The sequence below is a fragment of the Electrona antarctica genome (assembly GCF_951216825.1).
Source record: "Electrona antarctica genome assembly, chromosome: 7".
Classification (NCBI taxonomy): Eukaryota; Metazoa; Chordata; class Actinopteri; order Myctophiformes; family Myctophidae; genus Electrona; species Electrona antarctica.
In genome coordinates this window covers 32,683,930-32,754,747 of record NC_136812.1, presented here as the reverse complement: position 1 = coordinate 32,754,747, position 70,818 = coordinate 32,683,930, and the positions used below count along the sequence as shown (strand labels likewise).

At 41.9% G+C, this 70,818-nt stretch overlaps 7 protein-coding genes across 9 annotated transcripts; 4 read left to right on the top strand and 3 right to left on the bottom strand.

Annotated features, from left to right (window-relative positions):
* Positions 1–3,381: 3,381 nt before the first annotated feature.
* Positions 3,382–4,354, top strand: gng12b (guanine nucleotide binding protein (G protein), gamma 12b). The gene is made up of 2 exons (XM_079505930.1): positions 3,382–3,486; positions 3,579–4,354. Exons 1-2 carry the CDS (start codon positions 3,394–3,396, stop codon positions 3,702–3,704), a joined length of 219 nt encoding a protein of 72 aa, XP_079362056.1. The 5' UTR covers positions 3,382–3,393; the 3' UTR covers positions 3,705–4,354.
* Positions 4,355–10,819: 6,465 nt separating this feature from the next.
* gadd45ab (growth arrest and DNA-damage-inducible, alpha, b) lies at positions 10,820–13,219 on the bottom strand. The gene is made up of 4 exons (XM_079505667.1): positions 13,014–13,219; positions 12,475–12,576; positions 12,095–12,308; positions 10,820–11,635 (listed from the first exon to the last, which is right to left on the bottom strand). Exons 1-4 carry the CDS (start codon positions 13,061–13,063, stop codon positions 11,522–11,524), a joined length of 480 nt encoding a protein of 159 aa, XP_079361793.1. The 5' UTR covers positions 13,064–13,219; the 3' UTR covers positions 10,820–11,521.
* Positions 13,220–15,068: 1,849 nt separating this feature from the next.
* sec16b (SEC16 homolog B, endoplasmic reticulum export factor) lies at positions 15,069–24,638 on the top strand (the record flags this gene model as incomplete). Its single annotated transcript, XM_079505464.1, has 16 exons — positions 15,069–15,481; positions 16,048–16,145; positions 16,239–16,344; positions 17,156–17,367; positions 18,097–18,254; positions 18,367–18,428; positions 18,670–18,808; positions 18,932–19,162; positions 19,583–19,680; positions 21,110–21,191; positions 21,548–21,665; positions 21,756–21,867; positions 21,975–22,080; positions 22,362–22,499; positions 23,818–23,925; positions 24,627–24,638. The coding sequence occupies 16 exons, from the start codon at positions 15,069–15,071 to the stop codon at positions 24,636–24,638; spliced, it is 2,193 nt and encodes a 730-aa protein (XP_079361590.1).
* Positions 24,637–28,387, top strand: LOC306926726 (uncharacterized protein). Its single transcript, XM_079506132.1, has 7 exons — positions 24,637–24,783; positions 25,366–25,523; positions 25,655–25,683; positions 25,902–26,018; positions 26,101–26,176; positions 28,026–28,078; positions 28,363–28,387. Exons 1-6 carry the CDS (start codon positions 24,746–24,748, stop codon positions 28,043–28,045), a joined length of 438 nt encoding a protein of 145 aa, XP_079362258.1. The 5' UTR covers positions 24,637–24,745; the 3' UTR covers positions 28,046–28,078; positions 28,363–28,387.
* Positions 28,388–30,048: 1,661 nt separating this feature from the next.
* Positions 30,049–32,976, bottom strand: znf648 (zinc finger protein 648). 3 transcript variants are annotated; one of them, XM_079505698.1, is made up of 3 exons: positions 32,826–32,976; positions 30,757–32,381; positions 30,049–30,262 (listed from the first exon to the last, which is right to left on the bottom strand). In XM_079505698.1, exon 2 carries the CDS (start codon positions 32,255–32,257, stop codon positions 30,773–30,775), a length of 1,485 nt encoding a protein of 494 aa, XP_079361824.1. In that variant the 5' UTR covers positions 32,258–32,381; positions 32,826–32,976; the 3' UTR covers positions 30,049–30,262; positions 30,757–30,772. The 3 variants fall into 3 exon arrangements, with proteins under 3 accessions (XP_079361824.1, XP_079361823.1, XP_079361822.1); XM_079505697.1 differs by having other exon boundaries at positions 30,049–32,381; positions 32,784–32,975; XM_079505696.1 differs by having other exon boundaries at positions 30,049–32,381; positions 32,826–32,975.
* A 13,433-nt stretch (positions 32,977–46,409) lies between these two features.
* Positions 46,410–50,818, bottom strand: glulb (glutamate-ammonia ligase (glutamine synthase) b). Its single transcript, XM_079506252.1, has 7 exons — positions 50,661–50,818; positions 49,793–49,972; positions 49,466–49,627; positions 49,234–49,380; positions 49,032–49,159; positions 48,484–48,683; positions 46,410–47,803 (listed from the first exon to the last, which is right to left on the bottom strand). The coding sequence occupies exons 2-7, from the start codon at positions 49,956–49,958 to the stop codon at positions 47,485–47,487; spliced, it is 1,122 nt and encodes a 373-aa protein (XP_079362378.1). The 5' UTR covers positions 49,959–49,972; positions 50,661–50,818; the 3' UTR covers positions 46,410–47,484.
* A 9,213-nt stretch (positions 50,819–60,031) lies between these two features.
* LOC306926202 (phosphatidylserine synthase 2-like) lies at positions 60,032–60,811 on the top strand (the record flags this gene model as incomplete). Its single annotated transcript, XM_079505463.1, has 1 exon — positions 60,032–60,811. One exon carries the CDS (start codon positions 60,032–60,034, stop codon positions 60,809–60,811), a length of 780 nt encoding a protein of 259 aa, XP_079361589.1.
* Positions 60,812–70,818: the final 10,007 nt, after the last annotated feature.

Genomic DNA, 70,818 nt, shown 5'->3' with positions numbered 1-70,818 from the left:
CACACACCACTGACATTTGTCTCTGCAACGGTCCATTGCTTAATTTATGTTCGGGAGACAATTTGTTGCAAGCTTGTAGATCGGATGTTGTATGTGTGCAACATCCTTGTACGTCAAAGTATAAATCGGGCTTAAAGCGATGTCGTCTCGTTGGCGACTCTTTGTCGTCTGAACTAGGCTTTAAAGCTAGAGGTGGTCGCCAGTGTTGTTTATTTGTAAGGTGAGACGTTTACAATCCCTCAGAAGTGGTGGTGTTAAATAGTTTTGGGGCGTCCATGTCTGCCATGGCCCCTCCTGCACTGAAGAGCAGTGGCTCATTTGAAGAGCCACAGGTTCAAGGCGATGGGGACTCACTGGATTAGACAGCTCCAAGAGAAGTACACATTCAGTGAAGTCTGCAGGTGACCGACCAAACAGGAGGAAACATGATGGTGCAGCCAGGTATGACGGCCACTTCTGCCAGACCAGACCTCACGAGTATGATGTGGCATACCTCAACTGAAGTGCGTCATAGTCGGGATGCGCATACAACTGCTGGAACCTGCTATTCCTGACAAACACTACCTAGAACAGTTATTCTTAACTTATTTCTAATTTCAAGGACACCCAGTTTGAAAGGATTAGGCCATCGACCCCCATTTGATACAATCTTTATCTCTGGGACCCCAAAATCCCCATTGTCCGTTTGGTTCCATTTGTATACTCTCTGAGTTACAGACCCCTAAGGGTTCATTTGGTTCCTCATTTAGCTGGGGACCCCGGACCCCAAGTTGAGAACCACTGACCTAGAAACCAGAATTAGTTTTCATTTCAAATTCCCTTCCTCTACTGTACTGTTCCATTACAATTCATTGTCTCCACCAGGCCGAAGGCATGGGAGAGAGTATGTTTTTTCACATCTGCCTTTATAGTACCACCAAGAGGGCGACTTTTGTAAAACACATTTTTTTATATTACTCAGATTCTGTCCAAAACTCCCGCAAATCGGTACACAGCATCTCTATAGTCTTGTGATCATTACGGATCTCTCCGATATTTCATATTCCATCTGGCTAACATTGGTTTCCAAAGTTTACAGGATTGGCCCGTTTCGAACAAAAAGCCTAAATTATGAACACAGTGTGCAATTTACGTGAGATTTTTCCACACACTTTTCACATTAGCCTAATATAGCGCCACCAACAGGTGGATTTTTGCTAAACAAATTGTTTTAACAAAATGCCTCAAATCATGAATGTGAACGTTCAATTGCCATCAAAGGCGTAAGAAGAAATGGCACCCTTTTCACATTGGCCTATTATGGCCACCAGGAGGCCACAATAACCTGACCTGGCCTGGTGGAGACCTGCAAGTTTGTGGCATCAAAATTAAATCCCTGTTTAGATCAATGATAAACATTTTGTCATAGAATCCACCACATCACTTGCCCTTTTGCATCTTTCAAAAGGGTAAAGGACAAGGAAAACGTAAAGGAAAAGGAAAACGGCTTGGAACACTTTTAAACCAAACTTTACTATTCATATACACCGGTGTCACACTCTCGGGTCATGATTAGAGGCTGCAAGGCACAGTAATAGCCTTGTAAAACATGAAACACTTAGCACTGAGGTTGTCAAGACAATATTCTCTGTAGGAATGTCGCTTCCTCACAGATCGTTGCACTTCAAGTGCCTCCTCCCAGACTTGTAGAGGAATAGTTGCTGGCGTCACGCAGTGGCACTGTCCACGTCAGGGTGGGTGGGGACGATCCCTTCTCTGACGCAACCAGTGGATTACATTTCCCTTCCTGTGTCCATTCTCGACTGGTCAGAGCAGTGGCTGAACAGCGGACGGTTAGGGCGGCCTACTGTTGCGTAGGGGACGGAGACTTGAGGTACTTTGAAGTAGATTTGTACCATGAGTGCGCAACCACATGCAAGAGTTAGATTGCGTATGGGTGGACCGTGGACGTCCGTCCGTGTTTCATAAAGTCACTGTTCCATGTTCTGGATGACTGTGAGGACATTGTCCCTTGTCAGTAATGTGTAATAATTTCACCAGATTCCAGAAGTCATGCAGTCCGAATGTAAAGCCTTTGGTTACAACATGGCTTTTGTGTTGCTCTGGTGGTCATACAGGGTTGCCTCTGCGGCGCTCTGCCGGGTTCTATTTTTAAAGCAGCCGCACCATATTTAATCATTTATACTTCAGAGGGGAACGGGCGATGCTGCTTCCTGTGGAGGAAGCGGAAAGGAGTGGGTGGGGGGATTAGAGACATGTATATGCTCTCGTCTCCTCTCTGTGCTGTGGACCGTAGCTGTCCTCGTTTCATCCCTCTAACCCCCCCCTCAAATAAAATAAATAAATATAAGAAAAAGCACCATACATGCACGTGCGCGCGCGCACACACACACACACACACACACACACACACACACACACACACACACACACACACACACACACACACAGGTAAATATAATGTGTAGGCCTATTGTGTAATTTTTTTATGCTATGTTGATTAATTGAATACATAGGACCACAATGGAAACAAAGACCCAAGATTTTGGGGGTTATCCTTATTAGATTTAGCCTTATTGTCTTACTGTAACCCGTGCTGTTTACAGTTCTGTCAAATACGTTTTCAATCTATCGAAACACAGATAAGAGAGCAACATGTTACAGATCAATAGTTGTTGCTCACAGATGTGGGGAGATCGCCACACTGCCGCAGGGAGATCATTTTCTTCTCAGCATCTGTGTTTCCTGTCCTGCAAGAACAACCCCCCCCCCCCCCCCCCCCACACACACACACACACACACACACACACACACACACACACACACACACACACACACACACACACACACACACACACACACACACACACACTTTTGCCTGTTGTCTTGTTGGAGACGCACTCTTATCTTTGCAGCAAGTGATGCAAACCTTCCTGTCCTGAAAGTGTGAGTTGTGAAACAGGAGTCTGTTATGTGATTGGGCCATAGTAGCCCCTTCTCTATTACGTAGGTTGGTGTACTTCCAGATGAAACCAACTGTCACTTTTGAGAAGTTGCGTAGCTGTGGACAATAGTGCAATAACATCTGCTGGACTCTGGGTCTGCCATTTACTGTGCCTCTTTTAGATTTACCGTCAAATTGTGCAAAACGTGGGGAAAACAATTGTCAGGCCAGTACTAGTGCTCATACAGTTACACCACACACTGGCCACACTTTCAGAAAATAAATCTCTCTCTCTCCCTCTCTCCTCATCTGTAGGGTCAACTTTTCCATCCATGTTGCAGCAGTGTTGCACACACAATCACACATTGCCTCCCTAACCCTAATCCACTAAGTAATGTGCACTTAATTATGTGCTTGTTTATTGGAACACAGGTTTGCAAAGGCGTGACATGTCATCGAAGATGCAGAACTCCAACAGCATAGACAAGGCCAGGAGGACAGTTCAGCAGCTGAGAATAGAGGCCAGCATCGAGAGGATAAAGGTACCAGTCCTCTTACTCTCGCTCATTCTCAACACATTCCCAATAAATAAATAAATGTAAATAAGTAAATGAATGGATTGACTCGTTCACAGGTGTCCAAGGCTTCCTCAGACCTGATGCACTATTGTGGAGAGCACGCCAAGTACGACCCACTACTTATGGGCATCCCTGCTTCGGAAAACCCTTTCAAAGACAAAAAGCCATGTGCTATATTGTAGTAGAACATCTGAACTCGTGCTATTGTTTTTTTTGTTTCATTTTTTATCATAGGGAAGAAAGTGATAGTTTTATTGAACACAACTTGCCTTAAGGCCAATTCCACCTCTACCTTTTCCAGTTACCCAATGAGGTTTCACAACCTTTGCAGTTTGATAAGGAACGTATTCTGTATCCCTGCCATTCAGTCACATACCACTTACACCAAAGAGCGCCAGTACAGAACAGAGAGACGTCAGAAGCTGTTGGCTGGAAACAAAGCTTTAGTTAAAACGGTGGTGAATAAAGGTTAGTGTTGAGGCTGGCTGGTGTCATCTGACGTGGTCTAGAAGGACCTGATGACTCTGCTGAAAAGAACTTTGGTCTGGATGGGGGAGTTCCTGAATCTCTAATCATCGCAGCAGACGGTTAAACAAGACCACTAAATCTTTGGACCATTCACTGCTAGTCTTTCAGCTTTCACTTGTGTGTTTCTTCAGACCCGCCCAATTTGTTGTTTTGAAAAGAGTTCATCTGAGTATTTGTGTCACTGATAATGAGCACCCCTCCGTGTAAATTGTGGTAAAGATAACAATCTGCTGTTGTTGGACGGATGGACTAGTAGTAAAACAAGGAGAGACGCTAAGGAGAGAAATGGAAAGGGTAAAGGTCAATGCCAGTGATGTGCAGAGTCAGACTGCTGGATTTGTCTTTGTGATCAGTTAAAATCTATTATTTTTAAAAGCAAAAGTAAATTATGCATCTCTATTTATATGGAATTGCAATTTGCCATGAAGCTCCAAGGAAAAGTATAGAATTGTGCACTTATTGTTTTAGGTAGACCATTGAGTTCTGGCTTTGCAGCTTTGTAAGAAAATTACATGCCATCTTTCTGTCATTGTGTTTGTAGACTCCGGGCTCCATCTTGCGCCACCCTTATCCCTTATCCCTAAACTTATTTGCCATTTTTTACTATTTTGAAAATAATTTGAATATAGTTCAACCGATCTACATCTACATGTTGTGAGCTTGTAGATCAGCTATTTTAACTACTTTAAAAGGTTTTTTTAAATAGTAAAACATGGCAAATAAGTTTAGGGATAAGGGTTAAGGGGTGGCGCAAGATATAGCCCTGCGTGTTTATCCGTGTTCTTTTTCATGGAGAAAAAAAGTTCACTATTTAATTGGCCTTAACCAGATGAATCCTAGTACAAACATGCCCCTCTTCTGGGCATGTCATACTTTGCAAAAAATACATGAACATTCTGTGAAATTTGATTTTTTTAAATTAAATAAAAATAGCCATATTTCGCAAAAATAGGTAAACATTTGGAAGAAATAGCAGATCTACAAACTCACAACATTGCAATGCATTGTGAGTTTGTGGATTTGCTATCTCCACTATTTGACGTACAATGAAGTAGGGTCCAAGCGGTTAAGATCTGTATTACTTTTTTCATATGTGACATTTTGAGAAACCAAGCAACAAACAATAGAGGTTGCTTGTTGATGCAAAAGGTCTGTTGGAACTTTTCACAGTTCTATCTAAGTGTTTCCACTGTAGTAAGCCATTTTCTTATATAATACATAGTTAGTGTGTGTATAATACTGTATACACAGATGTGGCAAAGTATGCTGACAGCCCCAGTGTTTTTTTTAAATCAGGCAGCAAGTGGGTTGATTCTCTTCACAAAGTGTTTCTCAGAACCCAAGTTTTTATTGACTGGCATTGTCATTTATTTTCCTTAGGAATTAATATGTAACAATACATAAAATAATCCTCTTGTTATTCTGTAACATGATACAGGTGGTAAAATGAAATTGATTGCAGATCACGGTATATTCAGATGTGACCCTGTAAATTAAATATGCCTTACATTGATGTAAAAAGACACTTGTTGATAAAGAATAGTACATTTCTACTAAAAGAGGGCATTAAGGCCAATCTTCTTCTCATTAGATGTGCAATCATGCATATTGTTTCTCTTTGTTCTCTGTGTTTCAGTCTGAACAGTTTGGGGTAATCCTAGATGTAGGCCTACTGTATCACCTACATGGTATTTTACAATCTGTCTAAACGTGAAGACTGTTATGACCTATATGCTTTATGATTTTGAGAGCGGAAAATATAGCTGAGCATTGCTCGGCTACATTTTCATCTCTCACAATGATTATGTATAGCCGTTACTTTGTTGACGTACTGTTTGTGTGAAAGGGGAAGTGCTTGCCTGTTGTTGATCTTTATGTATTAGCAGCTGTGTGTTTGTGCTCATGGACAACCACGCCAACTAATTCAGATGCTTATAGCCAGGCAGGACCTTAATCCTACTTTCACCTCTTTAACTATTGTTAGTTGCACTTCTCAAGTGCCATTGGTTAATACTGAGAACAACTAAATACAGGCCCCTTTTGATGAAGGGAGGACATCTAATTATAGGCCATTGACATCAGCAGTGATGTCACTATGTTTCTACTGTAAAATGAGTGACTGATGTTAATTGATTTACAACATTAAGATAAGATATCACCTGTTCCACAAATCTGTGGCATTAGCTTGAAATTCATACAAATCCGGTATGATTGTATTCATGCAACCAAATCTAAACAGTGTTTTTTTTCTTCTGTTTTGTACCTCACATTACTTCACCCTTATGAATTTGATGTTGTTTTGATGGTTGATCTTTGTCAGCAAATAATATAAATGATTTGTGTTTTATATTAGAAAACGTCACTTTGTAATTGATTCCTCGCAAATAATGTGATGTGTTAAATCTAAGTAGCATTTTGCTATTTATGCTACCTTTTAACTGTGTTTTGTAGATGTCAATAAATCTATTAAAAAGCAAGACAATTACCTGATTCATAACTATTTTTGTAAGATAAACTAAATCCCACCCGCAAACAGACTTGATATGTTACACTGTTATTTGATATTCCTTTGCTCTAATCTGTGATGTTACGTATAATAATAAAAATGTGATTCCTATTTCGTTTTCAATCATGAAAGAGAAGATCTAAATCTGCAAATGTGGAAGCTTCATGTCTGACAGACAACATCTTAAGTGAATCAGATGTTGACATTTTGGACTCACTGAATATTTTATTTTATATTTTATTCACACGTTATATCAAAATAAAAATGTGATTCCTATTTCGTTTTCAATCATGAAAGAGAAGATCTAAATCTGCAAATGTGGAAGCTTCATGTCTGACAGACAACATCTTAAGTGAATCAGATGTTGACATTTTGGACTCACTGAATATTTTATTTTATATTTTATTCACACTTTATATCAAAACAAAAATGTGCCCATAATAACAATGGAAAAGTACCTACTATAGGAGTATAGGCCTGCTATCACTGTGTCTACACATATTCCCACTGCCAGCGGATCAGCTCTATGTGTGATCATCGCAAAGAAGCCTCTCTTGTTTCTCGCTTTGGGAGATGCTCGTTGTTCACACACCACATATCATGTGTCACACCCTGGCTTCCCACGGATCATGGAATTTGTGGAATACCACAGAGTTTAGAGAAACCTGTTCTTGACAGGAATAGTAGGAATCCTAATCAACTTAGCAATAGAATGTGCATCAACAAACAGACTTATGTGAGAAATCACATGAATTATGTTTAGAGATAGATTAAAAAAATGAGCAACCTGCAACTCAAAGTACTTGAGTTGCAGGTTGCTCATTTTGGATGCATCAGGTCGATGCATCCTTATCTAAATAAAATGAAAGATGCAGTAAGTGATTATCTTACAAAACGTAACTTCTAATTCTAATAGTAATCATATAGTTTGTTCAGTAACAGGGGTCTCCCTAGCTGTCTCTCCAGCTCTTTAGTAAACAGAAAGGCAGGTTGGGTACCAATATTATTATGCAATTAGGGGGGAGAACTCAGGATACAGGATAAACAAGTAAAATTGGAATAGATGACACAAAGAAATGTGCATACAAAATTGGAACTGGAACATTATACATTTGAAGCTGATAAATGGGTACTATCCTGATTGGCTGATATTGGCAACACACGTGAAAATATATTTTATTTTCTGTTTACTAAGCTGGAGAGACTTCTGTTACTGAATAAACTATACAGCAATGATTACTATTAGAATTAGAATAGTTATGTTTTGTTTTAACCAACCAGTTGCACTACCTTTAAGAAACGTTATTTAAATTAATTTCACTCTGTGACTGGTTCAAGACCTCAGGTCAAAACACTTGATATGCATTTGTTGAATATCATGAAAGCATATTTGGAAAATAACAAGCACAATCCCTGGATTAAGTGGCCATATTCAAGTACATGGCTTTATCGTGTCTGCTCTGGGACATTTATTACTTCTTTTTTTTTAAATCATGTGTGTTCCTGTGCCCTGGGGGCAAGGCAGATCTGTTATGCAACAATCCATGTAACTCTGAGCATCCCTTTCTCTCAATTGGTGTGATGTTACACTCAAAACCAGGTCAGGCCATATTGGTTGGCCCACATTGATGTAATCCTCACACCAGTGCGATGGTGTTTCTGACTGGCTTTGTGGCGATGATGATTGTGTTACCTATCAGCTTGGTGGAGAAGCTCCAGGATAACCCATTAATCTCGCCTATTTGCCATGGTTCTTCCTTTGCGTGACAAGATGTTTTTTTGTCAGGTAAAGAGAGCTTCTGTTTAATGATGGGCGTGCTGTTTTATAGGACATTGAGTTTCTCCATGAACACAAACTATTTGGCATCACCTATGTCCTTTTGTTTTGAAGGCCTCTGCTTCTGCTAAGATGCATCTCACACTCGGCACTGAATACCATTTCAGTAGTTTATGTAACATTGTCGTTCAAATTACAAACATCTCAACAAACCTGCAAAGACCTTTGGAGAACCAACCTGCTGTGACTACAGTGTTCTGGACATCATGGCCACAGTCTGGAACGCTCACTCAGGGACCGCAGGGATTGTTGCCAAATCTCTCCAAATTCCAGAGTATACCGGGCTGAAGGAGAGATATGTGTGCCCGACGTAGGTCATACCGTCATAATCACATGCACATGCTGTACCTACGTGCTACCTTCACCCAGTTGCACTCCACACAGCAGACATTAGGCGCTGCCGTGTGATGGGACAACAGCATTCCATTGAGGGTGGACTGCATGTGTTGACTCAACTCTTACCCCATCTGTATTCTGCAACCTATACCACTCATTGGTTCTATCTGATATCAATATCTCCATCTCTGTTGCGCTTTCAGTGATTTCACAGTCACACGACATCGCTGCAGCTGGTCAGCCCCCCTACTTAACGTTGGCTATTAATGAGGTGTACTGCTATTGTTATGGCTTTGCTGGTCAGGGTTGCGCCCCTATTCATAGGACTATTTTTAGCCATGTGGTTGGAAGTACTGCACAGTGACTGAATAGCCCTGACTCATGCGCTCATTAGTGTGGTTGCCCTAAAGGGCAACCAGACTATTGTAATTGTAACACTTTATTCTTTATTTACCTGGATTAGTCTTTTGTTTGATGCACTACTCCACCCACTGTTTTGACTGTACGCACTTGAGCCATATCTCAAATTGACCGGCTGCATCGGGAAGGTAGTGCTTGTATTTTTTTAAGAGAAATGTTGTATAGTTTAATTGATATGAATTTATTAGTGAATAGAATTTCCCCATTGACATGAATGGGAAAATGCGATTTTTCGCATTTTCTCACATTCAAGTATTTTTTCCTCAGAGACTGTAAGCACTATAGTTACAAAACTTGGAGGGTAGGTTCATAATAATTACTAAAATTAATCAACTTATAATGTTATCGGTCGGCCTCATGGTGGCGCTATAACAGCCCACTTTACGTTTTGGCTTATAACTCTTGAACCGTAGGTCGTAAAATCAAATTATTTTTTCCCTGATTTCCTTGGGTCATGACGCATCTCCTCATATAGGCCACGCCCATTTGCGTCATGATAGATTTTCCGCCATTTTGAATTTTATCCAAAACACACTTTTGGCTCCTCCTCCTACATATGTTGTCCAAATCTCACAAAAATCGGCACACATGATCTCGGGACCCATCCGATTAAAACACCAACTGCAGAATTTTGGTAGTGCGTATCGTTCGGCCGTAATCGTCGTCCGAAGTTAGTAGGAGGGGCCTATATCACAAAAAATGCCATAAATCACGAACGAAATGTCCAATCCATCCCAAATTTGAATCACATGTCGCGGGTGGTTCAATCAACCAAGTACCAAAAGCAATTCTATTTTCATCCATAGGGGGCGCCGCAAATGCGAGAAATGTAACCGTTTGTCGCAAAAACATGATTTTTGGGGGGATAAATCCCCTCCGAATTACTTACGCATGATCGCAGGGGTGACGCGACATTGCAATTGGCTGGCAATATCAGTGGGAGGGGTATATGTAAGCCACTGCGGCAACCACACTTTGCAATTTTTTAAAATTGCGACCTTTCTAGTTGTTTCATGAGCTTCTATTTAGAAAGCTTTGTCCCACCTCACTCTGCAAAAGCACCCACAAGTACTGGTGTCCTCTAAGAGTACTATTAGGCATTTGCCTTTTATTACCTTTCTGCTATTTTTAGTACTGTAAATAGTTAGGTTTAGCCCCTTTTTGTTTTGATGATGGTGTAGACGTCATGGCTGATTGCTGGTTACACGGTACATAGTGGAAATTCCTCTCCACAAGATCTAATCTTCAGTCACCTGCAGTGTGGAACTGACTGTGCACGAAGGCTTGTAGTGAATGTATTGTAACACAGCACTATGGACAGTCCTCTAGCATGTTGTAGAATTAGTCAATTAGACAAGAAAAATGAATTTGTTGTAATATAATACAAGTATTTAGACCTTTAATGTGATATTGCCTTTGTTACCAGGTTCAAGAGAGGCAAGCTACTGAGTAGGCAGGCTGCCTCAATGGGTTCTAGAAATAAGCAGAATAGGTCCATAGTAGCCGAACACGCCAGGACAAAGCCCCACCCTTATGGAACTACAAGTGTTTCATATAGGCTTGTTAGGGCAACACAATCTGTTGTTCTTCTGTACTGACAGTTTACAGCTGGCAGTGGCATAGAAAGCCTTGCACTGACTACAAATCATTAATTCAATGACACTTAAACATTTCTTTCTCTTGTTTGTGTATTTGTTTATTTTTGTTCAACGTATGAATAAGGTAGTATTCCATGAACTATGCAAGAATAAATACAATTCATTAAATTAATTATTCAGAATGCAAAACACAATAAAGTTAGTGGACATGTCGATACATTACTCTGGCCTTTTAATAACATGCTAATACTTTCCCTTTTGACTTGAAACAAACGTCTCTTACCATCTTAAATACCATTAAATAAAATCACTTTTTTTGTCTGTGTTTAGATTTGGTCTAATTTAAATAAATTATTCTTCGGCCCGAAAGCCCAGGCTAGTCCAATCCAGTGTATTCCAGTCCTTAAATCTCAGCCCTTGAACAACTGAGGCTCTCTTGTCTGTGTTCCAATCCTGAGCTCACCACCACGTGTGTCTGTCGGCTCACATGGTTCAATATCCTGTGTGGAGGCGTTTTTTCTCGGCAGAGAAAAAGGCAGTCATGCTATGGAAATCCTGTAACCCAGATTGCTGAGTCACTCTTCCTTGGCCCGAATATCCACTCTGACTCTGAGGAGTCTGTTGAACTTTTTTTCCTTTATCTTATTCCACCCTTCCCATCTCTGCCCTTTATTCTCTGGGGCCCAGCCCGAAGAAGTCCGACGGAGACCTTGCACAGGTCGAGTGTAAGTGATCTTCTTAAATGCACACAATACATTGATAGTTGTTGAAGCATCATCGGTCGGGCAGGTTAATGACCGGCACCCACTGGTCCAGACATCGACTGTCTCTGCAGAACCCGTTGACTTTGCTCAGAGCAGGGTCCTTCCACGGTGAAGACTGGGGGTTCTGAAAACACAAGAAGACAGGACAAAGATGAACTCTGGGAGTCTGGGTTTATGGAATGCACAGACCTGGACTGGTAATACATTTCGGTGTACATTAATGTTGCTTGAATTCTCTGCAGCTACTGGCATCAGACAGTGAGTACCATGTTGCATGTACATGTGCAAATGCATCACCCATTCAGTGGAATCCTTCTAATCTCGTGCTCTTATGCAATAATTATTTTTCCTAGAATGTGCCTTTGGGGAGGTGAGCAGTGGGAGCTGTCAGTAATTAGTACTGGGTAAGATGCCTACTGGGAACATAAAGGCATCAGACCCACCCTGCTGCAGACTGGCTGTGCCTAAGGCTATAAACAAGAGCTTGTAGGAAGGCCCAGACAATTAAAGAACCCTGGGTATGGCCCAAGGGACTGTCGTCTACATGCAGCTCTAACCATAAGGAGACATGAGTAATACTTACAGTCACGAGAACACAGTGCAGATCCATGGGCTCCCCTCCGGTTTTCACCCCACCGAGGATCTCTGCCAGACGCCTCATGTTGCTGACTCGCAGGATGTTGATGTCATTCTCACAGCAGAACGCCTGGATCAAGGTGAAATGAATCTGAAGGGCAACATCCTCTTTGTGCTCCTCGTCTGTGGCCAGAAGACACAACACCACATTGTCTGGATCCCTAAAGACAACAAAAACCAAATGTGTTTTAACAGGTTTTATTGAGTATTAATGGAATAAAAGGACCATATTGGGTTCTATTGTGACTCTTGCATTTCAAGACTGGAGCAGGCACGTTGCATTCATTTATTTATTAAAGTAGCTTTATGGGTCGTCTTCTAACTTACGCATTCAGTGACTTTGCTGCCTCGTAGACACCAACAGTGATGCAACCCTGAGGTAATGCAGAGCTGAGGACTTTCTCCAACGCTATGGCCACAGATTCCATCCTGAAGGGACAAGTCACAACAAGCAAATTAATAATTGGAATTTGCCAAAATCAACGAGCACAACACGCAATTATGTTCAGCAACCCGAGTTCCCCTTTGAAATGGTTAGTTACTAAGGTATGAACATCATTGCTGCGTGCAACCAAATTAGCATTTCCCCCACTCTGTCGGTTGGCTGTGTGGCACCCGGGGAGTGAATCACATAGCAGAACAGGTTAACTCAGCTGTTTAACAACGTTAAACATACGACACTACGACATTGTCGCTTGCCGACAAGAACTGTTCTACAAACGCGTGGAATAGCTTTGTAGATCCGTTCTTGTCGGACATGCTTTGCAAGCAACACCCTGAGGAGACTTCGACGGGAGGTAAAAGTTTGTTCTGCATGCAACTATGCATTAAATCGAAAAACAAGTAAATAACTGGACCCAACTCACCTTTCTGAAGAGTTTTCTCCACTAGGTTCTTCAAAAGTCATATTGCACATCCGATCGGACGAGAGAGCTAGAATATCCAGAGACGGCGCGTGTGTCTCGGACGGTCCTGTGATGTGATGTGATATTATCCACACGATGTGTTCACTTCACTCTCGCTAAGTACCTCTGCACAGTGCACGCACTGATCTTTGGTTTCGTGGGAAACGGCTTCTAAGGTTTTGAGAGTATTTGCATGACTCAATCCCATTGGATATATGCAAATATTATGCAAATACGACGGGACAGCCCTTGTGGGCAAGAGAGCCCAGCCAAGAGAGACTGGGCTCATTTTGGCCAGCGCATCAGAGCTATTGCGCCCCCCTGTGGCGATAATATGCCATTATTATTTATTAAAATTAAATAATGAGTAATAATTAAATAAACAAACTGTAGCCTATTTGAGCCAAATGTTTTGCAGATATAGAGCACTATAAGCTTAACCTTTCAATTGAGTTCAATGGACAGGCCAGGCGCACAATTAACCGAATGCTGCACAAATGGTGCATAAACATTATGTTCAGGACCTCTGCCATAAACATGTACAAATGTTGTGTTGTTGTGAATAACCACATTAGCTATGGGCTATGGCCCCGAGAGGCAGAAAGAAAGAAAGAAAGAAATAACATTCTGTAGAACCTGGGGAACGAACATAGGGATGACCTAAACCTAAGATTTAGACTCTAGACTCGTAGATGTATTTATCGATTGAATTTTAGGCTAGGGGTGAGGGTGACCTTGTTTATTGGATTATTTATGGGCAGAGTAGGACCAGGGTTAGCCCTGGTCCAGTGTTTACAGCACTGGACCAGGGTGAGGGTAGGACAGGCACAGGTTGATTGGGTTGGGGAGAAGGTTATGCAGTGCACCTGGGTGGATGCCAGAACTGTTTGTGCTGTATGTTCGTTGTTCACGTTTGGATCAGTAGGCTACAAGTCAAGTTGTGGACAATGCGTTCTTTTCCTAGTGTATAATACATGAAGACAGAGTCCACCACCAAACGGGCAACTGTGTAATTACAGGGTTAAGTAGCGGAACACTTCTAACCTCGCTTGACGCGCCACGCGGTCTGGGACCGAGGCTACGCGTCACTAGGCTTTTCCACCACGGAGGAAAACTTCTGAATCTGAACTGACTGCAGATCAGCCAGCCATCCTCCTCCAACTCTTAACTTCATCCTACTCTTTCTCATGTGTATGACGAAAACTCTGACGGTCTTTTGCATCTCACTACTCGTCAACGTGGCAAGGCGCAATCCATAGTGTTTTTTCTTCCCGGTATAATCCAGCAGACTTCTGACTAGTCTATTTTAAACATGGCTGTTTATTGAAAATGACATCAATTCGTAGAAGTTGAGAATACGTTATTTCATTTTGTATAGCCTTCGGAGACTCAGACTGCAGCTGTCAAAGGGCGTGTCCCAATGTGCATGGACGCCTAGATATTAAACCAAGATGAAGGTCAGAAATTAAATTATTTACATACCGGTATAGTTTAATGTAAGTGTTTGGCTGTGTAGCCTATGATCATCATAATTCCCATTTAGTTATAGTTGGCCTATATCACATATTTGCAACTGCAAATTGGTGTGAATAGGTCACGCAACACTACACCTGAACTTTATCCCCTGTTATCATGCAGGTCACCTCAGTTCATGTTGTGTTTTCGTGTGAAGTGATGTGGAAGTTACAGTTGTACTTTGACTGAGTCTGAGATCACATACGGACGAGGTTGAGGTGTGAGTATAGCCTGCTATGTTTTTTTGCAAGTATGTGATTTAGCGTTGGAAATCTTGAAAAGCACTTTTATGTTTACCTTTATCAATGTTGGTTTTAATTGAGACATTAATTCAAATCATTAACCATGCATAGAAACATTTCAAATGTACAAAGTTAGACTATGATTTTTTTTTTACAATATGCCTACACTACACAGCAAACCTTTTTCAACTTGTTTTCCTTTGGGGAATAAAAACAGTGATTTCTGATTGTATGAGGAGATCGAGGGAGTGCTGCCGTCATGGACCCCTCAGGTCACCGCTGGTCAGAAAGTGGACAACAGTCGTCACAGTCCCACAGAGTGAGAAGCAGAGAGGACAGTGGACGACAGTCGTCACAGTCCCGCAGAGAGGACAGTGGACGACAGTCGTCACAGTCCCGCAGAGAGGACAGTGGACGACAGTCGGCACAGTCCCACAGGGTGAGAAGCAGAGAGGACTATTCCAGTTCTGGCCACCGTGGCAGTGACCAGAAGTATCCTCCATCAGCCGACCCCGGAGACGACAGGCATGGATGGATGCATCCAGATGCTCGCCACAGAGCCTACTTCACTAGCCCTCCACCAAGACCAGCAGACTACACTGCCACCCCCTACATCACACCCGGACATGACTACCACCGATCAGCACACTCCACGACCACACCACAGCCCAGGTGAGTTCAGTGATGCAGTGATAGGCCTTCTGACTGTGACTGAAGCTAAAAGTATAGGAAAATAACTGATTCTAAAATGCAGTATTTAAATGCTGGCCTATCCAATTAAACCATATTATGCTTTGTTGACCTGTCCCCTAGGGGCTATAGTCCCCCTCCTTTTTTTCACTCTACACCAAATATCTTCACCAAAATACTAGATCTATACAAGTTCAGTGTGTGAGCTTGCTATTTTCCCAGAATGGGGACGCTAGGGTTCAATTGTACACTTCTAAATTATATTAATAATATGATATTAAAGGCAAGCCAAAGCATTTTAGGCTCTGTGTGTGTGTGAGTGTGTGTGTGTGTGTGTGTGTGTGTGTGTGTGTGTGTGTGTGTGTGTGTGTGTGTGTGTGTGTGCGCGCGCGCGCGTGTGCATGTGCTTGCGTGCGTGCGTGTGCTTGTGCTGTGTTCAGGTTGTTATGATCATGGATATTGATATTATCATAGCCTATTAATTACACGTCATGAAATATTACACAGACAAGAGTTGGTAAATTGGTTTGGTACACCTCCGTTTTCAGGCATGGGTATGACTATCCACCTCACAGCTACTGGGATTACAAAGGGAATTATGGATACTATGACCAGGATTATTACACAGCACAATATGGACACAAAGGTACTGTTATTAATTGGTGTACTATACTATACTACAGTCTATGCCTCACTAAAGAACAGATTATAAGATTCTGTGTCATTTATGTCTGTGAAGATGCTGGCCAATGGGCTGCCCAGGACTGGTGGAGGTCGGACCCAGGTCATCACGAGAGATCATATGAGCAGGAGCAGCCTGGACGTGCCTACACAGAACAGTACATGTCAGTCCCTCACAATACCGCTCAGTGCTCACCCACACATTTTTGAGTGGTGCAACCACTCCATTACACAGCTATGTGTGTCCCTGGGTCTGTCTGTCCAAGCACGAAAATAGTTTGGTTGGTGACGCTGTCATTTCTCGACCGTTTCGGACGCAGGGCGGCTCACCGGAACCGGGCCTGCCCCCTGGGCACGTTCCTGGTGGTCTGGATGTTCAGGGGACCCCCCAGGGACCCCCCGGGGACCCCCACACGGTAACTGTCATTTGTCGACCGTTTCGGACGCAGGGCGGCTCACCGGAACCGGGCCAGCCCCCTGGGCACGTTCCTGGTGGTCTGGATGTTCCAGGGACCCCCGGGACCCCCAAACGGTAACTCTGTCATTTCTCGACCGTTTCGGACGTAGGGCGGCTCGCCAGAAACGGCCCGCCCCCCTGGCCGCATTTCTGGGGGTCTGGATGTTCCAGGGACCCCCACACGGTAACTCTGTCATTTCTCGACCGTTTCGGACGCGGGGCGGCTCGCCGGAACCGGGCCGGCACCCTGGCAGCGTTCCTGTGGGTCCTGAACTTCCGCGGACCCCCGAGGGACCCCCATATGGAGTTGCACCACTCACATTTTTTGAGGAAGGTCGAGTGAGAGTGAGAGAGCCTATTTCATCCACACAACCCACTGATTGACCTGTACGTTTTCAGCTTAAAAGTTTCTGAGCTTGTAGATCGGTTATTTTTGCTATGCGTCTTAAGACGAAGTATGTAGGGCTTAAGTGGTTAAGCCAACTGGTAACCTGTATATTGGTAATCTCTTCATTTAGCTATGACCAGCAGAGAGACAGCTCCAAGGCCCAGTGTTACGTAAATGAATCTGAGGACCGTTCTTCCAAGGACAACGAAGAGGCCTCCTCTTGTTATCCGGGTAACCTAGCAAGCTCCAAAAACTCAGGGATGTCTTCGAGTAGCTGTGAGCTCAGTCAATACATCAATGGAGCTGAGCATAGTGACCCAGTCCATCACTCATCTGATACAGGTGAGCACGCACGCACGCACGCACGCACGCACGCACGCACGCACGCACGCACGCACGCACGCACGCACGCACGCACGCACGCACGCACGCACGCACACACACACACACACACACACACACACACACCAAAAACACCTGCACACTGTCTTCACTTGCTCAATTAATAAAATATGTTTTTATTGCAACGTTCGGCCAAGGTCCAAAATGTTGTTTTTTTGCTTTCCCTTATTGAGCAAGCAAAGGCGAAGGCGTGAGCTGGTGCTTTTTATGCTTTGATCTGTGTACAATGTACTATGTTTACTCCACCAACACACCTATCGCATAGATTTTGCTCAGGTGTACAAAATACTTTTGATTTCTTCACTTCAGTTTGGCGTCTTGCTCAGGAACAACCTTTGTATTCCCAGATGGCTGCTGTATTTACTAATCTACTGCCGCCCCAAACTCTGAGAGTAGAAAATGACCCACAGACACTGTGTGAATGCAATTATCACCCGGTAAAATTAGCCGTGGTATCTGTGGACAGTGGACACACTACACAATCCACAGTGTTAATTTAACTCTGAGTCAATTGTGACACTCTGAGATAAATGAACACAAGAGAATGTAGCTATAGAAGGGCCGTAGTTGAGACTGATCCACTGTTATACAAAGAAAGAAAGGCCTGGCAGAAAGATGTTTGTGGTGATATTTAACAGTGATACTTGTGTTGTTATTCTTTGTTGTCAGACCATGCTGCTGTGACAGTGCGTCAGATGGCAGTTCCTTTTAAGTACACAGTGCCTCATCCGGTTGTCAGCTTTGGGCCTGCAGGCCAGCTGATCCGGGTCAGCCCAGGCATCTCCATACAGGAAACCCCAGGCCAGCTGGAGATCCACAGTCTAGAGGCATGTTCAATACACTGTCAACCTGTACGAAAGACTTAATTATAGGAAAATGTGGTTTCTTGGAGCAATAGGATTATGTCACTGTGATTACCGTACCGTTATTTCTCCTCAGGTCATTCTAGGAGAGACACAGGAACAGCTGGAGATGAGAACATTCCCTGGGCCATTAGCTAGGTATTGCTTTTAGTATTTGTCTTCAAGTACGTAACAGTTTTTATGTCTCTTTCTTTCTTTCTTTCTTTCTTTCTTTCTTTCTTTCTTTCTTTCTTTTCTTTTCTTTTCAAATCCAGTAGTTTGACAACTGAATTTTAAAACCAAAATGGTGACACTGGCACTACCATCCAACAACTTTTTTCATTCTTTATTCTTTTCATTTGTGTCTTGGCTGATAGTTTCTTTTTTCACCCACTTTAAGGGAAGACTTGCACAAAATAGATGCCATTGAGTTTGCCCACCAGAGGGCAGAAGCATGCTTGAGAGATGACAAACTTCCAGACAGGAATGCTGCTGCTCTCTTGTGGAATCTCCTGATACTGCTGTGCAGACAGAATGGAGTAAGTGGGTCATGCCAAGTGATATACATTACCTCGAAGTACAGTACATCTCGTGCACTGGGAAATACCTAGCAGTCAAAATTAACATCATGATTCTGTCTCACTTTATTTCCGTGGGATCAGCGGATAGTTGGCTCGGATATCGCGGAGCTGCTGGTGCAGACCTCGCAGGCAGATGTAACCCGGGTCCAAGATGCTCCCACACTCATTGATTTCAGTGAGAACCTGGCACCTGAACCAGAGCCTTACAAGGAAGAGGACCTGCTAACAGGACATCTCAGCAGCTTCAGCTCTGAGAGCTCACAGAAAGACCTGGACAGCTACACTAAACTGCTCCTGGCTGGGAGGAAAAAGGTTACTTCTAATCAGCTCATTCCCCATATCCCTCTTCTCTGTTGCCCCAAACACTAGAATAAAAAGCACATACCTATGCTCAAAGTATTTTTAACCACTTAATCTGTATTCTTATAAACAAATAAATACATGATAATAACTTTAATTATTAATAATATTATTAAAACATTTTTAATAATATTTTCTTTTTGCCTATAATGACCAAAATAGGGACACCAACTTTAAAGTGGTTAAAGCTGTTTAAAGTTATGCTATAATGCCCTCTGATTAGAGATACATAAGATTTCCATTCATATTTTCATGATTCTGATTGCTGATTCTTCCCTAACTCTGATAGGTCATAGAAATTGTGTTGTCGTGACTCATGACCCACTCGCACCCTGACATTTGCTCTCTTGTTGTGCCCATCTGGTTCCATAGGAGGCTCTAGATTCAGCCATGGACAGTGGTCTGTGGGGCCATGCACTCTTTCTGGCCAGCAAAATGGACAACAGGTCTTATACCACTGTGTTGAACAGGTAAGAATGGCTGTCATGTCATCTGAGACATGACAGCTGCAGGAAATCAGAGTACTGTTCCCATATAAGAGTACACAAGACCAGTAATGTGTGAAGAATGTCCACCACACACTATGCTTACAGTTGAATGTTCAGGATTCAACAACAATGAAAACAAATGAAAAAAGACACATACACAGTCAGACAGTATAATCATACGTGTATTTAAAGTATGCATTTATGTACCTTGATGTATGTATTTGTAGTTTGTATTGGGAAGGCCTGGTATGAAACTATGGAGATAGAAGTTGTTTCTTTTGTAGGAAGCACTTCTCTGGGTTGACACTATTCAGGGATTAGAAAATCAGCTCTTTACAAATTCCATCATATTGGATTAACACAGGAACACAGATAACTTTATGGTAGTAATATTGGAGTACAGGTGCAGTAAACCAAATGTAAATGCTGGTTGTTTTTGCATTTAAGCTTGAGCTCTTATCTCTTATGGAGCCATTACAGGTAAAAAATTACATTCTACTACTGTATATACATACCTACTGTATATCATCAGGGCGGCTGTGGCTCAGGAGGTAGAGCAGGTCGTCCAATGATCCCTGGGTCGGCTGTTCGAATCCTGGCTCCTCCTGTCCACATGTCGAAGTGTCCTTGGGCAAGACACTGAACCCTACATTGCCTTCAATGAGTCGGTTGGTGTGAGCTTGCCACCATTGGTGTGTGAATGTGGGAAGTGAGGACGCTGGCGTCGACTGTTCGCCGCTTCAACTCCCAATGTATGAGTGAATGAACCATTGTAAAGCGCTTTGAGCACTTGGAAAAGCGCTATAAAATGCAATTCATCATTACTCTATGGCTTGTGCAAACTATTCATGATGTAACCCTATCCATCCACTTGCTTTTGTCTGTATCCGGCCTGGGTGATGTGATGTGATCACCCAGGATACAGCTTTAAATACCGGTGTGAATGCACTCAATTGGTTCACCAGACATTTATGCGATATGATCACTCACACCACATTAGCAGGTGGCCTGGGAAACATACTGTATGTCAAGTCAAGTGTATGTATGCAGTGTAGTGTGAATGCAAATTGGTCTCTGTCCACATTCAGGGCAGTCTAGTCACCGACATTGCCACACCATACAGTACAATTATTTTAGTGATTTAAAATGTAAACATTTATTATTTCATGCTTACAAAATGGGACTTCACTTTGTGTGGTGGATGTTTTTTAATTGATATTTCTATGCAAGGTTTGACGTACAGGTTTGAAATACAGATGAGGACATTGTTTTAACCACTTACAGTACTACTACTTACTATATATTTATTTTTATGGAAAATAGTGAAAGTAGCGTTCTTCTGTTCCCATACGATGTTGCCTTGTGATTCTGTTGGTCACTGTTTCATGAAACAACGTGGCTCTGTTTGCAGGTTTACAAGCCAGCTAACAGCCAGTGACCCCCTGCAGACCCTCTTCCAGATGCTTTCAGGGAGAGTCCCTACGGTAGCCACGGTAAATCCCAAAGAAGATGATGTGTGCTCTCAAGATTTGTGTACTCGGTTAAGCCCTATAGCAATTTCCAATAAGTGCTGATCGGCTATGTAGGGCGGGTTGGCATTTTCTTGTTTTTTCACCATCCTTACTCAACAGAAACAACCAAAAGATAAATCTATTCTATTGCCACTTTTTTGGATTAACAGTCAAAAAACAAGTGGTATACACTACAATGACACTATTTTGACAATATTAAAATAAAAATAGTTTAAAAGAATACATAGAAAGTCATTGTTTACATTATGCAATAAATGTTGCCACTAAGACGTTGTCGTTTAGTAGCTGATCTGTTGGATTGGATATCTTGTTCCCAGTGCTGTGGTAATGAAAAATGGGGTGACTGGAAGCCCCATCTGGCTATTCTGCTCTCCAACGAGTCAGGTGAACTTGCAGTCCAACAGAAGGCCATCAGCACCATGGGAGACACACTAGGTATGAGCAGTCTGAACAACACATCCTATGATGTAAGAGCAAAATGGCTTCCATTTGAATACGGTCAAGAGGTTTTTTGGTCTTTTCCAGCCTCAAGAGGCCTCCTACATGCTGCACATGTGTGCTACCTGACAGCCCGCACTCTCTTTGGAGTGTTCACACACAAAGCAGCAAGGCTTGTGTTGCTGGGCAGCAGCCACAGGTGAGTGAGATATAATTGCAACCTCATCACTCAACCTCATTATTTTATGCTTCTGGCTAAAGTTGTCCTGACAGTTGAGCTGAGAACATATCTTATTTCTCCTTTAGGCTCCCTTTCTTTGAGTTTGCCAGCAATGTTTCCATTCAGTGCACTGAGTTGTTTGAGTATTGCCAGACACTTGGAGGAAATGTACTTTCAATCCCATCCTTTCAGGTAGTTACTAGTTCATATCATCCATCTATATTTCATTTCCCATTGCTTTTGTCTTTTTAATTGCATTCTCGTGTGTCATACACCTAGACAAGCTCATACTCAAGCTTATGCTGTGTTGACACTTTTCTCTGTTGGAAATATGTAATCTTTGTACCAAAATATAAATTGGCCCTTTAACATGTGTTTTCCGCCCTATTCAACGCTCAACAGAAATCTCGTCTACTACAGTATATCAATTTATGTACATGGTTTTGATACTAATATTGACATGTTGTGGCCAGGTGTATAAATTCCTGTATGCCAGTAGACTGCTGGACTATGGGCTTGTATCGCAGGCGTTCCATTACTGTGAGGTGGTAGGAAAGGCAATTCTTCAACAACAAGAGCCGTTTCTGGTGCTTAGTGGAGAGGTTATTAAGGTATGATGCATAATGGTACATTTAAAGACACACACACACACACACACACACACACCCTGGCGTTGCGTGGGTCAGGGTTTTTTATGACCCGCGGCTCCCACATGTACGGTATTAATAATTTGACTCGTCCCAGCCTGCCCGCATCACTGCATCAATTTTCACAACCCGCCCGCAACCCTCCAACATTAAATGCACGTCAAATATGTCTTTGAATGCAGCTTTTATTTGTCAAAATAGGTGCTTCTAAACTGTAATTAATTAATAATGTTAATAGGCTAATTGTAAAATAGCTCGAACCAGTGCTGATTATTTCGTTAGGACCCGCTACAGTGGTGTTCGATACGAACTTAACCGGGATGTGGAAACCTCTACTTCAATGCTCTACGAGTTGCTTAGCCATTAGCCAGTTATTCTGTCTCATCTAGAAGACTCGTAACCCAAGGTAATACAAGCCATTCAGTCAAGGACTATGGGTTGTAAAGCCAGATACCTTGATTCGTATATGTTGACCTGTTGGAGATACCGCGTGCGTTGCCTGGAATCCGGTTTAGAAGCCATGGAAGCCTTTTATGCTGTGCAAGTCTAGTGTTACGATGAGTGTATATCCATCTTTGGAGTTTCTACATTAATCTGATGTCAGCGCTGGATATCGCTGTTGTCTCCATATATGGGACTATGGGTTATCCCATATATGGAACTCTAAGTGAAAGCCTTCGCAACACTAATAATATCACTGGCAGGCATGCATGGTCCCGGGTGTTCCGATCACCGATGCCTTGCAGGCACTTTTGGTGTATCAATTTGTTTAAATTAATTTGTCACACACGTGTGTGACATGGCAGAGATTGAGAGAAGACAAAGAGGTTGTCTTGTGGGCAGAAAAGAGAGACTCACCCATGCGTCGCGGGCATACAGTAAAGTTATACAACAACAGGACTGGAGGCACAGACGCTGAAAGAAAATGTGACTAAAGATCTGAGAAAAACTCTTTGAAAACGTTCGGTGTTGTCCTCCTCACTTACAAATCAGAGCGGTGTGTAACCGGCCCGCCACACACACACACACACACACACACACACACACACACCTGCACACACCTGCACACACGCGCACCACCTGTCTACCCATTGTGTCTCATATTCTAATACTTTATTTATTCTCATACAACGGTGTTGTGGGCCAGAAATAGACGATCTACAAGAGCACAACCTCCTGATCGGCTATTTTTGGCATGTAACACTATCATACGATGAAGTATAAATCGGGCTTTAGGCAACAACTAAAACAAGCTGTTTTCTTTGTGCTTATTTCTACTCAGCTAGCAGAAAGACTGAGACAGTGTGAGGGGCCGGGCCAACAGCTCAGTGGAGATGCACAGGACCCCAACTGGCTGCAACAGCTGCGCTTGAGGCACCATGACGTACAGGTAACAATGTCAGGGCTACCATTCCATTTATTCCACAAACCATCATGTCCACATTACACTGCTATTTTTCCTCTGAGATATTTCATGCCAAGATGAAAACTGATCTTTCATGAGACTCAATGTTGATAAATGTCCAAATCTAGGTTAAGGTGTTTGGCAGCCAGTTGTTGATGTAATACAGTCCAGCAATGTTGTGGTTGATTACCTTTACTCAAGCCAAGCAATAAATGTGCTTCATTATAGTCAATCTTCTATTTAAAACCTAGTTTGGCTTTCAAGTAATAATTTACACTTACACATAAACAGTATGGCTAAACATGTGATTTTGCTCAGATGGGGAGATATGCTTGTAATGATACATACCAGTCACCTGCTGAGGGAAGTGCTTTAGTCCACGGGGAGAGCAAAGTGTGTTCAGGTAATATTCAAGACCCAGGTCATTATTTCTTATGATACACTTAGTTGTGCGCCTGTGCAGCAGATCTACAAGATCTCACAGAGCTTGTAGATCTGCTATTTCTGGTGTGTGACACAGCACACAACCAAGTATAAATCAGGCATAATTATGTGGTAGTCTTGACACCAGAAAGCAGTTTCTTATGCTTCACACACTTGCAAGTGATGAACTATTATCAAGTCCTCCTGCTGTGGTTAGGCTAGATTATAGAGGCTTTTCCCTTCTTTCTTTTTTTGAACTACAGACTCAGACATAGATGACCTAAGAAGTGATGTAAAGAGTCCAAAAGCTGAGCTGCTTTACTACAGAGGAACGGAGGAAGAAGATAACCCCTGGGCCCAGGCTGCAGGACAAGAAGAAGAAATGACAGCATGGGGCAGCAGGGGAACTGAGAACTGGAGGTATACTGTACAATGTGTGCCACAGATTAATTTGTTAATTACATTCCAATTACACTAAATTCTTAGTCTCAGACTTAAGAAAGATTGCACTCAGTACAGTACAGTACAGTGAATAACGCTGCCAACACTAGGCAATTGTCAAAATATTAAACTGAGAAAACAGCCAGCACAATGTATTTTTACTATTACTTTATTTGTTTATTTGAGGCAGACAGCAATGCAATCTAAATCAGTACAGTACAGTACAGTACAGTACAGTACAGTACAGTACAGTACAGTACAGTACAGTACAGTACAGTACAGTACAGTACAGTACAGTACAGTACAGTACAGTACAGTTAAGAAGCAGTGTAAATATATGAAGAGTTAGCGAATTTTGAGCTGGTACATTGACAAAGAAAAAAGGCTTGACATTTACTTTGGTAGTTTTAGTATGCTTTTGTAATTTTACTCAGGAATACAGGTATTGTATCAGAGCATTTCTATATTGTGGTATTGCTACTTTTACTTAATGAAAAAATCTGAGTGCTTCTTCCACCCCTGGGCTCGCTGTGATACACTCCACTGTCCCTTTGTCTCTAGACCACAGGCTAGTCTTACACTGCCAGTGGATTCTGCTACTCCAACACTTGTGATGGCCGGTAGCCAAGACAGTAGTTATCACAACACAGATAATGCTGAAGTCAAATCTGCTGATTTGCGTTCTTCTTTGGATTGGTTCCCTCCTTCAACAACAGAGAGTAAGCAACAGATAATAGCACAAAAAAAGATTTTAAAATGTTAATTAATACATTCATGTATTTTTGATAGGGATACAGATGACTGTATGTCTATAAGAATGACTCAGTCTTTCAATTCTTTGTTTCCCCAGGTGGTCAGTTTTGTTCTGGAATAACCATGGTGAGAAAGATTTGTAGTATTTTGGAGTATTATGTACTGACAAATGGTATAAATTAGCCGTTAAGCACCCAGCACTTTGGTTTAATCTAGCAATCATAGATAGGCTGAGATATTCAGTTACATAATGTGTCATCACCACATAGGCTATACAGTACACAGTATGTGGCATTCTTATATTTTGTTGTCTGATCATTTTTCAAAACTGTTGTTTGCATCAGTTGAACACCATGGCAGAGACTGACCACAGTCAAGGAGTTCACAGTCAACAGCCCATTACACAGGAAATGTCTATGCTTGGCATGGGTTCACAGCCAGCCAATACCCTTCCCAAACAGGTGTGTGAATCATGTTTACTTTATAGCAGCTATGCTTTTATCTTACATAAGTTTTAATGTGTCCTTGGTTTTTGTCTTGCAGAGTACCAAAACAGGATGGTTTAGTGGCTGGTTCAAGTCCAAAGATGTCCAAAATGAGAACTCGGACATATATGCAGGTGAGTTAGAGCAGTGGTTTTTCATGTCAAGGACCCCCAAATTGACACTAATTACTAGTTAGCCTGCGGACCCCCATTTGAAAATGGGGGTCCGCATGAGAGAAGTTTTTTCAAACTGTTTAGTTTCAAGGACCCACCAGTTTGACATGCATTAGCTACGGACCCCCATGTGATGGCATTTCTATCTCTTATTATATTTATTGTCTCCACCAGGCCGAAGGCATGGTGAGAGAGTATGTTTTGCACTCCGTCCGTGTGTGTGTGTGTCCGTCCGTGTGTGTGTCCGTGTGTCCTTCCGTCCGTCCGTTACCAGCTAATCTCCGGCACCGTTAACCCGGTCGATGCCAAACTTTGCACACACACTCCCTAGATGCCAACGATGAACCTCTGCCCCGCATTTTCCAGAACGGCCTGTTATAGCGCCACCATGAGGCAGCTTTTCACATTTGTTACCTAAAACTGCACCGATCTGCGTGAAACGTTGCATGCACACTCCCTAGAGGCCAAGGACAAACCTTTGACCTGCATTTTCCGCATCTGCCTTTTATAGCGCCACCAGGAGGCCGACTTTTGTAAAACACATTTTTGGATATTACTCCTCCAGATTCTGTCCAAAAATCTCACAAATCGTTACACAGTATCTCTATGGTCATGTGCTCAAGTCGGATCTGTCCGATATTTCATATTCCACCCTAATTGGCTATAATTGCCTTTCACAGTTTGCAAGATTGCCCCGTTTTGAACAAAAGCCTCAAATCATGAACACAGCATGCAATTTACGTGAAATCTTTCACACATTTTCTTACTAGGCTGAGGAATATATCCCACCCTTTTCACATTGGCCTGTTATAGCGCCACCAAAAGGTTGATTTTTGCAAAACAGGTTGATTGGAACAAAATGCCTCAAATCATCCAATTGCCATACAAGGCAAACATGTTTATATTACTACTAAACATTTTGCCAAACATCTCACACAGTCCTATCCTCCTGGTGGAGACCTGTGCCCAGAAGGGCACTTTTTCTAGTTGACACTGAAATTGAATTATTTGTTGTTCACCTCACCTCATCAGTGATGGCACTCCAAGTACTGTAGAGGAGATGGAGTGTTTGTTCTGTCATGTGTGCATTATGTGGGGTCTTATTGTCTCCACCAGGCCGAAGGCATGGGGAGAGTATGTTTTGCACTCTGTCTGTCTGTCTGCCTGCCTGCCTGCCTGCCTGCCTGCCTGCCTGCCTGCCTGCTTGCCTGCCTGTCTGTCTGTCTGTCTGTCTGTGTGTGTGTGTGTGTGTGTGTGTGTGTGTGTGTGTGTGTGTGTGTGTGTGTGTGTGTGTGTGTGTGTGTGTGTGTGTGTGTGTGTGTGTGCTTGTGCTGTGTTCAGGTTGTTATGATCATGGATATTGATGTTAGTTATATTATCATAGCCTAATATATAGCCCTGCGGGGCGCGGCTGCACTAATAACTTTGGGACAGGCCCGTCTAGAGTTTAAATGGACAGGAATTAGTCAAAAGGGAGACATCCAAGGGATGGATGGGGAAGGATCAACATATGGAATGTCAGAACAGGTCAGCTCTATATATGGAGATCTAAGGGTTTGAGGTTTGAGGTCAGATGTAGAGTTGCTGGCCAATATTGATGACATCAGAGATCTCCATCCCTGATGATGTCACCTGATGTCACATATATGGTCATGCCTGGGGGGGTGACGGACTAACTAACTAACTGACGGGAAATGCACGTTTTCATAGTAAAAGTGGTCTAGTAGTCTGTCACTGACGGCATTATCTTTCTAATCGTGAATGTGATATGATGTTCTAAATATTTATTTTCTCTCTTTTTGCATAATAGGGCACAATCTGGGCATATAGACACCATATCAACGCCTCCATTCTGCAGGCCAGGTAAAAACGTACTGTAGTATTTGTTAGTAGTTGTATATAGGCCTGTCACAATTATTTGAGATAATCGCAATTATGCATACGTACAAATGTATCTGTTGAAAAATAGCGAAAATACATGGCCTAAAAGGCAAACATAAAAATATTTTGTATTTATATGTTCCAATGTTCAAAGTCAAATAAATTATTAAATCATTAATCTCAATTGTTTACATGACAATTGATCGTCAAGTATAATTTGGTCGTGATGGCCCTAGTTGTACAGTATTTCTCTTGTGCATTTCTAGGGTCATTGACACCGCTCCTACTGACCTCATGACACACCATCGCCATGCCAACAGCCTGTTTCTTTTTTTGGATGCCCTTTCAATTGCACAACACTCCCCTCAAGCAGTATGTAGGTTATTGAGATACAGCGGACGGGCTGGTAAATCATATTCTCAGAGGGAGTTAAACAGCTGTGGTGAGTTTCCCTGACTGCTGACAGCGGGATATTAAAATGGATGGAGATAGAAGGGAATATAGATGTATGAATCACCTTTGATAATAATAATGCACAAGGGGACTTGATGTAGTCAGCTGATGCTGGCAACACCCAATAATAAGAGTTTTTGCCAGTGTTGGAAAGTAACTAAGTACATTTACTCAAGTACTGCACTTAAGTACAATTTGAGGTAATTTACCTGGAGTATTTCCTATTTTCAATCATTTTACTTCTACTCCACTACATCTCAGAGGCAAATGTTGCACTTTTACTTCATTACAATTATTTGAAAACTTTTGTCCATTTGAAAATAACAGATCAACAAAAGGTGTACCTGTAGATCAGGATTTTATAAATTTTGAACTTGTGAAATGGGACATATGAAATATAACAACTGTAAAGAACTATGCATCAGTTAACCTTAGCCGTACAACCCAGTACGGCTTGGTTCCAATTGTTTTTAAATTAAACTGTTTCTAGCCTAAAGTAGAGAAATGCATTTAGGCAGAAAAAATGCCTAAATGCAAGGCATTTTATCTTAAATCCAACAACGAAAGCGCTGTATAAACTAAATAAATGCTGTAGTTAACCAATACAAAGTTGGTGCAAATTTTTAGCATACTTGTCCTTCTCAGTAGTTGTTTGACATGACTGTCACACCACGCTGAAAGAAAATGCACAGACAAATGTAAAATGTAACTACAAGATGCTATTTCCATGCTGCCAAGAGCTATAGATATTATGTGAGCTTGTAGATATTAGGTTATTTTTGACACGCGACACTTTATGTATAAAATAGGGCTTACATTTGGATGCTTCTTATAAATGTCATGTTGCTTTTTTATTGCCAGTTTATATTGTGCCAATGTTTTCCAGTACCAGAACAGTTGTTAAATTGAAATATATCCACAATATCTATATCTATGCTTTTGGTATAATTTTTTTCTTGATGTCTCAATGTACTGCTAAATTGTTGGTGGGGCACAAAATGAATATAATGCATGAAATAGATCACTTAAATGTATTTCATCAATAACTGAATACCACGTGGTCTGGCTTCTCAGCTGCATGGAGCAAGTGTCAACATGACAGGTGTTGTTGGTGCTCCTTTTACCATTACTTTGCACAATGAATGAATGTGATGTGCTAGCTGAGAATTTAGCATATTGACGCACACATTCAGGTTACAGTACTCCTCTGCCAATCCACAACCCAACTGAAAATGTGGAATAGTGTGAAACAGTTTCACTTCAAACTCTTGAAGAATCAAAAGGCTATGCAGTTAAGATATTCTTCAAATAATTACCTTAGCGAGAAAGGAAAAGCATTCTCACTTTGAAAATAATTAACATTTTGTAAACACTTAAAAAATGTTTTTTATTGACATCATTACACATAACTTAAAAATTCTCCAAATGCAAATTCTCCAAATGCAAATGTTTTGCATTCTCCAAATGCAAAACATCCTTGTAACTGAACAAACACTACTACTACTACTATTTAGAAAATATGCATACAAACACTCGTATAGATATGTCTGGCGTAATACAAGAGTACAAGTGAGCTAAGGATTAAGAAGGTGTTTTTATATTGTACTTACATTCTGGGAATACACTTGATAAGCCATGGCCTTGTACTCTCTGAAAGCAGCTTCATATGACAAGCTGGTTTCCATTTGAGTTAAACCTCTTGATCATGTTTGCCTATGTTTGAAAGGAAACTCTTGTTAATGATTCAAAGGTATATGGATTTACTTTACTAAAATGAAAAATGTTCTCACAGGATTTCGATATAATTAGAGCCAGAAGGATATATCGGCGAGTCCGATATATTGGCCATTATTAGACTTTCTTGATGACATCAGTATCTTCAAGTATGCACTATGCAGCCAAAAGTCAGCTTTTCTAATGTTTCAAAAATAGATCTACAAGCTCATAACTGCATTGTGAGCTTGTGAATTAGCTACCTTTTTTAAAATAGTGGTTAAATAAATCAACCACTAGTTTAAAAAAGTTAATTTTGGTTTAATATTTATTTATATATTTTTCATCAATCAAAAAGCCGGCAATTGATGGTCATAGGACTCCAAAATTGTGATCGGCATCAGACACAAAATGTTTGGCATCGGTCAGTCTCTGGATCTATTAGTCTACCTGCTACAGCTACAGAGAACAGTGGTGCTGCAACATAAATGTACCTGTCCTGAAAAAGAGTCACAAATTCTTGTTCTTGTGGCTCAGCGTGTGCTGTGCAAGCTTGGACGCACATGGGAAGGATTTGTCACACTCTGTACAGACAAAGATCCTCCCAGCGCAGGTCTGCTCCTGGTGCTTCTTCAGCATGGTGATTTGGGTGAAGCTCATATTGCAACCTGTGCAGCTGAATGGCTTCTCACCAGTATGGACATACTGGTGACGCACCAGACGGGATGCCATGGCAAAGGACACCCCACACTGTGTACACTTATAGGGCCGCACGCCAGTGTGAATGGCCTCGTGCTCGATAAGATTAGATGACTTTGTGAAACTCTTGGCGCACACGGAGCAGACATATGGACGCATGCCTCTGTGTGTCTTCTGGTGCTCTGCCATGCGGCTTGCCAAGGCAAATGCTTTCCCACAGTCGGGGCAGCAGAAAGGTCTTTCTCCGAGGTGTTTGCGCTCGTGTCGCTGCAGGGATAGGGGTTTGTTGAAGGTCTTGTCACAGTATGTGCAAGGAAAGGGCTTGTTGTTGACGTGCATGTTGCGTTCATGCTTCCGCAAGTCAGAGGAGCGCACAAAGTCCTTGCCACAGGTGTCACACACATAGGGCTTTTCTCCAGTGTGCGTACGGATGTGCTTGCGGTAGTCAGAGGACCAAATGTAGGTCTTGACACAGAAAGGGCAGTGATACGGTCTCTCGCCCGTGTGCAGGCGCTTGTGCTGCTGCAGTGTGCCTTGATGAGAATAAGCCTTTCCACACACATCACATACATGCGGCTTTAAGCCGCTGTGCGTTTCTAAATGACTCTGCAGGTTGCAGAGCTTCTTAAAAGCCCAGCTGCAGTGGGGACATTTATAAGGACGGTTCTCTGCGTCAGTCTGAACTCCACGTTTTTTCATAGCTTCAAAAAGTCGACGGACCTTGCTGTCCTCACAGACGTCAAACAATAAAACATCCTTTATAAGAGGATCATTACCATTGCATTCCATGTTCACAGCGCTATCTAGAGAATATCCTTCCATCAGTCCATCAGCATTTATGTTTTTCACATTACACAGCATCTGACTGGCAGTATCGTCAATTTGTACCTTCTGGACCTTGGCACAGTTGGTTCCATTCTGCTGCAAAGTGTCTGAGTATGCATTCCTTGGTCCATGTGTTTTGTTGACTTTCATATATTGAGTGCATTCATCTCGACGGCTGCAGTCTTGGTTATGACCAACTTCACTCTCTTCTCCTGATAAAAGGCCAGCAAACTCCATAAGGGTCCATTTAGGTGTTTGAGGGTTCAGATAAATCATCCCAGTGTCACTACAGCCCCAGAGTGTGTTGGCATCATCATTACAAGATGAAGGGTCACTCATCGCTTGATAAGTGCTGTCTGGGATGAGATGAGCAACTTGCTGTTTTTCCTCATACTTCCTTAGATTTCTCTTTGAAATGTATTTCTTGTCAGCTAACCTGTCAGAGGTCCACAGCGGCATTTCCTCAGACATATCTCCCTAGCCTCGCGAGCCAGCCTCAGTTGTATTCAATTCAACAGTGGCAAATGAAATCAGTTGCATGGGTTGCAAGTTCCACTGGAAGTTCCTGACACTTTATATTCCCTCTTGGCAGTAACTGTAGAAACAGAAAGAACAGCTGTGTGATGTGTAGTAATGTAAACCTATATCTTTAAGCCAGCACTATATGAAAAAAAGAAGAAGAAGAAAAAAGAATAAATTACAACATAAATGCATGAAGTAAGTAATTGTATAGATACAATACCCAAGAAATGTATAGATTATAATGTAGGCCTGTACTATATAGCTCCAAATACCCATGCATTATAAATGTATTTTTGTAAAGCCAGTTTCGTACCATGAAAAGCGCAATATGTAATATTATTTATTAGTATTATAATTATTATTATTTATTTATTATTAATAATAATATTTATTATTTATTATTATCTATGTGCAAAGTTGCAAACAAACTGCAAATAAATAGTAGATAAGCTACTACATCACAGGCTACTTTCACCTCTCAGATCAGGACTGTGGTACTGGTAGTGCAGGTACTCACCTCTGCTTTCCCAAAAATGTACAGTAACAGTTACATCACATCCACAGCAATAAGAAACTCATTCAAGAAGAGAAGTGTGCTCACTCACTGTGCTAGTGCACATGCACAACCAGCGGAGTTTAGGAGGAGTTAAGCGACGGTAGTAGTAGTAGAATATAGTATACGGCGCAGCTACAAGCTGCCGTTGTGAGCTTGTAGATCGGCTATTTTCGGTGACGACGGAACGTAGCCTACTGCGCGCACGCAGAAACTTGAGCCAGATTCCCAGAGTCTTTGAAATTGAATCGCTCAGATTCGCTACGACCTCAATCCTCATGGATACGACTTGAGTCTACGATATGTGTCGCTTGTCAAAAAGAACAAGTAGGGCTAGTTGTAGATCTGACTGACTACAACCGTTTTTGCAAGCGACACCAACTCTAAATACACTTCAAAGTGTAGAGAAGTGTCATTAAACTAAAAAAATGATATAGCCTACTGTATATATATTATATATATATAATTTTTTAATTAAAAAACATACATGTATTAGGTTTAGCCAAGGGACAAAGTTAAAATCGGTATGGTCGACACAACACACAACACGCCTAATTAGGATGGAAAGGTCGAATCAGGTGAGGATATTGATGGTGCAAAGTTACCTGGAAACCAACATGGGAAAACACTGCCACCATGCGGACCCGCGGCCGTGGTGCATTTCCAGTGGCTCGCCTCACCTTCAAAAGGTGCTGCTGATGCTGATCTAAAGTTGAGTTCGACAGGCCTGCCTTAGAGTAAACCAGATGTATCAGAATACAGCTTTATTGTCACATCACAGTTTGACAGGTAGACAATGTGCGTGAAATGTGCATAGTTCCCATCGTGAAATGTTTTCAATAAAAACAGAAGAGAGGGGGGAGGGGGGGTAAGGAGATGATGAGATGAGATGAAGTTTGAGCGCTTTAAACTTAAAGTATAGCTAAACCAGTGGTTCCCAAACTTTTTCATGTCAAGGACCCCCAAATTGACATTAATTATCCCGCGGACCCCCATTTGAAAAGATATGCCAGGGACCCCCATAAGAGAAGATTTTTACGGCCCTCGCAGTGATTCTCAACCCGTTAACTTTCAAGGAGCCCCCCAGTTTGACATGCATTAGTCTACACTCTTGCTTTTAAATTATCTTTTAATTTTTTTGTTATTCATGTCCTCACTGTATTGCATAATTACTGCTATTGTTTTATGCCTTGCTTTTCTTTTCTTTCTTTCTCCATTGCTCTGTAAAGCACTTTGAGCTGCATTTCATGTCATGAAAGGTGCTATACAAATAAAGTTTTATTATTATTATTATTATTATTATTATTATTACTACCGTAGACTAATGCATGTCCGTAGACTGTCGACGGACCCCCAATTTATATTGTAAAAATCAATGTTAATTTAACTATTTTTAGAGTGTACAATTTGGTTCCATTTGTGCTCTCTGCATGGGTTACAGACCCATAAGGGTCCATTTGGTTCCAAACTATATCATTTAGCTGGGGACCCCCTGGAACTCCATCAAGGACCCCGGGGGTCCCCGGACCCCACTTTGGGAACCACTGGGCTAAACTATTGTAATTTTACTGAGTCCTTTTGCTTTCCACCACGTCCACGTCTGTTTGAGATTTCGCCATGTTTTCAAGGAGTGTCCTCTCTAGACTACAGTTCCGTGAAGGCTGAACAGAACATTCTGTACAGTTTCTCGGTAAGCGCTGCAGGTTGTTGTTTAACCTCCCGTCACCATGTGTTGGTCCTCCACGAAAGAACTTATAAATATAATGCAGTACCGTTTTCTGCCAGAAGAGGTAATCATCACCCTATTTTTCTTCACCATCCTCATTCTCCTCATCCCCCTATTCACTGCTTTCTTTGACACTTTTGAGATTTTAACCTTTGCTGTGCTTTTCAGGGGCCACTCTTCATTTATTTGAAATATATATATAGGGGAATATCTATATGGCTTCCAGACATTCTAATGTAGCATATATTATATGAGGACTTTGAGGAGACAATCGCTTAGATTATATTACTATTTAATCCCTTTTGGGCAAAAGAAAAACATATCTACTAAAAATGCATTTTTCTTTCCTTAAAAATAAATAAAAGGCTTAAGTGGTTAAACAGTAGCGCCTATGACAGCAGTTACCCAATCCAGTAACCAGACAGGAGCCAGTGTGGGACGGAGATGATGGGTTGCACTGTGCCACTGCCAGTGTAGCCTAAAGTAATTAAGAGTTCTGTGGCTCCTCAATTAAGGGGTGGGCTATGGAGGCCTGTGGTTGTTGGAGTTTCCCAGAAGAGACTTGGTGAAACTTGGTTGGCAAATCAGGGCAGAGCATTATTCAAGCTGGTTGGCTAAGTGCAGAGAGCAGCTTTTTATTTTTTGGATGATGAAATGATGTTGGTTTGGTGGTGCGACAGTTGTAGTTAGTTAGTATGTATTTTGTTCCTGCTTACTGTAAATCGCTCTGGATTAAGAGCGGCTGCTAAATGCCTAAATTGTAAATTGTAGCGTAGTGTTTCAAATAGTTTTAAATATAAGCCCTTTAATTTGAAATATCTTTGAAATTTGGTTTTCCATCATGTTTGGTGGGCCAGTCAGGGCATTGCCTGTGCCCATTCCTATATCTGGCCTTGTTCGACTAGCCTACATATCTAGCCTACTTAGGCAATACTGTCACATATTAACCACTTAAAACCTATATATAGGCTACTTTGTTGACAGGAGTCCCCCATTGGTCTACTTTTCCCCCTTATCTACACAAATCTCTTCCCCGAAAATAGACCATCTACAATCACAATGCAATATCTCCAATTTTCTCCTAATGTTCACCCCCAGAATAGTGTAGGTTAAACTCCATCTGCAATATCTCAAATAATGATCAGTGGTTTTATATTATAGCAAAAAGGTTAGATTTGGTTTCAAGTGGACTAAAACAGTAGAGCATGCCCCAATATCTGTGTGATATGTGCAGCAGGGAAGCTGTCACAACAAAGCTGCAGGCAGAGGATGTTTAACTAGTACTCAGTTCAAAAAACAACTGAACTGCTATAAGGAAAGTTATAAATGAACCAGGCCCCCCAAGCTGTCAGCCGTCACGTGTGACTGTGGTCCCTGTTGTGTTGAAGCAAATTAAGTCAAGTTTGTTAGTTTAGCCTTCTCTTGTTTGTGTGACTTGTAGATTCCCCACTGAATCATTTTTGCCCTACCAGCAGGGGTACATCAGAGACTAGAAAAAGTGCCCTTCTGGGCACAGGTCTCCACCAGGAGGATAGGAGTGTGTGTGATGTTTGGAAAAATGTTTAGGAGTAATATAAACATGTTTATTTGGGGTTTTTGTGTGTGTGTGTGTGTGTGTGTTCGTGTGTGTGTGTGTGTGTGTGTGTGTGTGTAGGTAAAAACACAAATCGGCCAGTTATAGCGCCACCATGAGGCTGAGTTGAAAATATTCAAGTGGCATTTCTTCCTCGGCCTAGTGGGAATGTGCGTGCAAGATTTCACGGAAATAACACGATGTGTTCATGATTTGCAGCATTTTGTTTGAAACGGAGCACTCCTGCGAACTTTGGAAGCCAATCGTAGCCAATCAGGATGGAGTCTGAAAAATCTGAAAGACCCGTTTCGTTGAATGGCTCTAGAGAGACTGTGTACCAATTTGCGTAATGTTTGGACAAAATCTGTAGGTGTACTGTCAAAACATTTGTTTTGCACAAAGCGGCCTCCTGGTGGCGCTATAACAGGCCAATGTGAAAACTTTGGAGCAGAGGTTCAGCTCTGGCATCCAGGGAGTGTGTGTGCAGAGTATGGCTGAGCTCACACCTTTCATGCAATTCTCTGTGCTCGTTGGGTGTTGTGTCATGGCCGCCCAGCGGCCCAATGCATTTCCAATGGAGGTCACATGGTTTGACCCAACATTGTGTTGTGTGAGGGGGAGGGGCGCAGTCGTGCGCCCCTCCCCCTCACACAACACAATGTTGGGTCAAACCATGTGACCTCCATTGGCAATGCATTGGGCGGCCATGACACAACACAACATGCATCCAACGAGCATCCAACGAGCACAGAATTGCATGAAAGGTGTGAGCTCAGCCTATGGCTGCGATCAAGCCAACGGTGCCAGAGATTAGCTGTTCACAGACGGACGGACGGACGGACGGACGGACGGACACACGGACGGACGGACGGAGTGCAAAACATACTCTCTCCCCATGCCTTCGGCCTGGTGGAGACAATAAGGTTAAAAAACCCTCATGTTTGTTTGGTTTTAAAATGTGAAAGAAAGATGATCATGTGGATTTCCCAGGTAGTGGTGATGTTAAGAAATACAGATTTTAGGTTCCGTTGTAGACATGAACAGAGCAAGGAAATAGACTTGAGTGCAGAATGGGGCATGCTGGATTTTCTTTAAAAGTGCAAAGTCATCCTGGGGGTGGTTCTTCAATTTTGTAGCGGAGAAGACCAGCTTAATTGAGAACATACCCAATGTTGGAATTTTCCACTGTAGTGCATTTGTATACTGGTGTGGTGGCTCATATATTAAAGTTAGGCTTATACATAAATGTTACCCAACAGTACTATGACTTCCAGTCAAAACCACAAATGAAGTAGCAGTGTAACCTTGAATTTTATATAATTATCATACAATTACAATAGGTTTTGATTTCTTTAATCCAATTCAATAGAGGAGGATAAATTAGATGGAGTTGGGTTGGTTAAGCATATAGAGACACACTGTTTAGTTTGTACTGTACAGTATGTTCCCAGCGTCCTGATAGTGTTTTTGTTCAGGTTAGGGGTGAGCCAGTGAGGGTATAGGTTCAGGTTGTGGTTAGGGATGGGGTTAGAGTTGGATTAGGGTTGGGATGTTCTTCTGTTTAGTGCTTACAGTAGTTTGTGTTCACAAACATTGGCCTGTTTCGGCTGTTTTCATAATTTATAGGCTACATCAGAACACAAAATGGACAGATGAATGAAATGCTTTGTCAATTGTTTCTGTCAGTAAGCACTTTGTTATCAGTGTGTAGGAGCATTGTGGTCCAAACAGCGTACAGCGCCTGAGAAACGTCAAACTGACCCCCCCAAAAAAGCACAAACATTCTCAAATGTGACGTCTGTGGTAACGTGTGAGGATTGTGATCTTGCCTAGGGACCTGTGCTGTGAGTGGTCCTTCACGTGGCAGTAGTTTCAACCGGCTCCACCCTTGACCTCACACCTGTTGTCTGCTGTTTCACAGCCTGTCTAAACTTTTTATCTCTTTGAGTTTCCCCCAAAGCTTTATGAGGCGAGTCTGAATTTGTCACAATACACGTTTGTCTGAGTCAGTTGCCCTACTTGCTGTTGAATTTGGCAAATGGGTGGTGGAAAGATATCATTTCGCTGAAAAACAAAGAGAGTTTCTGCCTCACTGAAGTCAAAATACTTTACAAAGAGTAAGTATTTCCCCCTATGATTATGTTAAAATGGCCACTAGGTGATCTGAAGGTCACTTGGGTAGATTTCCTGCATTGTACTAGAATGTCAGCTGACAAGCCCTGTAAATATAAAGAGAAGATACAGACGAGGGGTTTAAATGCCCCCTATGTTTAGATTGACGTGTCGGATATGTGCTTCCAAATGATGTCTCACCTGCACATGATGTGACGCTATATACAAACGTCTATGCATGGCAAGCTATGGTCTGTTACTATTCTATTGCTACACTCCATGTCTCTGTTACTAGCCTTGTCATTTCTTTAACAATGAACAATGACAATGATATATCTTGTATCAGGAATATTTGAAAGAATATATATATATTAAGATATTTTTGGGAGACTTTCTGCATTTATTAGATGGTGACAAAGTCAGCTGACAGGAAATGGGGGGAGAGAGTTGTCGAGTGACACGCAGCAAAGGTCGTCGGGTTCGAACCCGGGGACAAACTGTCAGGCTGGATTAGCAGCCTAGGCCACTAGGCCATAACCTGACTCCGCCAGATGGGGCAGCAGAGAGTACACTGGGTTCCCCCCTTCTGCTCCCATCTGGGAACTCTCAGGCAGACTTGATGCCCGGCCACAAAACGGCCTGGCCAATCAGCAGCAGCTAGAGGCGGGATAGCTGCTGCTGATTGGCCAGGCCGTTTTGTGGCCGGGCATCAAGTCTGCCTGAGAGTTCCCAGATGGGGGAACCCTGTACTCTCTGCTGCCCCATCTGGCGGAGTCAGGTTAACTAGGCCAGCCCGGGCCAGGAATATTTGACATATCTGTTTTGTATGCATATATTTTACTCTATCAGCTTTAAATCAGCATTAAACTTCAAACATCAAATTCTTCTTTTATGCATATTTTGTACAGCTCTGAGTGTGCGTGCGTGCGTGCGTGCGTGCGTGCGTGCATGCATGCATGCGTGCGCGCTTGCATGGTACGTGTGCTGTGCATTTGTTTTCCCTGTGCTTACTTCTTTGACCTTTGTAAAATTCCATTATCAATGCTGGTGGTGGATGGGGGAAGGGTCAGGGCTTGTAAACCTTACTAGAAGATGTGAATGGACTGTCGTCGGTCGGGGGAGGTGAACCAAGCAGACTCCAAGAGTCCAGGGCAGGGATTAACAAATCAAGCACTCTCTTTTGATCCTGAAGTTCAGTGATTTCCTAGACTGACAAGTGACAACCACCTCTTCATTTCTGTACAACTTCTACTGCAGCTAAACTCTGGTCATTTGTTAAATGAAAAATAATAATATTGCACTATATATCTTATTCTCATTTCTCAATTATTAGGATTATAAGCATTGTTTATGGACAATAATATTACTGGTACAGATATGAAAGGGCCATTTGGTTTGGGTGGTATGAGTCCACGTTATTGAATTTAGGGAGCTGTTTTATCTTATTTCGTAGTGAAACAAGTTATCTATTATATTGAATGCTAATTTGCTTGGAAAAGACTGTATATTATTGTGACCAGAGGCAGCATACTTAGCTCTCTACTGTCATGCACACTAATGTCCTGCAGACTTGTCAGCCAGGATTTCTGGTCAAGAGCTCTACTAACTATTATTTCACGAAGACGATAATAGCTAGCTGGTCTACAATCTCAGAACATGAAGCGCTGTCATGTGTTGTGAGCTTGCTATTTTCTGTGTATAACACGAAAATCAGGCTGTACAAAAGGACCCAGAAAATGCTGACAAGAGGAGAAAGTACATGAACAGGAAATTCAGGAATACAAACAGGATCACAAATGAGGATGAAGTCATCCCTGAACTCTGGGGGCACGTGTTTTACTTAAGGGCACCTGCCACCTGCCCTCCCAAAAATCTGTGGAGGGCCCTGGTTCTAGTTATGCGTGGAATAGTGGAGGGGCGCAGTCCAGGCATATGTGTTGTGTTAGATATGACTAAAGGTCCGCAGGGCCAGGGACAGAATGTGACCTGAATTGTCTTTTCACATCCTATGAGCTTGGCGAGGAGCTGCTGAAGAAGAAGATCACCATGGTTAGCACCGTGACGCGAAACAGGCCTAAGCTCTTCACACTCTGCTCACAACACAGGGGAGAGAAATTACACTTGATTCAGATAGCATGTGGTTTAGACCAGGGGTTCTCAACTGAATGGCTGGAAAGTGGAAATGAAGAGTTTACATATAGTACACATAGTACATGCATACACCTTCCCTAATGATTATATCTGGTTCCAGTATTTATTTATGGTGTATAGAGCGTCGCAGTCCCGCCCCCTTTCATGACGACGCCAGGCCCAGGAAAATAATCATAATGCATTTTTCCCATAGACATTTCAAAAAGTATTTATTTAAAGACCTTTTAAGCGGCGTACAAATAATTACATAGAAGAAAAACAACAAAAAAAGTGTTGTAACCTGCCGTTTTTTTCTACTTTCCAATTCTTTGTTTGGCCCGAAAAAATTTGTTTTGTTGTCATGATTTGTCACGACAAGAGTTGGCTTTGTCCGCGGCGTAAACGTCTTTAAATAAATACTTTCTGAAATGTCTATGAGGAAAATGAACGCAGAATCATTTCCTGCAGGGCCCTGGTAGGGGGCGGGACTGCGACGCTCTATTGGCTCTATTATTAAGGTTATTGTAGCAGTAAATTTATATTGGGGGTGGGGTGGGGTGGGGTCCCGAGACATTGCCAAAGCATTTCCGGGGGGCCCTAGTCTAAACCAAGGGTTTAGACTAGGGCTTGTGTTTACTCTGCTTATTCTGATTTTGCACTTAATTTGCTCTTGATAAGAGCATCTACTGCCTAAATTGTAAATTTAGGTACATACAGTACATCCCAAAGTACAGGATCTTCCTGAGGATAATCCCCTAATGTACATTAAAGGCAAGCAAGAGGAACTAAAGGAGGATGTTTTTGGAGGAGCTCAGAAAAAGGCCCTTGTCATGCAAACTAAGGCAACAGTTTGTCTTCTCTACACACCGTATGAATGGCCACACAGCATTCTGAATCTGTGTGGCCATCCCGCAGGAAGCAGAGTTCCTTTTCCCTTCCAAAGGGAAAAAAGGAGGAGATGCATTTTCTGCCTGACAACAAAGGACTGCAAAACAAGCACAGCTTGCTATGATTGTGGAAAGTGCACTTGTAAACACCACACCTACGAAGTCTCCAGTTACTGCCCCAAATGTATCAGTTGTAGTAGTGTAGCGTGCAAGATGTGTATAGTATAGTGCCTTAGTGGAGAGTACATAAATGTTGCTTGAGATACTGAAATGAAAAAAATAAAAGTTCAATAACATTCTTGTAGTCTTTCAGTTGAGATCAGACAAACAACCAAAATAAAATCATACAGAAAGGGGAGTTTTCTACACAGTAGGCAGCCTAAAAACATTATGGAAAATGTTTTTCAAGAGTTTTTACATAGTCAGAGTTATTTTTAAACAAAGACCTAACTAGCCTTCAGTAGGCAGAAAGACAAATATTGCACAAGGAGAACATTTTGTCCCAACTGAGAATAAGCAATTTGACACCATAGCATACAGTTTGGAAAAACAGGATGAGAGAAAGACTCAAGAGTTTGGTTTGTCTTGCACGCCATTAACCACACTCCAGGGAGAAATACTGTAGGTGAGGGGATATGACCCTACAACTTCTCATGCTCACGGCGACTTTTGTGCAAGCCAGCTCACATCCTGTATAGGAATACACATAGGATGCACATGTAATTTTGGACTTCAATATTTTGAGAGAACAACAGACCGGATCATTATATCACTTTGCATTAAAGTAAATTAATTGAGTAAAACTATCTGGCTGCCTTTTTTATTATCATCTGTAGTTAACTTCAAACTGATTTTCAGCAAATGTTATGCAAAGGTTAAGTATAGTATGTTGTAGAGGAGGCTGAATAAACAGTCAAAAAGGACACGCACATCTAAACCTGGATCAAAATAAAGTCACAATGAAGAAATGAAAAAATCCGCACACCATTTGATGCTCCCAAAATATCTTTACTGGTAGGTAGTAGAGGAGGCTGAATAAACAGTCAAAAAGGACCTACCAGTAAAGATATTTTGGGAGCATCAAATGGTGTGCAGATTAAGTATAGTATGTTGTCAATCATATCTATGCATATAGGTTAACTAACTTAAACATGCGCCTGCGTGACCTACATATTTTGCACATTCACGTGAGCATGCTGGTCTCACAGAGGCCCCTTGCATATTTCCTTTCTCAAGTTTCTTATCAGCTGCACTGCACGAGCAGCATAATGGCCCACTAACTCTCCATGGGCTCAGACACAAAGGATGTACTTGTCTAACTAAAATTAACACGTCCTCCCTATCCCTCATTCAGATGTTTAACTTGAAGCATGAACTCTGCCTCCGTCCCATCATACAGGCAGTCAGGCACACACAAGAAACCAAACATAAAATTTGGTCTTTTGAGTCAATCATGTAGAACATGCGGTATCCTCACAAGTTGTCATAACCATGCGTGTGATTGCTGAGGATTATTTGTCCCTAGAACTGATAACATTCACAATAAGAGCATGGGGGGCTTGAGTATGATCTGTTTCAAAGTATAAGGTCCACTGATCTTTAACCTATCTCACCGCATGGATCTGCTTTCACAGCTGCTCAAGTTTCCAGTCTCAGTGGTTTGTCTCACACACAGGGGAGACAGAGTGGGGAGTTGCATTCACAGCCCTGTCTGCTGACAACAACAACAACACAGCCATGCTTGTTGTGGGACAAGTAGGGCTCTGCCACCTCCAGAGCAAAGACATTTCCCCACATTCACGTGACAGAATTAGACACAATCTATCTGCGGGTGGCACTTAATTTGGACTTTCACAGAGATCGCAAGACTTCAATTTTCAGACATTGCTCTTATTAAGCCTTGAAATAGGCTACCCGGTACTCTGATTGAATTGAAGTTCACGTGCCAATGGTTACAAGCTTGGCCGTGCTGTAAGTAGTATATTGAGATTACATAACCCCTCCCCCCCCCTACTACAGCTACCCGAGACCAGAATGTCTTGACCCTGGGACATTCCCAGAACATATGTGCCCACAGTTCTCAATGGGCACAAGGTGCATACAGGGTTTGGTACTAATTGAAGTTGACAGCGTTTTCTTGGAGTTAAATAAAATCTGTGTATTAGTTTATAGTGCATCATCTGATGGTTATAATTACGAGAGGTTATAGTAATGTTGTTCCACACTCTCCTCCAATCCACATGTCCATAATCTTTCAGGTCTATATTCCATATTGTGGTAATTCCCATAAAGTTATTTGACACTTTTTGTAATTCTCCATATATGTGAGAAACAAAACCTTGTTAATATCGGAGGTAACCATTTAGATGAAAACTTAATGATACTGCATGGAGTGGCCTTGGCCCGGCCGGCCTAGTGGTCCGAGCACCTAGGCTGCTAATCCAGCCTGTTGCGGGTTCGACTCCCGATCCCAACGACCTTTGCTGCGTGTCACTCCCCATCTCTCTCCCCCATTTCATGTCAGCTTACTGTACTGTAAGGCAGAAAAAGCCCCCAAAAATATATTAAAAAAGATACTGTATAGACTCTATACTATAGAGTGTTCATCTAACAGTATATTTTGACTGTCAAGTTTATTTACATTTTTTGTATTAGGGCGCAGTCACACCGAACTTTAATTCTGCCTATGTGGGCGGATTCTGCTAATGCTTATCAAAGGGAGCAGAGAACAGGTTTGTTGCCATTTGAGGATTTCCGCTCTGTTCCCATTGAGACACATTGGCAGAATAGCACAGTTCTATTTCTCATCCACTTCAAATAATTGTTATCGCTAAAGTTAGACTAACCAGTTTTCCTTCCTGTCAAGATGAAAAGGTCTGAAACTAATTAAAACTCAACAGCCTATCACTTGAGGCCAGGTCACAGGTGAGTAGCTCAACCAGTTAGTGCACTGCCACATGATGCAAACATCCGGGTTTGAATCTGACTCCCATTGTCATGTCTTCCGTAGCTCCCCTCTCTCTGTCTCTGCCCTTGCTTTCTTGTCTCTCTACACTGTCCTATCTGAATAAAAGCACAAAATGCACAAACAAAAAAAAGTGTGTAGGTAGGTTCTACTAAAAAGGAAAAAAATCTGAGTAATTACTGATAACCTGTCCCACACCTGGATAATGAAAGGACACTTGGAAAGGATCAGTATCTTATGGGAAATATTTCCCAATGTTGTCTTTCTTTCTTTTTTCATCCCATGATTTTGTAACCCATAAAACCTCGCTACTCTCCCTCTGCCAACCTGGCTGGGGAGAGCCCCGAACTGAGCTCATGCTTCCTTCAATGCATAAGGAGTGAGCAGGCCGCTTCTCATTAGCCTGGTTAATAAACCAGACCGAATCAGCCGTTGGCAAAAAAAATTGCCTACCAGCGGATTACGGTCTGGCGAGGCTCAGTAGCACGCCTCTTTCCTACAACCGAGAACAGGTCGGACCAATCGGGACACGGTATGCAATATGGGCGGGCTTTGGTACAGTGACGTTCAATGCTTGAGACCTTTGACTGACAGTATCTCTGACCAATTGCGTCAAAGAGAAAATGTTTGAACCCGCCCCCCGGGAAATGAAATCCAAGTGGAGCCAGCCCAGACTAATATACCGCGACAGTGTTGTGTGATATTAGTCTGGCTTATTAGCCAGGCTAGCTTCTCATCACCTGACAGGGGGAGTTTCCCAGGTAGGATGTAGCACGTGGAAGGAGCGCGTTATTCTAACCCGTTCCTTTCCCCTCCATCATCCTGGCTGACCAGGGGAGGCAGTATAGAGACCAAGATTACTGCATGTTTTTTGTACATACCCTAGGCCTACCTTTTAGCCTGTGACCCAAAAGAGAAATTAGACGTTTGCCCGGGACCCAAACTAGTGAAAATGGCAAGCTCACAGAGCTTGTTAGATCGGCTATTTTCACTATACTTCTTAAACATTTGTTTTCTAATTTATTTTTTATGTTCTTAGATTTTTATTTGATTTATTAATTAGATTACTTTCATTGAATTTATTTTTTGGGAAAGTTGTTTTTTTGTTTTTCCAACTAATATTAATTGAAAACAAAATATGGGAAACAAAAAATAAAGGTCATCACCTTTTTCTGGGCTGTTTGCCACATATACTGACAAACATTTGCTCTTGTAAGCTACTGTATATTCAAGAGCAACCGTTACCTGCCCCTCCATCATTAACTTCACTGACCTACTTTACAACTGGATTCATGGATGTCTACATTCCACTAGATATTGCACATTTATATTTAACAGCTGAAAAATAAATTTGGTGTTTTCTCGATCCAAATTTATAGTCCGGCAGCAGACAGGCTTCTTTTAAAGTGGGAAATTTGGTATATAGTATTTTTTATTGGCCTAAAATATTGTCTATATACTGTATACATTCATGAATCCACTTGCTGACCGGCTGTCACTATTGGGAAATTTCTTTTTTCATTAACATCCTATGGCAGGCAAAATTGTCAAACTTTCCTTATGCTTTAAGTAGCAGGTGAAATGTCAAACTAGGGAGTTTTCATTTTTTACATTTTTGCCTGCCATAGGATGTTAATGGTAGGATCACAAGAAACCCCTATAAAACAAATTGCGGATTAAGTAATCAAGATGTTGGTTTCCCCAACATCAGGACCTGGTTTAATTGGTCATGGGTACTCATGACCTATTGAACCAGGTCCTGATGTTGGGAAACCAATGCTGTAAAGTAGCAGGGTCACTTGATCTTGTAGTGAAGTCTTTGAAACACAAACAGGGTATACCCCGTCTGTAATTAATCACAGCTCGTCAAGCATTACAGTACACATTCCATTTCTAATGATTACGGTTGCATCCTTATTTCAACTAATTCAACATACCACATGACTTTTGATTTCAGGTCAACACAGAAGTATGTGGTAAAAAAAAAGAAATCTTTATTTTTTTCCAGTGATTGAAAACAACCACATTCATCATAAAAACATGAGTGACTTAATACAAGTACAGACATAATATATGGGCCTACATACAAATTAAACATTCAAATGCATTCGGGATCCTTTGGGTTTAAGTTTGAGCTCAAAAACACAATCGTGTCAAGACCATTTACAAATTATGACAAGCAGTATAAAAAAAAGATTCATTCTACCCCGCCAACAAATGTAGCTCATGTCAGGAGGCAAGGAACTGTAGTATAAACCCTTATGCACAAGGAATGTCAGACTGCATCAAGCAGTCCATCCATTACTCTTGCAATCAACAAGGCCATACTAGTAATGCTTTTGGGCAACATTTATATTTTATCAAAAACAAATATATTTTTCTCACCTAAACATCATTGATGTTCGTTTAGTCTTACAATGCCATTGGTCAAGATATTTGCATATAAATAGCCCACACAGAGGCAGAAATTCACTCTGAAATGTAACAATTGCTAACTTAAATGCCTGTAATATATATATTTTGTGATTAGAATGTCTAGAACATGTTTTAGTTAATATCGTGAAAGATATCCCCAAATGTAAATTATTTTATTATAATAATGTGCATAAAACTTTTTTTTATAAATACATAAGTTCCTAACTAGTAAGGTTGAATTATTTTTGCAAGTAGAAATATATCCGGGCTTTGAAGGGTTAAATACATTTGAAACCCAGTGTACTTGACATTACTGCAGACTTTTAATAAGCCGTTTGAGGAAGCCAGGCCATATTTCAGTATGGTACAAAATTGGCTTGGGATAGGCAATGAAACATGCTAAACATCACTTGCAGCTGTTGTTTTTGGTCAAAGTTTGGTTTTGCATTTACAATTTCATCATAGTTCTTGGGAAAATAAAATAAATAATGTTAAGCAAACACAGAAAATGTGAAAGCGCCAAACTAAAAATGGTCGATGTTTAGGCAAGATAGACTATGGCCGGATCTATGAATAGACAATGACCTGTATAGACACCGGCATGGTCCTTAACAAGATACAGTACTGGCAATGATAGCTGATCTACAAGCTCACAATGCAACACATTGTGCGCTTGTAGCTCAGCCATTGTTGGTGCACACAAGCAACTATAAATCAGGCATTATATTATGCTGGACTCTTGAGGTCTGTACAGTACTGGTAATGACACTTATGCTTGACACGAGGTGTGTTTCAAAGAGGGCAGCAGAGGGCGTTCACTTGCTATAGTCTGTGGGTTCATCCCCTTCCTCTTTGAGCAGACATGTGCGTATCAAAGCCTCGCTGACAACATAGGGGTCACAGTTGGCAGATGGACGGCGGTCCTCGAAGTAGCCCTTCTTGTCAGAGCCCACTGCACGGGGGATGCGGATACTGGCACCACGATTGGCCACGCCAGCTGAGAACTCGTTAATATTTGAGGTTTCATGGTGACCGGTCAGACGCCTGGCATTGTCAAGCCCCCCCTTTGGGTCATAGGCACGGATGTGGTAGGCATGTCTCTTGGCCAGCCGCTCAATCGAATCCTCAATGGCTCTGTATGAAGAGAGTTAGATTGAGCGGTTTAAATGATGCACCCAACAGGAGGCAGCATGTAATGCAGTGCAAGAAATAGGGGTGGAACAAGTCATCGAACCGTTATTTATTAATCTATCGCAGGATTTGGAAACTGCGAAAATAGCAGATCTACGAGTTCAGTCAAGCGTTGCAAGCTTGTAGATCTGCCAGTTCAATATTTTTGCATGACACCATAGTGCAACTATAAAATAGTTAAGTGGTCAATTTGTTTAAAGATAACACTTCATTATACAAAAATCACACCCGTGTGAACTGAGTGGTGTAAGGTATTATATAGCCTGATCAGCTGTGGTCTGACGTAATGAAATCACACCCGTGTGAACTGAGTGACCATAGCAACCATGCTAATTTTTTTGGTACGAACAAACACGTAAACTAAAAATCACACCCGTGTGAACCGAGTGGTGTAAGGTATTATATAGACTGATCAGCAGTGGTCTGACGTAATGTCAGACATAATGAAATCATAGCAACCGTGCTCATTTTTTGTACGGACAGACACGGGTACATAGCCAGTTGTTGGAGTGGTTTACACCACTCAACAAAGCCAGTTGTTGGAGTGGTTTACACCACTCAAAAAAGGTAATGTATAAATAGAAAATTAAAGTTGCAGCCCTCTCAAGAAAGAACATCCTTACTTCAATCCACCGTCTTCCCGCATCTCCTTAGTGCTGAAGTTAGTGTGGCAGCCAGCACCATTCCAGTTTCCAGGAATGGGCTTGGGGTCAAATGTGGCCACCACACCGAAGTCCTCACAGACTCTGTGAAGGATGAAGCGAGCCATCCACAGGTGGTCACCAATATTGATTCCTTCACAAGGCCCTACCTGGAACTCCCACTGAAAAGGTAACAAAGACACTAAATACCAGTGTAAGGCAGAACACAGCCTGACATCTAGTACACCGACATCAGCCCTAGGACCCACTAAGAGTCCATGGACCCGTACTCAGACAACACAAAAGTCTGAGTGGGGGGGGGGGGGGTGCCTTTGGGGGAAATGCACAAAATCCATAGACTTGGCTACCACAGGCATGAATAAGACAAACATAAGCCCATAGACTTGGCTGCCACATAATGTCACGGTGGGGTCATTAAGACAAACATAAAGTCCATAGACATGGCTGTCAAATGATGTCACAGGGGAAAGCCAGACGTTGGAGGGACTAGCCTCCTAAACATGAAATACCTGAGCTGGCATGACTTCAGCATTGGTTCCACAGATCTGAACCCCAGCATACAGGCAAGCTCTATAGTGTGCCTCCACCATATCCCGTCCATAGGCCTTGTCCGCTCCCACACCACAGTAATAAGGGCCTGTGGATCAATCAGTTTAGAACCCAATTTGCATTCCGTCTTAATCGGCAAGAGCAGGAACACCACAAACTCACCCTGAGGGCCAGGGAAGCCATTCGAAGGCCAGCCAAAGGGATGTCCATCTGTGCCTAGAAGGGTATACTCTTGTTCCATACCAAACCAAGGGTGCTGGTTATCAACCATGCCCATGATCTGCTTACAGGTGAGCCGTTGGTTGGTTTCTGTTGGAACAGTCATGTAGATTGGTTCCCAATGATACAACTTTTGTGAGATATTGCTATAATCCATCCTAAAGAATAAATTTACCAGCAGGCTTGCGGTTATACTTGAGGACTTCACACAGAACCAGCTTGTTGGGATCTTTCCTGAATGGATCTCTGAACATAGCTGCAGGGAGCAGATACATGTCACTGTTGGAACCCTCTGACTGGTTGGTACTGGAGCCATCAAAGTTCCACTCAGGGATATCTGAAAGAAAGAAAGGCTGGCTAAAACAACATTGCCTGACAGACACTGCAAACGAATCGGGGTTATTTGTCACTCACACGCAACGAAATGTCCGTGTGTCACTCTGTCAGTATGTTCCCCACACACACACACACACACACACACACACACACACGCACACCTTACCCTCAATGGATTTGGGCTCAGAATCCAGAGTTTTGGTCTTGCAGCGCAGTCCTTCTCCAGACCCATCAATCCATATGTACATGGCCTGGACCTTGTCTCCTTGAGGGAGGTCCATGTACTGCTGCTTCACAACTTTACTCAGGTTTGCACTTGCTGAGGTGGCCATTTTGACCCAAAAGCCTAGAAAATATAATATACCTGTAGATGAACCTCACCAATTTTCTGCAGATACATACATCCATGCAACCCAGCATAGGCCTACATGGGTAAAACTTCATGTCATAACGAGATGTACTTTTAGATGCGAATAGCTCCAGGAGAAAGTCAGGCTCACATCACGAAGCAAATGTGATTAGTGATATTAAAATAATTGATTTAAGCCCACCTGACGTTACTGGGAAATGCTAATTTAAGAGATTACTGATCAGCATACGTCCCGTTTGAACCATGATGATCAATGGCGATTTTATTAGTCTTTGTGTAAGAGGCTAGAGCAGACACCGAACAACAAAGAAGCCAGCCATATAGACTGCTTTTTACAGACAAAAAAGACAAGCTTGACAAAGAAAAATTGCATCATGTTTGTATACGTCTTTTCGTACACAGTGTCATATAGACCTACTGCGAAAATAACGAATGTAAAGTTCACAACGCGACTGCGACTTTCGGGAGGAGGAAAGTGTGATTTGAGCACATTTGGAAAATGTGATGACAGTTTTAAATGTGCGTTAATAACTAAATAAATAAAAAAAGAACACACTTGGTGTAAAATGATAGGAAATGTCAACATCACATCAAAACACGATACAAATAAAATAAAACAGCAATTAAAGAACACTTGTCTATAGAAAAGTGTAAATTAAATTACCTTATGTTAACTGACAAAAAGAATGAATCGACTGCCACAGCCCCTGGAGGTTTTGTGTAGTTCCTTCTTGTGATTGTTGTTTTTCATTCCTGTTTGCTGTTCGTTTCCACACTGGATTTATAGCACCGCTGAACAGCTCCTTGCACGTGATTGGTGGACCAGACAGAAACGTGATATCTTCTCTTTGACTTTCATCATAATGCTGAGCTGCTCATAGTTAGTATATACAACAACTACAGGAGGTTCTCTTCCTTACAATGACGTTTATTTCCCACAAACCACCCAGAAACATAAACCAAGGCTATAGAAACGTCCTCAAAAGGTCCACACAATGGAAAAATACAGTTCAACACACAAGACAAAGATCTATTTTGATGGTTAAATACAAATATGATGCCCTCTGGTGGTATAAAATGGGATTTTTTACAAATGGAACAATTTGTTCTTGGTGGTGATGACAATTGTGTTTTTGTAACCCCCCCTCCTCCAGTCCACCCTCATAACCATTCAAACCTTAATAATAAAATAGTGAGATGAAGAGCTTAAGTGGGATGCTTTCAAGTGCAGGTTTCTTAAAGCCAATATTATATTTCTGTTAAATTATATTGTTGTCTTGTATGAGTGAGTGACAAATACCCCCTTTTGGCCTCTTGAATCTATCTTCAAAAGAAGGCAGACAATAATATGCTATAAGAACATTAAAATGAAACAAATTACAATAATATTTCCATTATCCTGCATTGCAGGGGCAACAATGAGCACCGCCAGCATCCTATCCAATGACCGATGGTACCATCATGATCAGCGGCATCAGCCCCAGAATGCTAAACATTCATGGGCTCATGTAGGTCAGAAGTGACTCTCACTCTTCCAGTGCCCGCAGTAGTAATGGGCCTGTGTTTGGGGTCTTGAAGAGGGCAGCCACACGATGGAGCATTACAGGGTTGTTGACATTTTGCAGAACTAGGATCTAGTTACATCCTTAGAGACAGATTCAGGCTAAGGAGAGAAGTTGAACCCCCTGCTACAGTAGTACTGTAGTAGAGTAGTAGTAGTTGTATTAGAGTAAGAGCAATGCTCAAAAGAAGAGTGTGTGTGTGTGTGTGTGTGTGTGTGTGTGTGTGTGTGTGTGTGTGTGTGTGTGTGTGTGTGTGTGTGTGTGTGTGTGTGTGTGTGTGTGTGTGTGAAACAATTAAGACTATCTTCTTCTACAGTGCAATCTACAGAACTGTTTCCCAAACACTGGGTCGGGACCCATTTGTGGGTCGTGGACACATTTTTATGGGTCCCTTAATTATTTGTTTCCTACATTCTGTTTTTAATTATTTCAAAACATTTTCAAAAAACTCAATTTCTCATGAATATTAAAAACAAATCCAATGATTTTTTTTCAGTAATTTCATGAAGAAATAAAAGATAAATCAAAGAAATTCCATAAATTAGAAAACAAATGTTTAAAAAGTAGAGAAAATAGCCGATCTACAAGCGCACAACGCAGCGCGAAGCGGTGCGTTGTGAGCTTGTAGATCTGCTATTTTCACTAGTTTGGGTCCTGGAAAGAATCTCTCTTTTGGGTCACAGGCTAAAAAAGTTTGGGAACCACTGATCTACAGCATGCTTCTTTCCTCAAAGGCAACATGAGAACAGCAATCCACAGTGCAGTAAACACATTCATTATAACAGGCTACCTTGTAAATCCAACCTCCTCCTGGACATAAAATGGGATCAGATAGAACTAAGGAAAGTACAGGTTCCAAAAGTGGTTCTCAAAGTGGGATCCATGAGGTGTTCCAGCAAAATGAGCAGCAGTTTCATGTCCCTATTATTTCACTGGCTATATAGTTAGACCAATAAAAGAATGAATAAGAGTGATCATAGGTGTTATCTCCCCACCTACGGTATAGATGTAGAATGTGGTACTAAATCTAACCAGCCCCTGGCACTAAATCTTTTGAAATGGGTGTCTGCGGACTAATATACTATCATTTTGGAGGTCCATGACATAAACATTTTGAGAACCACAGCCACTTCCAAAGAAACCCCTGCCTTTGTACTTGCATAGTCTCAGCTGTCCCACTGCCACCAACACATTCTCTACATCAGGCCTATTGTCTGTTTTGAGACCATCTTCGAGGGCCCATTGGGACAAGAGCCTCTCTATCCAGAGATAATTAAGCAATGGACTCGTTCACAATCTGTCTGATGCCACGGAGAGGCAAGTCTACTGTCTGACTGGGGGCTAACATCATCAGTCAGCAGTGGAGGCCCTTCCCTGTCATCCCCTGCTGTGATGGTGCACAATCAGGTTCTATACAAGAAGCAAGAGGATGCTCTAAAGCTATTCAAAAGGGAATTTTCTTTGTATATTATGGAATCGTATTTGGATATATTGTGTATCATATGCCTGCATTTTGGATGCAGAGGACAAAACCTTATTTTCCTAAGTGGTCATTTTGTTAAACATTGTAGCACAGACCCACAGACCCACATAAAAATACATGGCATGATTAAACAAATAATGAACCGTTTCACTGACTACTTCTTTAGTCCCCCCCCTCCTTTTCCTATACTGTTCATGTATTCTTTTTTTTCTAACTGTGTATTTGATGATTTTTATTTTTTATTTTGCATAGATGTGTATATTGGTATGTCTTTAAATGATTTGATGAATTGAAAATGGAGGACCTGATGTAAACAAGTCTTAGTGCTTTTTTCTGGTTTTATCCTCTGTAGGCAGTTTTTGTATTACCTTGGACTGTACCCATTCTACAATCTGTTAATAACATTTTCAATCAATCAATCAATCAATCATATATGGAACAGTTTTAATGCATTCAAGGCACATATGATGATACTGTGGTAATCATCAGACAGTAGACTTCTAGTTGCCAAAAATAACCACCAACTTTTCTAGAAGTCTACCGTGGTGGTGGAGTGAAACTTTGATCCCATGCTAAAATCCCATCCTCGTCGATTTGATTGGCAGAACACAGCTATGAAACAAAAATGTTTGGTCAAACCATGCGACTTCCATTGGAAAAGCATTGAGTCGGCCATCAGATCAAACACAGAACATGCGTTTGGTATGTGTGTATGAGGCCTCAGACTATTGGTTGAGAGAGCAACGATTTATTGTCTTCTGGCGCCTCCATCAGGCCAAACTTTGACTTTCTATTTTGTACTTTCCCAACTTTAGTTAAATTAGTTGCATTTCACCCTTCTGCAATCTGCACTGGTCAGTGCATGGTTCAGTGTGGCCACAGAAGAAGACCCATGATGACCCAGCTGTCCTCCCAAATTCCAATCATACACACACGCCATGGTCGCCATCTATCCTTCACACCTGTTGTTGGAGTGCCTGGCCATTGGTCAAGCTGCAGAGGCACCACTGCTGAGAAACGGATCATCTGCGGTCAGTGTTTTGGTTTTGTAAACATGTAGGCTACGCCACGCCACGACACCACCGTCATAATAATGACAGACTTAATTTAGGTCTTGGTAGAAGTCTGCTGCATGCACTCACGTGTTTAATTGTTTTTTAGGCTAACATAGAGACTTTTAGGTCTCGGTAGACCGTAGAAGTCTGCACATATTGTTTTAATTGTTTATTAGGCTACACAGTAGCCTACACAGTACACACGTAAATTCAGCTAATTGGGTTCACTTAAAAAGTAGAGCGCAGATTTCAGAACATGACAAATTGAAAATGTTAGATAGGCTACAACGTCAACAACAAGTTTGCAGCCTAACAATAAGCCATATGCCATATGGACATATTTGTATAATGTTGGAGTGAGATGTGTTTACATTTTTAAATGTAGGCTATAGTCATTTGTACCATTAAGTGATGTGGGTAGCCCTGCTTTAATAAATGGGGCATACAGTATTGTGCATATATTGTGTGTAGGTCTATGTTGTGTACTCTGTATGCACAGCTGCATCTGAGTGTGTAGCAGGGAACAGCACAGGCCAAGCCTGGTTGCATGGTGAAGAAAGCTGCTCTGAGTGAAGCCGGCTGGTCTGGGCCATGAATGACAGTTTATGGTGTGGCTGGGGTGTTTGATAATCTTATTGGCTTTACTGACTGACCATGATTGTATATCCTGGATGGAGGGGAGGTCACATCCGCTGATGCTTTGGACTGTCCGTACCACCCTCTGCAGCTCTTGGTGGTTGTGGGCAGTGAAGTCCCCACACCAGGCAGTGATGAATCAGTGCATGGTGGCTCTGTAGAAGGCCCTATATAGGATGTTAGGCCCATGCCGAACCTCTTCAGCTGCATGAGGTGGAAGGTGTTTGTGTGCCTTTTTCACTACATGGCCAGTGAGTTCATGCCAGGAGTGGTCCTCTGTGATGTGAACCGCTGAGGAAATGAAAGCTGCTGACTCTCTACAGTAGACACGTTGATTAGATGGTGATGGGGTCAAGCGTTGAGAGAGAGGTTGTTCTGGTACAGGGGTGCCCAAAAGGTCAAAAGGTAGATTGTGATCTACAAGAAGATGACAAAGGATGTGCAGGTAGACCACATGACATTACCCTAAAAATATAATAAAAAAATGGGGGGGAAAAAAAGCATCTGCCACTTTAAGTACGGTAACTGCATTGATTGACATCAATTAGGGCCTGTCAGCTCAAACCCACAATGCAATACTTTGTTTTCAAGAGTGTTGCACACAAATGTCAGTAGCATTTCACAGTTATACAAAACAGTACTAATGCCATTTCCCCCTGCTATTTTCCATTCAGAGTGTGTTTGTCTTGGCCTCCATGCACTGGCTTCCTGTGCATTTCAGCCAGGGTCCAGTTTAAGGTACAGGTGCTCACCTTTAGAGCTATGCATGGTCAGGTCATGGATTATTTGATTGACCTTGTGCCACGTTATGTGCCCAGAAGGGCCCTTAGGTCTGCAGAACTGGGTCTGTTAGACCCACCCTCTACCAAATTAAAAACCAAAGGTGACAAAGCTTTTCAGTCCAGGAAGCGGCAGGCAGACGAGCAGGCAGTAGAATAGGTGAGCTGGGTTCTGGAGGAGAGGAGAAGAGCTTGAGTTTGCAGGAAACACAGGAGCAAATACTAGGAAATATAACTAAACTATAACTTCACTAGACCATAAACACTGGCTAGAGTCAAGCTATAGTACTACCATGAAAGGTTGTGCAATGATCTGGAGTGAAGACCAGGGCTTAAATACTGTCAGGGCTGATGAGTTGATGGCCGGCAGGTGTGTCAATTGAGTGCGATGAGGTGACCACAGACAGGTGTGCCAAGGCTGGAAGCTGGGAGGAAAGCCGACGCCCACACACAGCCACAGTATGGCAACACAGAGCAACATACTGTGACAGGTTCAACCTGAAATTGCTGATTTATCCTATATTTATTGATTCATCATGCTTGTATTGTCATTTGTTTTAGTTGAATTGTACAGCAATGTTTATCTGCTTTGTTATCGTTGTTTTGTATTTTATTGCATGTACAGCACTTTGTGAGTCCTCTCTGTGAAAGGTGCTATATAAATAAAATTGACTTACTTACTTACTTACTTACTTACTTTACTATGTAATGCCAGCACCGCTATTCCAAAACACCTTCAGGTACATTTTTAAACTATTTTCAAGTCAAAGTCAAAAAAGTGCAGGCACCCCTGTTCTTGCAACTGAACTGAAGAGACAAATGTTGTTGTCTACACCTCCCAGTCCAGCAGTGTATGTTGGCTGTAAGGACATTTTCACAATGAAAATCTTGTTTATGCAGGCTTACACATTTGCACCTCCGTAAAGAATGGAAAACAAGATGAGCACAAAAAGCAGGCTACTTCCGTTCCATTATAAGACAGCAGCCCAAGGAACGCGTGGCTTTGTGTGTCCGTAGACTTGCGGACAAAGTCTATGCAACAGTTTTTTCTGTGCAAACTTACGTCGTAGTGGGTGCCACAGTAAACTAAGATGTAGGGGGTGCCACATAAAAGGCGTCGCTCGCTTCACACAAGTGATTTTCTTGCCAAACTATTATTAGTTGCCAACTACTATTGGTTACATTGGTGACTGGTTTCATTGATTTTCACCTGTAATATTCAATTTGTTCACAGGAGGGGGACAAAGTCCACAGTATGAAAGCAATTTGACCCACAGTCATTTAATCACATTAGTGACCAATGTTGGTCATGTTGGAATGAATATATGCTAAACTAGAAAAAGTGCCCTTCTGGGCACAGGTCTCCACCAGGAGGATAGGAGTGTGTGTGTGATGTTTGGCAAAATGTTTAGGAGCAATATAAACGTGTGTGTGACGCGGCTTGGCCTGTTGTAGCGCCACCATGAGGCTGATTTGAAAACTGTCAAGTGGCATTTCTTCCAAAGCCTAGTGGGAATATGCATGCACAGTTTCACCACAATCGGACGCTGCGTTGAGTAGTTGTGGCGATTTGTACAAGACGGGTACAAAGCGGGCTACTACTGAAACGTTTATAAGCCAATCATAGCCAATGAGGGTGGATTATGAGAAATCAAACAAACCCGTCTTGATCACATGACTATGAAGAGCATGTGTACCGATTTGGATAAAATCTGAAGGAGTGATATTAGAAAATGTGTTTTACATATGTCGGCCTCCTGGTGGCGCTATAAAGAGCAGATGTGAAAAATTCCAGGCAAAGGTTTTTCCTTGGCCTCTAGGGAGTTGGCATACAAAGTTATCCACAGATCCGTGCAGTTAGAGGTAAAAACACTTTTCGGCCAGTTATAGCACCACCATGAGGCTGAGTTGAAAATATTCATGTGGCATTTCCTCCTCGGCCTAGTGGGAATGTGCGTGCACAATTTCACGGAAATCACACGATGTGTTCATGATTTGCAGCATTTTGTTTGAAACTGAGCACTCCTGCGAACTTTGGAAGCCAATCAGGATGGAGTCTGAGAAATCTGAAAGACCCGTTTCGTTGAATGGCTCTAGAGAGACTGTGTACCAATTTGCGTGATGTTTGGACAAAATCTGTAGGTGTACTGTCCAAAAACTTGTTTTGCATAAAGCGGCCTCCTGGTGGCGCTATAACAGGCCGTTCTGAAATTTTTGGGGCAGAGGTTCATCGTTGGCATCAAGGGAGTGTGTGTGCAAAATTTGGCATCGACCGGGTTAACGGTGCCGGAGATTAGCTGTTCACAGACGGAAGGACGGACGGACGGACACACGGACGCCTTCGGCCACACGCCTTCGGCCTGGTGGAGACAATAAGTAACAAGAAAGGTGGTAACTAGAACGGTGCGCTCAGTAGAGGTCTACCCCCCTCCCTTCCTCCTTCTATCTGTCTTTCCGGGGAATTTAAATGTTATGGCAATGTTTTGGGGTTGTCCGTGTATATGAAACACACATGAGGGGCACTCTTGTCATCGTACATCAATTTATGTTAGCGGGCATTTGACATTGCTACATAAGGTACATAAGGTGGTCCCTTATTGGCCAAGCGCTCCCACCAACATGTGATTGGTTAGCCGATTTGCTTGTTTACATATGATGTAAGTTTTCCTTTCAATGTCAATGGCGTTTAATGTTTTTGATGTTTAATTTACGTCATATTTATTGGAATTATCAGCTCTTATCATCATACATCATCATGCATCATCTCATACTGGCCAATTAGAATGCCTGTTGCCTGTGATTAGTTGGCTGATTTGCTCGTTTACATATGACGTAAATTTTCCCTTCAATGTCAATGGCGTTTAATGTTTTGATGTTTAATTTACGTCATATTTAGAGGAATTGTGACGTCATTTCTCCGTTCATGGTCAATGGCAAAGATTTAGCAGACATTTGAACGTTATTCCCCTTTCATTGTCAATGGCAAATCTTGAGACGTGTGGGGACAAAAGCTGTTTATAGAAGAGGCTAGCGCCCCTTAAAAATCACACTCGTGTGAAGTGATGGGCGCTCTTATCATCATACATGACATTCCGTGCTCAGCCAATCAGCTGCGCAGTGAGCACATTTCGTGCTCATACACACAAACACACAAAGCTGTGCATAGGAAAAGACACAGGGCAATGAGGGTAAGGTCTATATGTTGGCCGTGGCATGTTGTCATCATTGGACATGACAATGTTATATCCCAATGCATCTCAAGATGTGTGCATGACCCTCCCAGCTCATGGTTAATCTCCAAAACTGCGGGACTAATCAGCACTGTTCTGTGCACAGTTACAGTAGTCCAGCACATACCTACTTGCGCGAGCAGAGCAGCGCAAGTACTGTATTCGGCTGCGTGATTCCTTCGGCCAATCGGGGATTGTGAATTGTCCTTGACACCCTCGGCCAATCAGGGATTGTGTATTGTCTTTTGTGGCGTCGCTCGGCCAATCCAATCAGCCAATCAATTTATCTAAAAACGGACATATGTGGATGACGTAACAAATTTGAGTTTCAAAGTTATATATACAGTAGGGAGGGAGGGACAGTAAGTTGACAAGTCAGAGATAGGTTGCGCAAGTTGGCAGCTCGATAGAGTGCATTTCTAGATTTATATGTTTTTCACATAATGTTTTATAAACCATTAACCTTTATTTGATACATTTGTCGTCATAGATATGTCATGTATACATAGATGACTGACTAAACCCCTCCTCAAGTAAGTGACATCATTTCATACATCACGTTCAGTCTAATATTGCCCTCTTAATCTCAAAGGCTATTTGAGTGAATAAAGCATTAAATGAAATGCAATAAAGACAGAGATGAAAGGCTCATATCTGTTCCTATCAGAAAATCAAAACAAGATTAACTGGTCTGTGGAAATATCGGTGGCCGCCGGGCAAAGGTCTGTGAATCACAGTTTACAGAGAAAAGCCAAGCAGATGAAACGGCTGACTGCCATGGAAAATCTGACAAGGAGGAATACAGAATCTGAAGTAGAAGACGATGGAACAAACACGTTTTTCTGGCGTGCTCATACAGTAACAGTATTGTTTATTCTCACATGTGTTCTTGTGTATGCGACTCTTCTGGATGATACACCACACAACACAACTTATAATATCAAGAGAGGTATTGTTGCCAGTATTCTGGTGTTTCTGTGTTTTGGCGTGACCCAGGCCAAAGATGGACCCTTCACCAGACCTCACCCGGCCTATTGGAGATTCTGGTTGTGTGTGTCAGTTGTTTATGAACTGTTTCTCATCTTCATCCTTTTTCAGACGGCGCACGATGGCAGAGGGTTTATGAAGTTCATTGATCCGAAACTGGGAGTTCCACTGCCAGAGAGAGATTATGGAGGCAACTGTCTCATCTATGACCCTGCAAGCCCCTCTGACCCCTTCCACAACGTCTGGGACAAGATGGATGGCTTTGTCCCCGCCCACTTTCTGGGTTGGTACATCAAGACCTTGATGATTCGTGATTGGTGGATGTGTATGATTATCTCTGTCATGTTTGAGTTTCTGGAGTACAGTCTGGAACATCAGCTACCAAACTTCTCTGAGTGCTGGTGGGACCACTGGATAATGGACGTACTGGTTTGTAACGGTTTGGGTATATACTATGGTATGAAGACTCTCAGCTGGTTGTCTTTGAAAACATACCAGTGGCAGGGACTCTGGAACATTCCTACATACACGGGTATGATTAAGCGCATTGCATTCCAGTTCACCCCATACAGCTGGGTGAAGTTTGAATGGAATCCAGCATCAAACCTGCAACGTTGGTTGGCTGTTCTAGGAATTATCTTCATGTTCCTGTTGGCAGAGTTGAATACGTTCTACCTGAAGTTCGTCTTGTGGATGCCTCCAGAGCATTACCTGATTCTTCTGAGACTGGTGTTCTTAGTTAACGTGGGAGGCGTGGCCATGAGGGAGGTCTACGACTTCATGGACGAGCCAGGGTTCTGTAAAAAGCTGGGTCAGCAGGCATGGCTAGTGGTGGCCATCATCGTTACAGAGTTCCTCATCGTGGTGAAGTACGACCCAAACACCATCATGCTTCCCATACCATTCTTCATCGTTCAGTGCTGGTTGCTGGGAATCGTCCTCATCGTCACCTGGACAATCTGGAGATTCTTCATACGTGACATCACACTCCGCCACATAGAGACCCGACATCGCAAACAGGAAGTCCCTGGAGACCGGGAACAGCCCCTTGGCAACGGTAACGTGGCAACCCCGTCACACTGAACTCGACGACACCTCCGATGAGCAGGAAGTCTCTGAGGGTGGAGAAAGGAACTTTTTTTCCCCACTGTCGGTAGAATTATATACACCTAGATGCCTCATTCGCCGCTGCAGTTCATTGGAGTGACCTGTATCACGGCTGCCATATATGGCACGCTGCCACAAAGTGACTACTGGCCAATCACAGCGTGTCTTTCCCGGGACTTGCCAGAATCTAGGGTCTGTTTGAAAAAAACGAGTGACCAGAGGGCACACCAGTGTGCTCAGTGCCTGCAGTATATCCGAACGCACCCTGGGTTACGTAAAGACCTGCTTCTGATTGGCTTCTCTGAAATGACACCCGAGATACAAACGCCCCAGAGCTGGAGGAGCCATTATGTCTATGATAGGTAGGCCTAAGAAGACCCAGAATATTTCAAATCGGCCCATAACTCTGAATCACACACTGAAGATCCTAAACAATGCAGAGTCAAAAGTGATTTTTTATAATTAATAATTTAGACCCATACGGGGTGGCACAAATGGCACAAATGGCACAAGTTCCCCCCCCCGCCAAATTAGATACAAATGACTCGATTGACTTCAGACTCGATTGACTTCAGTGTCACCAAGGTTTAACAGCTCCTTGGTATTGCATAACCTGAAGGGTGTGTGTTCCCAAAGGAGTACACTTCTGTGTGCCTTATGAAAAGTTGCACCCTATGTCAAAGGCTATTTCCCCTAAATTCTAGGTATTTCACGTGTTTTGATTGATTCATTGATTGATTGATTTATTAACAGTTTGCAGAATTACAGTACATTTCAAGTACAACTCAATACAAAAGCAATAAAGCATTACACTTGTTTACAATAGGGCCCACCATTTTCAATTCATCAAAACATTTAGAGACGTACGAATATACACTACTATATAGTCAAAACAGGAAATCATAAAAAGGGAAAAGAAACATATACAGTGAGGGGGAAAAGGGGTGGGTGGTGATTGTAATGTTGTACTCTTGTTTAATTCTGTACAGGAGTCAGTTATGCCGTTCACATTGTGACACGCACGCACGCGCACACACACACACACACACACACACACACACACACACACACACACACACACACACACACACACACACACACACACACACAATCATATTAGAAAGTTAAGAATAGCAACACACATAATCATATTTTTGTCGCATTTTTGCAACAGATGAGCTCATCACAATTCATTTTATTGTTGTCCAGCATGGCGTCAATCTTACTGTATGCCAGGTAATCCTACATTAATGCTTCTAAGACTATATTGGGGGACATCATTTTGTATTCATATAGAAACAAATTATCTGCAGCAGTTGGAGGCGGTCTCCCTACTCTTCCATTTAAACATTTCAACCCTGGTGTTGTGTAGCTCACCTGCTGGTTGGCAATGTCTACTAAGTTATTGATTGGACACTAGATGCACCTCCATCATCATTGTAGTGCAGCCATGTTTTCAAATATGTCTGTCGGTCGAGGGAGACAGCCGACATAATTTACTCATTATACATATTAATTTACATTACAGTACTAGACCGGTATAGTGAAATATTCAGAATCTCAAATTAGAGACAATTCAATATTATTTGACAGAGTTTAGATTAATTTGTAGGATGTGGAATAACTATACGTTGCTTTTTTAGGAGCTTCCCAATCTTTGAATCCATCCATTCATCCATCCGGAATCGGGTCACGGAGGTAACAGTTCCAGCAGAGAATCAGAGTTCTCCCTTTCCTGGGACAAACATTAGCTACAATGCGTCCCACTGGGGAGCCCGAGGCATGCCCAGACCCGAGGCATGCCCATACCCCCATCTGGTCCTTGGTCAGCTTGGAATCACTGAAGCTACATTTGGTAAGCACTTCTCATTTTTACATGATGTTCAAACACAAGGGGGTGCAATGTTTCCATCTATGATATTTGAAGAAAGTCTTTTCTGAGGGGTAGATGAGAGCTGAGAAGTATTGAAGCACTTTCCAATTTGATATTATATTACACTTGCAGGTGATTATTTAAAGACAGGGCGAGCAGGAAAACATCCTCTTACTGTAGAAAACGGTGAAATTATAGAAATAAATAACATCAACGTGTGTAGAGCAAAGTAAAGAAAATATGATGGCCTCCTATTTGCTCTGCTTGTCAATCTATTAACAAATAGGCACAAAGTAAGTGAATTGTAATATTTGCAATGTAACCATCCATCTCTTTCTATGCCTTTAGAATGCTCAGTATTTGAGAGCGGGTAACATTAAGTGGGGATACATAAATAAGTCAGAAACAACATTGGTCATTTGAACCCTCAAACAAAAATGGTAATTTCTGCTCTAATATGTGTCATAAAAGCCTCACCAAGCCCCTTAATTATGCCTCCGTGAAAAGACGTGCTATACACAATAAAAACGGTGTCAATTAGTATGCAGAACAATGCTTAACATATCAGAAAATTAATCTACACAGCACTTATTAAAAGTTTCTTTCACCGAATAACTAGGGCAAGCCAGCAGAGAATGGTATTGTATGTGGTCTAGTTCATTGTAAATTACTCCTTTGTTACCACTGTAGAAAAGCAATTAAAACAGGGATTTGAGTGTGGTCTTATTCTCCACAAACCTGTCATTGGTTCATGCTGAAAAATCCGTGTGCCTGCTTCTCTTTTGAATGGAAGCTCGGTCTCATTTATTCTGCGCCTTTGAGTAAATGTGATTCAAGAAGGATAAAGTATTGGGAGATTGGGTGCTCTGGAATGATTCTTGCCAAAGGATATCCTGTTTATCTGCATGTTATTGTTAGAGAGGAGATAAGTATCTCTGATATCTCAGTGCTATTAATGATGAAGGATCTGAACACTACCCATGGCTTTTCCTTTACATTCTGTGGCTTGTATCATGTACTTGGACTTTAGTCTTTTTGTCCATGCATTTTCATTTTTAGAAAAATAGAAATACAAAATCTTTCCTGAAATCTACTACAAAAAACTTAAATTTGCAGTTTTGGAGACAAGAACATACATGTTTCATTGCCATTGAATGTTATACTATTTTTTTTAAACAAGCAAAGAAAAAATTGCTTCTAAATACATCTTGGTTGGTGGATGAGCAAGGGGGCGTTTATTGATGAGAGAAAGGAAAGGTGGGAAGGAACATAACCTAATTTATGTGGTATGTATGCTCCTTTACCAGGTGAGCCACCATGGTGCCCTCATGCCTTTAATATTTAGTTATATCTTAGCAGTACTATCCAGTACTACTAGTAGACAGTACTATCCTTTTTTCATAGGCTGTGAGGAATTAACACAATTTATCTTTTTACGGCGTGGGCCTGTTAACACAAGCGGTAGGCCTATGATTACTTTTTACTCCAAATCAGTATGCTATGCTATCAATATCAACCAGCCTAAATTAACCGTAGAATCTTAATGGCAAGAATAACACTCTATTCTATTGTGATGTTTAACAAGGGCTCTGGTTTGATCATTGTTAGCAATGCAGCTTACTGTTCCCAGCTAAATGTCAGCACCCTACTCATGGTGAGAGCTGCCCTGGAGGCAGGAGACAACGGCTCATTTCCCTAAAACACACTCTTTTAATTAAACAAACGAGCATAAAAAAGGAGAGGAAAGGAAAAGAGACGGTCCCATAATTCCCCTGTGAGGAGCAGTTCATTAATATGTAGAGACCCCGTGGGTTTACAGACAATTTCTCCTAGCCCTGCCTGCACCGGTAACGAGGCAACTGTGGCTCAGTCAGAATGGCTGCATGAGAGCATGCTGCTGGTTCTTGAAGTTTCCTAACTATTGTACACTAGTGTACACTATTGTGCACTAGTAGCATTACAGATGTACAGTATATGATTCCAAGAATAATCCCTCTGACTTTACTCACTCTATTTTCTATTTAGCTCATACCTGTTCATGCTTTCTGATGTGTGCGCTGGTGCAGACTGGTGCAGACTCACTAGGAGAGAGACAAAGTCGATGGACAAACAATTCTCAAGTAATATGTTCAAATCTCCAAATTACGCACACTTCCATGTTATGAAATCCATTTTTATGTTCTAGTTCTGTGATTCCATCTGTGTTTTCCCACATTGAGGATAGATGCTATTTTGTTTTTTATGGTGTCTAAACCGGGACGGAATGGGTTGGTTTGTGGTTTGAGGTTGGCCTTGTGAATGTCAGACATGGCGGGTTTGAAGTTTGGAAGCAGTGTGTGTGAACACAGTTAGTCAGTGCCGATAGAATGTAGCACTGGGCATAACATTTTCAAACTCTGTGGAGAGAATTACAGTTTATCACTCATGATGACACCCTTGTGTGGAAGTAAAGGCTTTAAGTAGGTTTTCTTTGGAATCCATAATTTCTAATCAGTTGCAATACAACTGATTTCGCAGGCTATTGTGAACAAAATCTCTATTTGTTCTTCTCCCAATAACCTGCTTGCAAAAATGCGTACATTTACAGAGCATACTGCAAGCCTCTTGCAAAAAACTGGTATCATAATGTAGCCAATAACCTCTTCAGCATATTTTGGTGACTCATTTTAATCTTCCAGCTTTTGGGATCAACAAAATATTTTGTTTCTAATCAAAGCAAGCTATTGTGGTTGGATGTGAGGCCTTTAGGTTTGTTGTTTCCTTTGCAGTCATGGTGTTGCTTGTCACTTAATTGATGGAGAAAGTACATCAGAATGTTATGGATCGTGGGTGTTATCTACTGTCTAGCATCGCCTCGTCACCACAGAACTCATTTCTCACGTTGGCTGCAGGGCCTGGGAGAGCTTCTCTTTCCTTCCAACCCCTCAGAAGTCAGGTGGCCCTCAGCCATTCCAGCTGTCTGTCGGGTGTCATTCTAAATCATCGTCTGTACAGGGGTGTAAAGACAATCACACAGTTTTACATGCTACATTTACCTTTAATCGAGGGTAAATCACGCGCAGAGAAGACCCCCAAATACGAATCTCTAGTAACACTTCTGTGCATGTGTAATTAGCACAGTAAATCTCCTAATTAGCTTGTTGCGTTGTCAGTGGTTATGGCGGCATTCGGGGCAGCAGAGAATGAGACGGGAGGGGGTGGGGCCCCGGCAGATGGCATCTTGCATGTTGTCTTGCAGGCATCATCGTGTGTGTGTGTGTGTGTGTGTGTGTGTGTGTGTGTGTGTGTGTGTGTGTGTGTGTGTGTGTGTGCGTGTGGGGGGGTGGGGGGGGGGGGGGGGGGGGTGTTGTGTCAGACGCTCCACTGTCAGGCCACTGCCAGAAGCCCCCACTCACCCCCAGCAGCCAGAGAGGCAGAAGTTAAGAATAGAGGAAGTCTTGTCACATTGCATGTAGAACGCGTCCTATGTTCTGGGGGTGATACACACAAGGGCGTATTTGAAACAAACAACTGCTGCTCGGGTATGCCCCCCCACCCACACACACCCTAGTTATTGGTCCCTGTTGGTCAGATACTGTCACTTTTTGTACCCTGTGTAGTTGAGCTTCAACACCGAGTTGACATAATCCATTGTGTATCCTGGGTCTCTTTCATTAGGCTGATTTTATTAGTGTGTGAAAGCAGCACCACTGGATTAGATGACATGTTATAAATGCATGTCAGAATGTTGTCAAATCTTCACTTTCCCACTTTTTATAAAATTTGTCAGGGGACCAGTGACAAGAATATTTTAATGATCTGACCATGACCTCTTCATGCATCTTTCATAAAGCCAGACAGCCAATGGCAAAACATTTTCAATTGAAAATCTAGTATGTGTGTGTGCGCGCGAGCGCGTGTGTGTGCATGCATGCATGCATGCGTGTGTCTAGTCTTCCCCAGGGCTTAGTCCAGCACACTGTTTTCAGCATACAGCCATACTTTTCTGGTTAGATCTTGATGTGCACAATGCTCCAGGTCATTGAATCTGGATGGGTAAAGCAGCTGTAGAAGTCTACTTCAATTCAAACCAATATTGAAACGCACACAGTCACCCAATTAACAACTTTGATCCTGGTAACCCGATTGGTTATGTCATTATAGGCGAATATTAGAATAAAAATCTCATTTTTTGACAAAATATTACTCGGACGGAGGCAGCTGCCCTAAGTTACAGCTCAGCCCAACTCAAATATTGTTCTGACACAGAACAAAGGGAGTTTCAGAGACTTATCCTCCTCCAGATGTTGAAGTTGATTTGAAAAGAAAAGGGGATCGAGAAGGGCGGGGGTGGCAGGGGTGGGGGTGCGGGGGGATGGGGGGGATACACAGCGGCAGCTGCTGCATTAAAGGAATCGTCAAGGAATGTTCCTTTATGTCTTAAGGTGAGAGAAATACATTTTGGGGACACACTAGTATTTGTCCACTATTCTATGTCAGATACTGTTGTGGTTGATGGAATACTCACTGGGTGTTCTTATTATTTTCTTTAGAATCAGCCCCGTCACCTCAGTTTTTAACAGTCAGCCCAAACATATGTTTTTGACACGGTGGGCTATTAAGAAAATCACCACTCTTACTGTTTCTCGTATGCTTTCTGCACCTAAAATATGGGATCAAAGAAGATTCATCGCATTAAACAATATTAACAGATAGCTGCTCATTACATAGAAAGCAACAAACTCTGGGGTGAAATTGAAGTGGCACCTGGGTCTCGTCTGCATGTTGTGTTCGCTCCTTGTTAACAGGGATGAAGCCGTTTGTGCCACAATCTGCTGCCATAAATTTGATTTGCCTTTTACCCAGAGCTAGCTGAAGACAGCAGGCTATTCACAGTAACACCATACATGGCAAAACTGCATTGAAGTTTTCAGTCTACATTATCTTCTGTACTTTTTTCAGTGATCTAATTTGGATCCATTTCCTTTGGAATTATTATTTTGAAAATCATAACTATTGTTATAGGAAAAAATATTTCATTCAAAAAACTTATTTTGGAAACACTTTTAGGTGATATGTCAATTTGTGAACGGTTGAAATTGCCCAGTATCAAGCGTCTACCCAGACATGAGCCTTTGTCAAAATGTGCACACAATTGAGGATGAAACTGTCCTATATATTTTTGATTTTCATTTAATTAAATAACACCCAGTGATAGAAAAATATATAGTTTCAATTAAAGAGCCTTGATTGAAAAAGGTCATTTCAAAAACTAAAATTTCTATTAGAAATTCAATTACCTTCCAGAGAAAAGGAATGAAGAAGGGAGGTTCCACTGAATGTAACTCTTCATAATGGACCCCTGGAATGTAATAGGTCGACCAATTAACTATTTTTTTATCCGATTTAGGTGGTAGATTTTATGATCTTTGTTCACAATATCAATTACACTGAGCGCTTTGTATGGGCAATGTTCATAATGGAGTGATGGTGTAGGAGGAAAGGACCCTTGACTAATTAATGCATCCCTAACCAGCTTTCAATTATAACACAAATTATACGCTATAATACATTTGTAGGTCATAAATCCAAAGTCATGTTCAATATATTAGTTCTTTATAGTAAACTTGTCTAAATTTGACATTTAGAATCTTAAAACATAGTGTTAATTGTGCTCATACTGTAAATGTGGTCACAATGATGATGAATTAGTTTTCATGTCACTGACTGACTGGTCAGATGGTGCTTTAGTGTCATTCAGACCACTGAGATTTTTCTCTAATACTGGCATAATGCATGCTAGCCAATTTTTGCCAATAAATTGGGCTTAAAGCGACTTTGTCTCCTTACGGTGAATCTCTGCTCCTTCTGGTGACTTTTACAGTTTTGACAGATATCAATCAATCCAGCAGATGAGGTCAGCTGTTTTAATGTGCTCACACTGCATCCTGGGAAATGAATATTCAGCAGTATGATAGCGCTTTGCTGTTTATGCACAATGAAGAGATTAATTTGCTGGCGCCATTACTATTTTTCTTTTTTACCCCAGCTGCATCCGCTAGCCAGACCATGACCAGCGTACTGGATCCTGCAAAGAAAAAGCTATGAAAGCAAACATTTGGATTCTGCCTTTCAAGCCTTTTCATGGGTTTGCCCAGGACGGCTTGACTGCTTGTTCCTTTTCAGCGATGTCCTACTCAACACTCGTGCTTACAATAATTTAGACCCAGGAGCTGTCCACCATGCACTTAAAAAGATTATTCCAAAATAGTTTGAACTACACACTGAGAAAGATCAACCACAATGAAACCTAGCGTCCCTATTTTGGGCATGCATAATGGGCAAATAGTCTGTGAAGATAGCAAATTACCAGCTCATAACACATCGCAATGCAGTGCGTTTGAGCTCGTACATTGGCTTTATAGGTGTTTGCCTTGTAGATGAGCTTGATGGGGAGAGATATTTGTTTTAGAGGGAAAAAAGGCAGTTTAGACCCCAGGGTCGACGTGAACGAAATCATTTAAAGTGGAGAAATGGAGAGAAGAGATGTGTTCACCTCCATTCATATTCTGGTATACATTGGACAAATGTACTGTTTGCTTAAGTTAAAACAGTATTATTCTGACAGTAAAATTAACATTGCAACCCAAAATAAAACGTGCAATATTGCTTGTGGACATCCTGTGTGTTAGTGGTACATATGATATAGCCATGTTCATATGGAGCAGGCTCAGTGGCCGCTTAGTCTGAGTCTGAGACTGGGAGGTCGGGGTTCAATCCCCGGCTGGTTGATACCAATGACTCTGCAAAATGGGTCCCAATGCCTCCCTGCTTGGCACTCAGCATCAAGGGTTGGTTTGGGGTCAGTCTCTGCGACATACTAGTGCCATGTCCAGGAGGTGACGGTGTACTTGTACATCATGTCCAGGGGTTGTACTTGTACATCAATCTGCCTCATGCTACAGAAACAGTAAGCAAGTAAGCAAACAGTAAGCAAGGCTTACTTACTTATGTTCATATGGAGATATCCAGATATCCACAAGAGTTTCACTGTCTTGATCAAGGGTCCAGAACTCCAGATTGTTTTACAGCGGTTGGTCCAAGGGCACTTTTATGTACCTACATTTGTATTGCATTCATCTTGAATCATGTCAATAAGTCTGAGATGACAATTGAATGCACCATATCTAGAGTAGACTGCAATGTTCTGATCAAACAGTTGTCTTCATCTAAGGTGAAACTTTGTCCTGAGCTTAAAAGATGTCAGCATTGTATCTCCAGCAGGGGGCAATATTAACTAGAGTGGCCACCCTGTTCCTTCTACTATTAAGGAAAGAAAGGTTATCTAGGTTTAAGGTTAGCATTTGTTTCATCTAACACCATCAGAAATAAATCAGTGTGAATGCCAATTCAAATGTGCTATGTTAAAAGATAATTTGAGGTACACTGCTCTAATGTGTAAGCAATAAGCATAGGTATCACTGATTAAAAGATCCAAAGATGTTGCTGATTAAACCAAATCAATAAATGAAATAAGAAAGACATTCAGTTCAAATATATTTCGTTAATGCCTTAAATAATGGTTAACACTGGTATTTGATCAATATGTTCATATGAAATCCAGAGCATATACATGTACAGTATGAAGAGTTGAGACGAAGAACCATTTATGTCCATACTAATTATCATTGACTCCACAGGCATTGCTTTTAACCTCTGTTTAAAACAAAAATAGGAACTTTTCGCAAAATGAATAGAAAAAATACATAGTATACATCACAGTATTTCCTGAAGTTAGTTGAGTGCACATTTGGAGGCTTTTTCATTTTATATCATAAGCACCCATAGTTCACTCCTTCACGAGTAATGAGTGTAGCACACAGACTGTGGATTATTATCACTGTATTTTCACCTTCAGAGGCGATGTAAAAGTGTCATGCAATTATTCTGAAGATACTTTCCCCCCTCCCAAAAAAAGAAAGAAAGATGAATAGACCAACAGCCAAAATATCACCATCTTTAAGGCCACAATACAGGGACAAGAGTTTGTGGCAAAACGGGTCATTTTGAATTTTGATACAATTTTGACAAAATAGGGAGAATTTTGAAATGTTTTTCCCTAAAAGACATG

Bases quoted from the DNA above. Each gene is read 5' to 3' on its own strand.
- gadd45ab (XM_079505667.1), bottom strand. From the start codon at position 13,063: ATGTGCAATATGACTTTTGAAGAACCTAGTGGAGAAAACTCTTCAGAA. The intron at 12,577-13,013 runs GTGAGTTGGGTC...TTGTCCCTTCAG, and splicing joins GGAGAAAACTCTTCAGAAAG to GATGGAATCTGTGGCCATAG. The intron at 11,636-12,094 runs GTAAGTATTACT...TTGTGTTTTCAG, and splicing joins TGCACTGTGTTCTCGTGACT to AACCCCCAGTCTTCACCGTG.
- gng12b (XM_079505930.1), top strand. From the start codon at position 3,394: ATGTCATCGAAGATGCAGAACTCCAACAGCATAGACAAGGCCAGGAGG. The intron at 3,487-3,578 runs GTACCAGTCCTC...ACTCGTTCACAG, and splicing joins CCAGCATCGAGAGGATAAAG to GTGTCCAAGGCTTCCTCAGA.
- znf648 (XM_079505698.1), bottom strand. From the start codon at position 32,257: ATGTCTGAGGAAATGCCGCTGTGGACCTCTGACAGGTTAGCTGACAAG.
- LOC306926726 (XM_079506132.1), top strand. From the start codon at position 24,746: ATGACAGCATGGGGCAGCAGGGGAACTGAGAACTGGAG. The intron at 24,784-25,365 runs GTATACTGTACA...CTTTGTCTCTAG, and splicing joins AGGGGAACTGAGAACTGGAG to ACCACAGGCTAGTCTTACAC. The intron at 25,684-25,901 runs GTGAGAAAGATT...TGTTTGCATCAG, and splicing joins TTTGTTCTGGAATAACCATG to TTGAACACCATGGCAGAGAC.
- glulb (XM_079506252.1), bottom strand. From the start codon at position 49,958: ATGGCCACCTCAGCAAGTGCAAACCTGAGTAAAGTTGTGAAGCAGCAG. The intron at 49,381-49,465 runs GTAAATTTATTC...CTGTTCCAACAG, and splicing joins GTATAACCGCAAGCCTGCTG to AAACCAACCAACGGCTCACC. The intron at 49,160-49,233 runs GTGAGTTTGTGG...ATTGATCCACAG, and splicing joins TGGCTTCCCTGGCCCTCAGG to GCCCTTATTACTGTGGTGTG.